General features: G+C 42.4%; 1 protein-coding gene across 1 annotated transcript; it reads left to right on the top strand.

Annotated features, from left to right (window-relative positions):
* The first annotated feature begins 26673 nt into the window (after window positions 1-26673).
* On the top strand, window positions 26674-41170 carry NEURL3 (neuralized E3 ubiquitin protein ligase 3). The gene is made up of 4 exons (XM_082256541.1): window positions 26674-26774; window positions 32585-33052; window positions 34720-34776; window positions 40565-41170. Exons 1-4 carry the CDS (start codon window positions 26744-26746, stop codon window positions 40867-40869), a joined length of 861 nt encoding a protein of 286 aa, XP_082112667.1. The 5' UTR covers window positions 26674-26743; the 3' UTR covers window positions 40870-41170.
* Window positions 41171-72089: the final 30919 nt, after the last annotated feature.

The following is a 72089-nucleotide window of genomic DNA, read 5'->3' as shown; positions in this document are numbered from 1 at the left end:
TTGCGGATATTTTCACAAAAGCTCAGTCTGGGTGGTCACAGACTTTTAAAGCACTCCCGTAATGTCTGTGTTCTTTGTCTTTGGACTTTGTGTTTGTTGTTACCATCTCACCCCGATATTGCAGAGCTCTAATAAACCCTGGTTTGTGTTCCAGTGGATGGTGGGATTTAAAAAGCAGATACTGCTCTGGGTGGGTAGGCCTCATTGCCAAGTCAACCCCCTCCTTGACATACAGTATCTCACAAAAGTGAGTACACCCCTCACATTTTGTAAATATTTTATTATATCTTTTCATGTGACAACACTGAAGAAATGACACTTTGCTACAATGTAAAATAGTGTACAGCTTGTATAACCGTGTCAATTTGCTGTCCCCTCAAAATAACTCAATATACAGCCATTAATAACTAAACCGCTGGCAACCAAAGTAAGTACACCCCTCACGTCAAAATGTCCAAACTGGGACCAAAGTGTCAATATTTTTTGTGACCGCCATTATTTTCCAGCACTGCCTTAACCTTCTTGGGCATGGAGTTCACCAGAGCTTCACAGGTTGCCACCGGATTCCTCTTCCACTCCTCCATGACCAGCTATTGGATGTTAGAGACCTTGCGCTCCTCCACCTTCCATTTTAGGATGCCCCAAAGATTCTCAATAGGGTTTAGGTCTGGAGACACGCTTGGGCAGTCCATCACCTTTACCCTCAGCTTCTTTAGCAAAGCAGTGGTCGTCTTGGAGGTGTGTTTGGGGTCATTATTAATATGGAATACTGCCCTCAGCCCAGTTTCTGAAGGGAGAGGATCATGCTCTGCTTCAGTATGTCACAGTACACGGCATTCATGGTTCCCTCAATGAACTGTAGCTCCCCAGTGCCGGCAGCACTTATGCAGCCCCAGGCCATGACACTTCCACCGCCATACTTGATTGTAGGCAAGACACACTTATCATTGTACTACTCACCTGGTTGCCGCCACAAACGCTTGACACATCTGAACCAAATAAGTTTATCTTGATCTCATCTGACCACAGGACATGGTAACAGTGATCCATGTTCATAGTCTGCTTGTCTTCAGCAAACTGTTTGCGGGCTTTCTTGTGCATCATCTTTAGAAGAGGCTTCCTTCTGGGATGACAGCCATGAAGACCAATTTGATGCAGTGTGCAGCGTATGGTCTGAGCAAGGACAGGCTGACCCCCCACCCCTTCAACCTCTGCAGCAGTGCTGGCAGCACTAATATGTCTATTTCTCAAAGACAACCTCTGGACTTGACGCTGAGAACGTGCATTCAACTTCTTTGGTCGACCATGGGGAGGCCTGTTCTGAGTGGAACCTGTCCTGGTAAACCAATGTATGGTCTTGGCCACCATGCTGCAGCTCAGTTTCAGGGTCTTGGCAAACTTCTTATAGCCTAGGCCATCTTTATTTAGAGCAACAATTCTTTTTTTCAGATCCTCAGAGAGTTCTTTGCCATGAGGGGCCATTTTGAACTTCCAGTGACCAGTATGAGAGAGTGAGAGCGACAAAATGTAACACACTCACTCCCCATTCACACATGAGACCTTGTAACACTAACCAATCACATGACACTGGGGAGGAAAAATGGCTAACAGGGCCCAATTTGGACATTTTCAATTAGGGGTGTACTCACTTTTGTTGCCAGCGGTTTAGACACTAATGGCTGTGTGTTGAGTTATTTTGAGGGGACAGCAAATTGACAGTTGTCACATGAAAACATATAATAAAATATATAGAAAAATGTGAGGGGTGTACTCACTTTTGGGAGATACAAAAAAAGTATTTTTTTATTCTATGCTGTTTCCCATATAAATTGAATGTTTATGTTCTCTGAGTTTCTGTTGAATAAAATCTTATTTTTCTGAGGTTCTAATGCTATCCCATGCATCATCCACATACCTGAGCCTAATGGGGTCCCTCTTTAGTGATTCATAGGTGTTGGTATCACTGAGAAGAGTTGTAACCTTACAGTGGTAATCAGATACATGCATGATCAGATAATGTAAGGGCTCTCCTTTCTATTACATCATTTTCACATCCATTCACTCCTTCAGCCATGTAAATCTAAGGATTAAAACCTAGAAAACCCACACAAACCCCTGGGTGCTTGGGGGGTGTTAGGCAGAAAAAAAGAGGGGCCAATCATTATAATCTTAAGGAAAGGTGGAAAGTGTGGTGCCCTGTGTATCTTGCTATCAGACATTTAGTTCCTCAACCTACCAACTTTGGGATTTTTCTGCCACAGAGCACTGATGATGGCCCATGTATTCCTATTGACAAGCAATGTATGGGGCACTGCATTACACACCCCTGATCACTGCCACTGTATACTAGGAGGTATCTTACGTAGTCCTGATTCCTAAATAAAAAGTGGCTTAATTCTAGAGGTTGTTAAATTCCAGGCAAATAGCTAAAATGCATACATGAAATACATATTGTACAATAAAGCTGTTTTACCCTTCAAAGGATTTTCATTTTGTGCATCCAATCCTGAAAGTTAAACTTAAAGCATATACAATACAATGAATGGGCTGCGCTCCTAATATAATCTAAATTTACCTTAAAAAGGGTTCCTACTAAAATAAATATAATCAGTGTCTCTCTCAAAACCACATCTCAAAGTGCACACTCAACACTGCCGAAATAATAATAATGAACTGTGAAGATAGCTCCTAAACAGAAATGTGGATAGATATAAATCTACGAATGCTCTTTTTAACATATATACGGTGCTCTTGCAATATTTTAAACAGTGAAAATATATAAAACATGATATGAATATGTAGGGGGAGATTCTGTATAGAACAAGAAAAAGCGAAGAAAAGACCAATGGACTGACGGGGCTGGTGTAATTGGAGTCGGCGGTATTGTTTGGAGGATCGAGATATATGTGTTTACAGATTTATGAGGAGCGTTACTCCTGACCTGATTTCCGCTTGATAAGACGGGGGAAGATCGGCTTAAATACAAATGGATGTTACTTTGGGTTGCGGATTTTGAGCACTAATGCTTAAGGATGGGTATTTAGGACTGTCCACACAATTAAGAATTGGAAATAATTCTTCAATTAAGGGGAAGAAGGGGAAAATCTCCTTTTTCTGTCTTTCTTCTCCTTTCATATTACATGATTTACTGGCCCGTCATGTTTTTCTCTTTTTAAATTCTTATGGATCCGATGAAAAGTATGGTTGCTGGGTGTGACAAAATCTTGATGAACCAGATTCTTCATATGTGGATCCTGAAGAAGCCCCCAAATAGGGTGAAACGCGTGGATCCATAATCACTTACATTGTATCTATTGTATCCCGCCAAGTCGGGTGGATTATATGTATAGTGAATTATGTTATTATTATATTGATCACCTACAGCATGTTTTTTTTAACATTTGATGTACTAATAAATTAGTTATGTTTTTTATATTATTGAATCTTAGATTTTTTTTTCTACCAATAAGATACAAAAATATTGGACACCTTAAAATCCCCCTTTTTTCCTGCCTTTTTCTCCAAGTGGAGAAAAAGCGAGGGCCTCCTCTATATATAAAACGTGCAGTCCTTGATGGATGGTGGACCATTAAATGAGAAAGAAAAAACACACTGAAAGCTCAATTAATCGTTGTGCAAGTGGTCACCACTCCTCCTGTGTATTCCTTTTAGGTGCTCAATTTACTGCAACAGGTGATAACACCCCACTCGTGCTCTAACAACCCTCTATGCCAGTGACCTCACATTTAAGTTTGGTCAGCATTCGCTTTTTACTCACCAAAGGACTAATGAGTAAAAATGTTCTGTCTCCTTTTTATCCTCCTTGCCAGTGGCAGTGTTTTTCACCATGGAATCCGTGAATGTATGCAAAAAAAAAATTATCTCCAATAGTGCTTATCTCATTTAAAAATTAAAGATTTTATTAAGACTATTTTCTTTACTAGGAGCCTTTTTTAGGGTCAACTTAGAAAATATAGGGAACACAGCACATTCATTGTATTGTAAACGCTTTAAGTTTAACTTTCACGACTGGATGAACAAAATTAAAATCCTTTGGAGGGTAACACAACTTTACTGTACAGTATGTTTTTCATGGATGCATTTTAGCTTTTTGCCTAGAGTTTAATAACCTCTAGAATTAAGCCCCTTTTTATTTAGGAATCAGGGTCTATGTAAGATAGTCCATTCAGCATATGAAGATGGTAAAGAGTCCACTTAAGAGTGAAGATCCCAAGATGTGGAAAGCAATGGAAAACAGGCACACGTGTGGATAGACAAGGTGGCAGCTTACCGCTATGTTTGGGCCTCCAAATTAATGGATGGGCCACTAAGAGCATAAGATTACAACTCCTGTGGAATGGACTCTCTCCCGCTAAGGTGAGCACGAAGCCGGCGTCCTGGGGGCGTGACAAGCGCGATGTCCAGAACCTCCCGACCGGTTTCGTCAGAATGACGTCGTCAGGGGCGTGGTTACCGGACATCACGGTCACGCCTTACATATACCCCATACAGAGATCATATCCGGAGTATCGTCCAATCACGGACGAGAAAGGGCGGAAGTGACGAATCCGACATCTGGCCATTGAGGGCGGAAATTTACTGGATCACAACAGCTATCGAGGAGAACATAGAGTTCGAGGCAGAATAACCTATAGGCCATCCTCGATTATGTTAATCTTATAAAAAGAGCTTAGCCACTTAAGCAATGATTCAAAAAGTGAACTAAGTGAACATGTATAGAAAAAACGGAACTAAATAAATATATAATTACCAATGTTGTAAAACGCCATCTAGTGGCCAAACGGTATATTGTCATGGAAAAAACGAAGTTATATAACATAATGGAAAAAAGAAAAAAACAAAGTCCAAAAGGCGGATTGCAGCACTTTTCCCTTTTAACACATAACCCAAAGGCTTATCCTGACAATAATCTCTAGCCGGTCAGCAAAAAAAGTTTATAATCATACATACATAATGATAAGTAAGATGGAGCATAATTGTATTTTTCCCATCTCGGCAACATTTAACTGTTATTGATGAAACAGTTAATGTCCCATTCAACGTTAAGACCATAGGGGACATAGGTTTTCAAAATGTAAATCCATCGCGTCTCAGCGCGGGATAATTCCCTTTTTGCGTTCGCCCCTCGCCAATTTGGAGTGAATTTATCAAAGGCCACAAATAGCGTGTTACAGGGGTCTTTGTGTCGACAATGGTCAAAATGTTTCGACACACTGTGGCCAGGAAACGCTTTGCGTATATTGGCCACGTGTTCTCCCATACGTATTTGCATATTTCGCAGGGTTCGTCCAATATATTGTTTCCCACATTTACATTGAAGTAGATAAACTACATTCTGTGTTGAACAAGTAATGAAGGATTTAATCGGATATTCTCTCCCGGTGACATGGGACCTGATTTTTTCAATTTTCCTACCCTTAAACGCATTTAGAGCACAGATATTGCATCTCTTGCAGGGATAAAACCCTTTTAACTCTGGGAGGAACATGGGCCGCTCTGGTCTTTCTATAACGTTGTGGGCCACCTGGTGTCGTAGTGATGGAGCACCTCTGAAGATGACATTAGGTCGGTCTGGAAGGGCCGGTCCTAGTACTCTGTCGTTCTTGATGACAGACCAGTGTTTCTGCATTATTCTCTTAACCTCATAGTGCTGTGTACTAAAGGAGGTGACAAAACAATTTTTGAAAGGTTGACTATCATTGGCTCTGGTGCGTGGGGCAAGTAAATCAGACCTATTCATGTCCGCTACCTCCCTGATGGTCTTATCCAGGGAGTCGGCCTGGTAGCCTTTGACCAAAAATTTACTTTTGAGCTGTAAAGCCTGTGTAAGGAAATTATCCAAATGAGTACAATTCCGTCGTAGCCTCATAAATTGTCCTTTTGGGACAGCTTGTAACCATGATTTATGGTGACAGCTGTCTACTGGGATGAAGCTATTGCGGTCGGTTTGTTTAAAGAAGGTGGAAGTGACCAACCTATCTTCCTCGACCGCCAGATTCAAGTCCAGAAAATTAATGCTGGTTGTACTACTGGTGCAATCAAGTTTGATACCTCTATTGTTCACATTTAGTGTGGACATGAACAGGTCAAGGGAACACTGATCACCGTCCCATAGGAGGAGGATGTCGTCTATGTACCTGCGCCACAGCACCAGCTGGGGCGGCCGGTCCCTATAGACGACATCCTCCTCCCACCTGGCCATAAATAAATTAGCCAGGCTGGGGGCAAATTTCGCCCCCATAGCCACACCACGACACTGTAAAAAATAAGTGTTGTTGAACCAAAAAAAATTGTGAGTCATTGCAAAGTTCAAAATCTCCAAAATAAACTCAATCTGTACTCTATCCAAACCACTGAGAGTGTTCAAGTAATGATGTACTGCCTCATAGCCCAATTGGTGCGGTATGATCGTGTACAGGGACATGACGTCCGCTGTAGCCAGGATCATGCCTTCCCTCCATGTAATGTCTTTAACAATATTGAGAACATGGGTTGTATCCTTAAGGTAGGAGGGCATCTGCATCACCAATGGTTGGAGAAAGGAATCCACATATCTTCCGATACGGGAACATAGGGAATCTATCCCACTGATGATGGGGCGGCCGGGGGGTTTAATGGGATTCTTGTGTACTTTTGGAAGGAAGTACATAACCGGCAAGCGAGGAGCCAGGGGAACCAGAAATAGTTTTTCCTTCTCCTTTAAGATACCTTTATCAAAGGCCTGCTCAACTAGAGCCTGAAGCTCTTTTTTGTATTTTATTGTTGGGTTCCTTTTAAGAATCTGGTAGGTGTCCCTGTCACTTAAAATATTGTTCATCTCAAGGACATAGTCATCCTTGTCGAGCACGACAGTTCCACTGCCTTTGTCGGCCGGACGGATGACTATGTCCTTGTGTTCGCACAGTGTCTGCAACCCAATTTGCAAAGAATTATTAGTTGATGGCTTCTTTATTTTAATCTTTTCAAGGTCACCCAGTACAAGTTCCTTAAAAACTTGTACAGAAGAGGAGACCTTTCCGGGTGGATTGAAAAGGGAGGCGTTGGCCAAGGTAGTATGAGTATATTTGCTACTGTTATTAGATGTTGTTCTGGGGTTAGACAGTATATATCTTTGTATATTCAGTTTCCTGATATATTTATGGACATCGATGAAGGTGTCAAACTTATTGATTGTCCTAGGAGGTGCAAATTTTAACCCGCGATTTAATACGGATTGTTCCTCTTTTGTGAAAGAGGCTTTAGAAAGGTTGAATATACCCCCATCATTTAAAGTCGCCTACTTTTTTGCCCTCGCCTTCCGCCCCCCTCTGGTCCCTCTCTTTGTTCGGTGTCCCTTTGGATGTTTTGGTTGCCCCTGGGAAAATCCCTCTGGGTGTTTTGATTGCCCCTGGGAAAATCCCCTTGATATGTATTCATGTCGACCGGTAGGGGTGGGCGATAATTGCGCGGTGAGTCGAATTGTTCATACTCAGAAACAAAACGATCACCAAAACGATCACCATTATCATTCCACTCCCTTGGGTCATTCCTTGGATGTCGAGTGATGACTCTATTGTCATTAGGTGTATAAGGGGCATTATGGTTGGTATACTGCGGTGGACCCCGTCTATTGAAAGGCGGTTTTTGTTGATTGAGCCCCGGTTCACACTACTGCGTGTGCGGGGTTCGCATGTAATGTCGGAGCGCACTGCTCCGACATTACATGCGATCAGCTGTGCGGTGCGAGTTTAGCCATACAGTTTGTATGGCTAAATTCGCATCGCACCCGCAGCAAACACGCACAGGAGGCATTTTTGCTGCCGCATCAGGATCGGATCGCACAGCGGTTCACACTTGTGCGATCCGATCCTGTGCGAACTGCACGATCGCACTGCGATATGCGATCAAACTGGGGGTGTCGTTAAGATTACATTGACACCCCCAGCGGATCGCATATGGCAGTGTGAACTGCCGGGGGTGCGTGTGCGATGCGGGAACAGGCTGCGAGTTCGCAGCCTTCCCGCATCGCATCAGTGTGAACCGAGCCTGAAAAACGAAGGTCTATTAACATTTCTGGTGTTATTATAGTTATTAAATCCTCTATTGGGTGGAACACCTATGGGGAATTAGTAGCCCATACTATTAGTAGCCCCTCCAGCGGTGACCTGACTGTTAGACGTAGAGGTGGTGGCTGTCACAGTATCCATGGGTTCACCCTGGATATTATTACTTGTACTGGCATTACCCACAGCCCTACTAATTTGCCATTTAAACACTGTGTCATTTTTATAGTCGCCCACATCACGGTTAAACTTCCGTTTTTTCTTATTTTTTTGGTCAGAGGTTTCCTTCTCCAAGTGTCTCACAAGGAGCTCAGACTGTTTTTTATAGTCATCCTTCTCCTTAAACTCTTCCAGTGATTTTTTCAAATCACTGATTTCACTATCAATTTTGGATAGCTTACTTCTTTTTCTACTAATGAGGAATTGTAAAAACTGAATCCCAGCCTCATTGAAGTATTTAAACCAGCCATCCAGATCTGGTTCATCACTCTGGGGATTGACCTCCCACCTGAGATTCCTGGGTACCATCTTATCTGCGATATATCGTTCTAAGAACGCTATATCCCAGTTGGTGTGCACTTCGGTAGTCATCAGGTTTTTAAGTCTAGTGAATCGGCTTTCAATGTCATCTGTAGAGACAGGGGTGCCGGTAAATACATCCTCCATATCCAGAACTTGCTGAGTTCTGAACTCAAAAATATCCGTCATAAAATAATGACAAAAAAAAAAATAATGACAAAAAACAAAATACAAAATAGCAGCAGGATAAAAACTATAACAAACAAATAAAATCAAGGGGGGAATCCTGCGCTTAGTAATGAATAAATTGAGTGTGGTAAAATGACATAAACAGGATAGCAGCTAGAACACTGGATTCATAGTAATCCCATTCATAATGTGTGTCAAGTAGTGCAGCGCTATGAACAGCAAAATTAATTGTGCTAAAAAAGTTAATAAACAATGCAGTATGGTGAGTTAATATGCAATGCAATGTCATTAATCAATATGCATTAAGTCATAAGTCCATTCAGCATATGAAGATGGTAAACAGGACACCGCTTTTTATATGTATTCGCTTATGTTTATCTACTGTCATGTAAGTAGAACCTTAAATAAAGCTGTTTTTACTGTCATACGGGATTACGCTATGAATGCTTCTATCCTTCACATATTGCCATACATATCGGAGTCGTTTCTGGATTTATGAGCGAGTGAGGGGTTGATGCAGTTTAGCCAAGCTTGGTCCGTTCGTGCAGAGGAGAGAGTCCATTCCACAGGAGTTGTAATCTTATGCTCTTAGTGGCCCATCCATTAATTTGGAGGCCCACACATAGCGGTAAGCTGCCACCTTGTCTATCCGCACGGGTGCCTGTTTTCCATTGCTTTCCACATCTTGGGATCTTCACTCTTAAGTGGACTCTTTACCATCTTCATATGCTGAATGGACTTATGACTTAATGCATATTGATTAATTACATTGCATTGCATATTAACTCACCATACTGCATTGTTTATTAACTTTTTAAGCACAATTAATTTTGCTGTTCATAGCGCTGCACTACTTGACACACATTATGAATGGGATTACTATGAATCCAGTGTTCTAGCTGCTATCCTGTTTATGTCATTTTCCCACACTCAATTTATTCATTACTAAGCGCAGGATTCCCCCCCTTGATTTTATTTCTTATGTTAGATACCTCTTGGTGTACAGCGGCAGTGATCAGGGGTATGTAATGCAGTGCCCCATACATTGTTTTTCAGTAGGAATACATGGGCTATCATCAGTGGTCTGTGGCAGAAAGTTGGTAGGAGCCCTTTTTAGGGTCAATTTACAATATATTAGGCAGAAGATTTTTTTTATCTTAATGCATTCTATGCATTAAGATAAAAATCCTTCTGTGTGTAGTAGCAGCCACCCCTAATACTTACCTGAGCCTCATTTCTATCCAGGAAAGTCCACGAGTCCCTTTGGGCTTCCAGGACTCTCCCTCTTGATTGGCTGAGACACAGCAGTGGCGCCATTGGCTCCCACTGCTGTCAATTAAAGTCAGTTAGTCAATCAGGAGAGGGGGCTGAACGGCAGCTCTGTATCAGAATGGACACATAGAGCTGCAGCCCAGCTTGGGTGCCATCATAGCAAGCTGCTAGCTGGGGGAACTCGACAGGAGGGAGGGGCCAGGAACAGCGAAGAGGGACCCGAGAAGAGGAGGATCCAGGATGCTCTGTGTAAAACTAACTGCACAAAGGAGGTAAGTATAACATGTTTGTTATTTATTTATTTTTTTATTGTTATAGTTTTGCACATAGTATAGATATGTGAGAAGTGTATAAACAATATTAGATTAGTTAGTAGTTTTAGGTTGCTCGCAGGGTTTTTATACATACTTGTTACCCCAACACTTCATATCCTGTTCTCTTTGTATTGCTTCCTTTGTAAGAAATCCCTGGTGTTCCTTCCAGTCCCTCTGTTCCTGTTTCCTATTAAAAACTGACCATACTAAGCAGGAAAACACACTGTGGTCAGTTCTCTAACTGTGCTGGGAACTCAGGGTGCTCTTCTCCAATGATCAGACATGTCCTGACACACCCCCCCTCCCCCTGCACAGCCATTCATAGGGAACCTCAGTGTGCTGCTGCTTCTCCTCCCCCCTTCCAGCTCTTATGCTCCTGTGCAGCTGAGAACAGAGGGAATGTGATCACCTATAAAAAAAAGAGAAAAAAGTTATTGATAATGTTTTTTATAACTATACACAAATGTTTTGCATTTCATTTCTATTTTAAACTGAATACGTTGTTTTACAACAATTTAAGCATTCAATGATTGGACGCGGTGGAGAGGCGGGGCAATGATGTTACTCTCTCCACCTCATCCATTCATAGAATGCTTTGCATTCAATAAAAAAATGCAAAGCATCCTCTAAATGGTCTTCTGTGTCCAGAATTTAGTAAGGCAGCTGTTTGATTTGGCATGGGACCTGGAAGCTATTGAGGATCACTGGAGTATCAGTGCCTACTACAGTAATTTCCAGCTTCTAGAGCAGGCATCATTAAATGGCTGACTGCTGGCTGAAACGGACCGCAAGGCAATTCTACCTTGACCGCAGCTCTGCCACTTAGCAGCCTTTGGTATCCTTTCTTGGCTGACAGCTTCCTTCTCCTGCCCTGCCACAGTATTCGTCCGTAGCATACAGAAGGCACAGCATGTCCAGACAGAGGGCAGGACATCCTTTTCAAGTTAATAAGCCAGTGATTTATTGCTAGGATGCGGGGCAGTCCTTGCAACCAATCCCCTGCCTGTTAATATGATGAAAAGAAAATATCCCGCCCTCTGTCTGGACATGCTGTGCCTTCTCTCTGCTGTGTAAGGTGGGATCACAAACATTGGAGGAGGATTACAGGGATGGAAGAGTGGCTGTAAAGGGGACCAGTATAAAAAAAAGGGGGGTGGTGGTGCTGTGAAGGGTACATAGATAGAAGGAAGGGGGCTGTGAAGGAGACTGAGATGAAAGTAAGGGGCTATAAAGAGGATTGGGGTGCTAGGAGGGAGGCTGTGAAAGGGGACTGGGATACAAGGAGGGGAGCTTTCGAGGGGACTGGGATACATGGAGGGGGGCTGTGGAAGGGACTTTGATGAAAGGAGGGGGGCTGTGAAAGTGACTGAGATGCAAGTAAGAGTGGGCTTGAAATGCAGGTTAAGGGGGGCTTTAAAGGGGAATGGGGTGCTAGAAGGGGGGCTATGAAGGGGACTGAGCTGCAAGTAAGGGGGGGGGGGGCTGTAAAGGAGAGTGAGGTGCAAGGAAGGGGGCTATGATTTGGACTGGGGTGCAAGGAAGGGGGTCTGTGAAGGGTGAAAATAGTGGAAATATAGGTAATAATATGCTGCGCCTGGCATAAATGGTTGGTTATAAAAAAAATATAAGAATAAAAAGCAGCTGACACCAAATCTTTAATATTGCAAAAGATCAATCATAAAAAGTGGAAATAAGTTTAGTGCTAATCTGTTCTAAAAGAAAGTGTCCACATCCAAGGAGAGAGCATAAGTACAGTCTTCTAATGGTACAATCTTCTATTAGTACTGTGGCGACCGCCACCGACACCCAATTACACAGCCTCTTCCCAATTAGCACAGACCCTCATTACAAAGGTCAATGCAAGCAGCAGATTAGGCCTGCAGAATATAATCGCCGAATCGATGCATCGCGATGCGACCCTTCGCGATTCTGCATCGATTCGGGGTGACTGCAAAATCGATTAGCTTGACGTCACTTCCGGGGGTGGGGGGCGCTGGCACTTGATGAGAGTGGCGGCGGCGGGCCGGCTTGCGGAACATGGAGCTCCTCGTGGGAAAGGAGAGGGGAGCCTGCAGAGCAAACTGCCTCCCGACCCACAGACTGCCGTCCCCCCCAATTGACTGGCCGAGGAGGCCCTGCTTTCCGCCTGTACCGTGCACTGCACGATATCCGCTACGAGTCCGAGCTCCAAATGCCCGACATCATGAAGCTCATCACCTGGGACCTGTTCAAGCCCTACTCCATACACCTACCACTACTTCACCCATAACTGGCTGCAGCTCTGCTTCCTGGGTAAGTCGGGGCACTACAGGGCCCAGCATTACTCCTTACCAGGGCCTGCTATAATACAACTAGGGGCACTACAGAGCCCAGCATTCCTCCTTACCAGGGCCTGTTATACTACAACTAGGGGGACTACAGTCCCCCTAGTTGTAGTATAACAGGCCCTGGTAAGGAGGAATGCTGGGCTCTGTAGTGCCCCTAGTTGTAGTACAGTAAGCTCTGGTAAGGAGGAATGCTGGGCTCTGTAGTCCCCCTAGTTGTAGTACAGTAGGCTCTGGTAAGGAGGAATGCTGGGCTCTGTAGTCCCCCTAGTTGTAGTACAGTAGGCCCTGGTAAGGAGGAATGCTGGGTTCTGTAGCTCTGTACAGAGCCCAGCATTCCTCCTTACCAGAGCCTGTTATACTACAACTAGGGGGACTACAGAGCCCAGCATTCCTCCTTACCAGAGCCTGCTATACTACAACTAGGGGGACTACAGAGCCCAGCATTCCTCCTTACCAGAGCCTGCTATACTACAACTAGGGGCACTACAGAGCCCAGCATTCCTCCTTACCAGGGCCTGTTATACTACAACTAGGGGGACTACAGAGCCCAGCATTCTTCCTTACCAGGGCCTACGGTACTACAACTAGCATCAGGTAACTCTTCTTACCTGATGCCCGTGCCTGCCATGATCGGTCTCAGCAGTGCGCAGCATGCCCCAGCCCGCCTGGGTTCCAGCTTCTCATAAGAAACATCACGTGAGTAAATCAACTCTTCATTCATTCTGCATTGTGAGTTTCCTCCTATAACAGCGATTCCAGACTTTAAAATTGGAATCGATCATTAAAGGAGAAGTGGGGGACCCTGCCTAGTGCCTTGTTTGCTCTAAAGGGAATATATGGAGGACCCTATGTGGCCTGCTCTAAAGGGGGATCTATGAGGGGCCCTGCTCTACTAAAGGGGGATCTATGGGGGGACCTGCTGTACTAAAGGGGGATCTCTGGGGACGCTGGCCTGCTCTAAAGGGGGATCTATGGCGACCCTGCACTAAAGGGGATCTATTCCATAGATCCTCCTTTAGAGCAGGGTCCCCATAGATCCCCCTTTAGAGCTCAGTTCCCCTGGATCCCCTTTAGGGCAGGCCCAGGCTCCCCATAGATCTCCTTTAGAGCAGGGTCCCCATAGATCCCCTTTAGAGAAGGGTCCCCATAGATCCCCCTTTAGAGCACGGTCTCCATAGATCCCCCTTTAGAAAAGGGTCCCCATAGTAATCGTGATGCATCGTGATGCATCGCGGAATCGAATCGCGACCCTAATAATCGTAATCGCATCGAATCGTGAGGTAAGTGAAGATGCGCAGCCCTACAGCAGATCCTATATAATGCACAAGTGGCATTGAAATCCTCCCAGCATTCCTCCCCAGTACTCCTCTCCCTTGGTCTCCATAATCCAATTGAATCATGCGGAGATAAGCAGGACACCTCTCATAGTATATATATCACAAAAAACTCATTACGTAGCCATGGGCTGCAGATATGTCTGAGGCCTTAGTGATCCATTAGCAAGGGGACTGGGATACAAGTAAGGGGGGGTGGGCTGTAAAGGGGACTGAGGTGCAAGGAAGAGGGGCTGTGAAGGGGACTGATTTGCAAGGGAGGGGGGCTGACGTAAAGGTTGTAGGTATCTGATGTAAGGTGGGGGTGCTGTGATGTGAAGGGGGACAAAGAACATTTAAGTAAAGGAAGCACTGTGATGTAAAGGGTGACTGTAATGGAAAGCAGGCACTGTAATGTAAAGGGGCTGTATTGTAAAGTGGGGCTTTATTGTAAAGGGGTGCTCTGATGTAAAGGGGATGCTGTATTGTAAAGTGGGGTACGGTGATGTAAAGGGACACTGTAATGTAAATTGGCGCTGTATTGTAAAGGGGGGTTCTGTGATGTAAAGGGACACTGTAATGTAAATGGGGGCTGTATTGTAAAGGGGGGGGTTCTGTGATGTAAAGGGACACTGTAATGTAAATTGGCGCTGTATTGTAAAGGGGGGGTTCTGTGATGTAAAGCGGGGGTTCTGCAATGTAAAAGGGGCGCTATAGTGTAAAGGGGTGGCTGTGATGTAAAGGGACACTGTAATGTAAATGGGGGCTGTATTGTAAAGGGGGGTTCTGTGATGTAAAGGGACACTGTAATGTAAATGGGGGCTGTATTGTAAAGGGGGGGGGTTCTGTGATGTAAAGTGGGGGTTCTGCAATGTAAAAGGGGCGCTATAGTGTAAAGGGGTGGCTGTGATGTAAAGGGAAGGACTGATGACACTGATGTAAAAGGAGAAACTGTAATGTAATGGGAAGGGGCTGTAATGTGATGAAACCGAGTCATAACACAAACATGAGACTCAGACCTCTGCTGGATAAAAATTTTAATGACCGTAGCTCCAAGAATTTTTATTCAATACCCCTGTTCTAGAGGAATCCCACGTGCATAGTATGTGCATAGTTACAATGTAACTATAAAAAAAAACCATACCTGGAAGTCTTCTAATCTACCTTAAAACAATCCAGTTTTGGTTAGAATGATTCTTTTATTGTGCACCCCTTTTTGCACACAATAATTAGCTATTAAAAGGAGACTGGACACAATGAAAAGTTTAAACCAGGGTACTGTGCTTTTGCAGAGGTTAATATTATTACGTCTGTTATCAGTATTTATTTATTTTTCATGGTAATCTGTTTCAAAGAAATCATCTGACCGACCGCTCCTCTCTTTACTTTCACTTTCTTTTTGTTCGTAAAATTGAAACTTAGTCATGTTGAAACTTCACCCTGAGTTCACAGAAAGCAAGGGTTAGAAATCAAAACATGTAGCACAAAAAAAATATGTAGCACATGCCAATAATTAAATGTGAGCCTGTTCCCAGAATACACATACAGTATAAAAGTATTGACATATTGTAAACAATCATTAAAGGCAATTTTAAACAAGCCCTCAGTCACTTATAGGGTCGGTTCCTTCTAGTGCGATAGCAGACATGGCATGTGATTCACACCGCATTGCTGTGCAGATCACATGCGATATCGGTGCGATGCCTATGCGATCCAATTCTGCAAACCGCGCTGCGTTATGCAGACTGATTGCAGGGTGCCATTAACTTAACATACACTTCGCAATCAGTTTGCATTAACAGGTTGCGATTTTGCGGTGGAAATTTTCAGCAAATTCGCTGTGAATTTGCACCGCATCTAGAGTGAACAGGCCTTCATGATTAGGCATTGTAAAAAAATGAAAGTAATTGTAAACGATCACCTTGCAAAACAACCCATTCAGTTTAAAATGGAAATGAAAAGCAAAACATTTTTGTATAGATATAAAAAAAACATTATAAATACCCTTTTTCACTTTTTTATAAGTGATCACATCCCCTCTGCTCTCAGCTGCCCAAGAGCTGGAGGAGGAGGAGAAGCAGCAGCATACTGAGCTTACCAGTGATTGGCTGTGCAGCAGGGGCATTTTAGGATAACTCTGATCATTGGAGGAGAGCATACTCCCAGGATAGCTAGAGAACTGACTACAGTGTGCTCTTTTACTTAGTGTGGTGAATAATTTATTTATTTTTTTTTAATTCTGTTTATTGAAATTTTCATGTACAGAGCAATTAAAACAACACAACAATGAGACAAACAGTGAATAATCTTGCTTTGCCAATGCAGGGGATAGACAAAACAATCACATGGTATATTTGTTGTAAGAAAGGGCAACATGTACAGTATCTCACAAAAGTGAGTACACCCCTCACATTTTTGTAAATATTTTATTATATCTTTTCATGTGACACCACTAAAGAAATGCCACATTGCTACAATGTAAAGTAGTGAGTGTACAGCTTGTATAACAGTGCATATTTGCTGTCCCCTCAAAATAACTCCACACACGGCCATTATTGTCGGAACCGCTGGCAACAAAAGTGAGTACACCCATTAGTGAAAATGTCCAAAACTGGCCCAATTAGCCATTTTTCCTCCCCGGTGTCATGCGAATTTTTAGTGCTACAAGGTCTCAGGTGTGTTAAAGTTGGTGTTATCGCTCTCACTCTCTCATACTGGTCACTGGAAGTTCAACATGGCACCTCATGGCAAAGAACTCTCTGAAGAAGTACAATACAATGATAAATACAACAAAATGTGAAAGTAGCCGCAAATAAGGGATACAAAACAGTCCATAGACAATTGCATGTCACGTAACATAACAGCTACCAAATACATCAAAATGAACAGGAGTGTGTGGTACATCTTTTAACCATTTTCATCACAGTTTATCTAGTGGAGGCAAGGCAACCAATACTAGATGGGCAAAGATACGTGATGTGGGTCTTTCAATGCAGTCCATTCGGAACAAACCCTCCAACTTCGACTCCACTAGTCTCAAAGTGGTACGTGGGAATTGGCTATGGAAGGCGTGGGAAAGCTGCCTGTTGTGAAAATGTCCAAAATGGACCCGATTAGTCCTCAGAGAGGTGGGCCAAACATCGTAGCGAGCCCTGATCCACTACTATCTGGGAGATATATTTAACTTTGTATTTAGTCTAAACAACCAGCTCCGGCAGCATAAAAAAATGAGGTAGAGTGGGGTTTTTCCAGAGGGGTGTATTGGGTGACACTGCAGTAACAGGGTATTTCTCATTAGCAAATTCAGATCTCCATGCTCTTATAGTTATAGACATAGATGGAGTTAGAGGATATGGAGCCTTGAGGCCATGAAATATAAGATTCTGCAAGGCCTCGAGGGGTCCAGCAATGGCCACCTCTTGCATGCAAGATGGGTTAGTTTGGTCCGGGGAAAGCCACCAGGCGGCAGTGACCAACTGGGTGGCCATATAATATTTATGTGGGTCCGGGAAAGCCAGTTCCCCCTGAGAGGAGGGCCTCATAAGCGTGGACAACTTGTATTTCGGAGGGTAAGGGCTCCATAGGAAAGTGGAAAAAATGTTGTTTAGGTGGGTAAAAAAGATTTAGGAATCCAGGATGGGGAGGGGCGAAAGAGATAAGCACGTTTAGGTATGATGTGTTAATTTTTGAGGCGCTGTAACAATAACATGAATATTAGAAAACTATGTAGTAATAAAAAATTCACAGTAAAAATACAATAAAGGACTGAGGATCAAAAGCCTGCTCGGCTGATTTTGGGATCATAGTGATGTGGGCTTTGAGGGAATCTTGGAAAGGTAGGAAGTTAAATGTGGGATGAGAAAAGCAGCAAAATTTTTATAGTAAAGTCCCGTTAAACCATCTGAACCTGGAGCTTTTGAAGGCTTCAGCGATTTTTTAGCTTGCGTGATTTCTAGCTCAGTAATAGGAGCGTTCAGGGTATCCTGAGCTGTTGAAGGCACAGAGGGCAGAATTAGTGATTGAACAAAAGTTCTCAACCTTATCCAGGTCGGATGGGGGGGAGGGGGGTTTACTATATAAGGAAGAAAGAAAGTTGGCAAAAGTGGAAGTGAACTTTGAAGGGTCAGAGGTGAATCCACCTCCCCGCACCCTCAGCTGAATCAGCTCATGCTTACGACCCACAGAGTTAAGTTTCCTGGCTAGCATGGGGCCAGGTTTATTCGCACTGATGTATACCGTAATTTTTGTTTGGTCCAACGCAGGGCCTTTTCTGCCATTGGAGGTAGCAAGAAGGTCTAGCTCAGTGGCCAGATCATCAGTGGCCAGATCATCACGGGCCTTTCTGGTGGCCGCTGTAGGGTGCGTCTTCCAGGCAGCATCTGCAGCCATCAGAGGAGAGGACAGCTCCCCAGCTCTCGTCTCCCTTGCACTTTTTCTATAGGATGCAATTTGTATCAGGTGGCCCCTCACCATAGCCTTTTGTGCCTCCCACAAGGATACAGGGGACGAGATGGAGCCAACATTATCAGTGAAAAAGGCTTGAACATGTGCCTGAATCTAAACATGCGTATCTTGAGTGGTCAAGAGAGATTCATTAACCACTTAAGCCCCGGAGGATTTGGCTGCTAAAGGACCAGGGGTTTTTTTGCGATTTTTTACTGCGTGACTTTAACGGACAATTGCGCGGTCGTGCGACGCTGTACCTAAACGAATTTGACGTCCTTTTTTTTCCACAAACAGAGCTTTCTTTTGGTTGTATTTGATCACCTGTGCGATTTTTTGATCACGCGCTATAAACAAAAAAAGAGCGTAAATTTTGCAAAAATAACAATATTTTTCACATTTTTTTATATGAAATTCCCCAAAAAAAAAAGTAAAAATCAAAATTTTTTAGCATTTTTCGGCCAATTTGTTTTATGCTACCTATGTTTGGTAAAAAAAATCGCAAAAAGCGTATTTTGATTGGTTTGCGCAAAAGTTATCGCGTTTACTAACAAAGGGAAAGATTTTTGTCATTTTTGGTGTTTTTTTTTTTAACGCGTAATGGCGGCGATCTGCGATTTTTTTTCGGTACTGCGACATTGCGGCGGACAGATCGGACCCTTGACTGACATTTTTGACACTTTTGGGGGTACCAGTGACATTACTGCAGTAATCAGTGCTATACATATGCACTGTTACTGCAAAAATGACACTGGCAGGGAAGGGGTTAACTTTATTGGACAGGGAGGGGTTAAGTGTGTCCTAGGGGCGTGATTCTAACTGTGTAGGGACATTCCTATTGGTGTAAAAGCAAAGATCAACCGTTCTACATAGTAGAATGGACAGATCTTCACTTTTACACAGGGAGAACTGACAGGCAGCTTGTTTACACAAGCTGCTCTGTCTTTCTCCCTTCACAGGAGCGATCGCAGTGTGACTGGCGGACATCGAGTCCGCCGGTCACACGCACTGACTTGTCTGTGAACGAGCCGCGGCGGGCGCGATAGGCTCGCAAGTCAGTGACAGGCGAGTGACGTACCGATACGTCACTCTGCCTGGCCGGGGCTGACCGCCGCAGTATATAGTCGTGCGGCGGTCGGCAACCGGTTAATACGCCAATGATAGGAAGGCTGAGACAGCCCGGTGAGAAATACTCTAAAGACCACAGGATCCTGGTCCGACCACACAGAAGTCAGGATAACAATCTTATCCACTTAGGGAAGTGAGCGAATATGCATAAAAACATGGTCTATCCTACAAAAACTCTGGTGTGGATTTGAGAAGAAGCTAAAGTCCTGGGCGGATGGATGTCACTCACGCCACACGTCCACCAACCCAAGCAACTGCAAGAGAGTGCGCATTCTAAAGAAGAGTCATGGGAGGGAGGTGCATCGTTAGGGTATTGTCTGTCAGGAGAGGAGTTTAAAACAATGTTTGAATCTCCCATCAGAATAAGCAAGCCCTTCTGGTGTCTGGCTACCACCTTTAATAGATGTGAAAAGAATCTCTGCTGATGTGTTTTTGGGGCATAATATCCCACCAGGGTGGCTTCTTGGTCCCACAAGGAACCCTGTAGGAGCAAATATCTCCCCGTAGGGTCTACAATTTCTAATGAGAAAGTGAAGAGAAGATTTTGTCTGAACGCCATCAGCACCCCTCTATGTTTCTCTGGGGCGGAAGCTGTATAGAACACTGGGTAGTAGGAAGAGAGATACTGGGGGGAAGAGGTCTGTGGAAACCTGGTTTCCTACAAACAGACTATATCCACGGCATGGGACTTTAGGTGATGGAAGACCTTGGACTGTTTAATGGGGGAGGAAACCCATGAATGTTTTGAGGAAAATGTTTTAGCGCTCTGCAAGCCATTATAGGGGAAAGAGGAAGGACTGCTCTCCCTGTGGGGGATGCGCAGGCCAGATATCCTCCGGTGCTACTCGACAGTGATCCCTGAGTTTGAGAGAAAGAAAGAGCGAAGATTAAAGTAAGAAGAAAAATGAGGAGGAGAAGAAGACAAGCCAAAATGTGTATTACACAACAATGCCACTTGAAGTGGGGGTCGCATCCTGACTATCAGGATACACAGGGGGTGGCTCTACTACCAGCCACATGGCTTAAGCAATACATCATTTATCAGTCCCTGAAGAGAAGATAAAAAAAATCATCCGGTAATAGCGCAAAAAATATATAACGTGCATAAAGCAAAACAAGCTTCCTCGGCCAAACCTCTTTAGAGCAAAGGTCAAGGAAGAGGGGTGACCCCAAAGGCCCCACAGAAACCCTAGCCCATTTGCATCGAGGTCCAGCTACAGACCCACTGTAGCCTCCAAGGAAGGGAAGAGCAGCAGGGCTCTGAGGCAAGCACACAGTGAGGGTAACCCCCAGAATCCCAAAGAAAACTTTCATTAATAACTTGTATTATGGCAGCAGGAGGAGGGAGAAGGGGGGTGTGGGAAAGAGGGAAGGGGGAGAAGGGAGGGTGCGGGAGAGAAGGGAGGGTGAGGGAGGGAGGGAGGGAGGGAAGGAGGTTGGGAGGGAGGAATAAATGGGGAGGAGAAAATGGAAGGGTGAGAAAAGGTAAGGGAATGAGGGTAAGGGAACCATGAAATTTGCCAACTGGTAGATGTAGCCTCCAGCTAGGGCTGCATTCACAATAGTTACAGACCCATGAATCAATACAGAACCAAAATAAATCAGAGAATGTGTAACAAGCTAAAGTTTCCCCGACTAAACCTCTCTGGAGCAAAGATCAAGAAACAGAGATAACCCCCACAGGTTCTCACAAAAACCTTTTGCCCATCCACATCGAGTCCCAGCCACAAACCCACTACAGCCTCCAAAGGAGGGGGAAGCAGACGGTCCACGAAGAAAGCGGGCTAGAGGCGGTAGCCACTACAGAGGTTGAATGAAGTTGTCATTAATAACTTATAATAGGGCAGCTAAAGAAAGGGGAAAAGGGAAGGGTAGGGAGGGAAAGGTAAGGGAAAAAGGAAGGTGGGGGAAGAGGGGTGAGGAGGGAAGGGGGAAGTAAGGGAGGGGAGGTAGGTAAGAGAGGGAGGTTTGGTAAGGGGGGGAGGGTGGAGGGGAGGAATAAATGGTATCTGAGGCTAGGTCCCTGGTTAGACGGTGCGGTCCAACTAGGTAAAATCCAAAGCAGAAGTCAAGTATAGGCCTTAAGAAATTGGTCATCCGAGAAGGCCTTGCTAACTGGCAAACAGATACAAAGAAAAACATGCTTTGTCAGTCAACAATAATGTACTGTCCTAAATAATCCAGGACAGGGCATCCGTTGAAGGGAGGTCACTGATAAAAGTGAGAGTTTGCTCAAAGTAAATACCAAACAGGCTCACCTGTTCCACCATTCATCCCGGATCGGAGCGAGGGGATTTCAGGCAGCGGTGGGGTGCAAGGGAGGGGCCGCTTCCGGCTTCCCACTGGCTCCCATAGGTGACTCAATTGCTTAGGAGGTGGTTGGGAACTCGAGGCCCATACTTGGCTATTGGTAACATCCTGAGGATTAGGGGGAGTGCCTCAAAGGTTGCCCTGGCCTCCGCCACGTTGCGAATAATATGCCTCCGGCCTTGATAGGTGAATGTGAAATGAAAGGGGAAGCACCAGGCATATTTGATGTGACGGTTCAATGGAATTGAAGTTTAGGGTTTCATCTGCCAGCGCTTTTGTACCATGGAAGGAGTGAGATCTGCAAAGATTTGATACTTGTGTCCCTGGAAGCACAGGTCAGGCTTGTCACGTGCCACCCTGATCAGGGTTTCCTTGGTACGGTAGTACGTGAATTTGATGATAATGTCCCTAGGAGGACCCTCCTCTCTCCTCAGACCCAGGTCTCTGTGGATGCGGTTGAATTCCATGCATTCATTAGAGATCGCTGGGACTAGTTCCTGAAACAGTGCTGTGGCTGTGGAGGTGAAGTCGGTGATGGATTCTGGTAGGCAACGCACACTTAGATTTCCCCAGCGGGAAGGCCCCAGATTCTGAAGGCTCAGTGGATCTGGCAGAGGAAGCCAGAGTTGTAGCCATTCTGCGCCCCATTAGACTCACGGAAGGTGCGGAGGAAGAGACGTCTGCCTGTGTAGGGGTTCAGGTCTCAGTGGGTTGATTATTTGAAGCCGATGTGGCCGGTGGTGGAGGAGCGAGATCACCGCGTGGCCATCCTAGTATGCTGCTGGCAAGCGCCCCACATGTGAGTGTTTTTAACATTATTAGGCTAAATGCTTGTATTGTGCTGTTTTAATAAAGTATGCTGCAATATGATACCTTGTCTATTCTGTTTGGTATCATGATGTGGTGAGAGTTACCGATTGTCCCCTGATATCATACGGTTTGAAATCCCTGAAATGAATGGAGGTTGGAGACACTGTTGTTGGAGTTGGTTTACTTCCTTTGGCAATAATGTTATTGTGAAAGGCTCATTGTGTAAATTCATCTGGTGAGTTTGCACTGCATGTGAGGAAGATGGAGCGAAGCACAGAGATTTCATGTTTGCTATCATCACGGGTGTTCCACTTCTATCTAATTTTTCAAAACATTTGGATAATATATTTCACCATGCATTTTTTTCTGTTGATTTTTTCACTGTGATGTGGCGTAAGAGATGCAAACACTCATTAGCAGCAGCAGGCTGCCTTAGGAGACCCATTCAGGTATCTTCTTAGTAGCATAGAGCCTTTTGAAATTTTGGTGAGTAACTTTATGCTTTTGGAATAAGGACATTTACATTTGACACCTTATGGACCTATTTTGGGTATCATCACCCTAATGTGGACTTTTGTACTGTCACTTATCAGTTACAGCTGCAATTTTTAATTATATTTTTGTTTGAGGTTGTGTGTTTTTCCTCTATTACTAGCGGATGTCCATTATGTACTTGTGCAGATCGTTTTATGAATTATTCCATGTACATGACAACATTAGGTGGTCAAGTTTTTTAGTTAATAAGGAAGCAGCAAGAGCCTGAGTAGAAAAGTCTGTTGCCTACCAACATAGAACAACTTTTGTGTGAAGTCTATGTGTGTGTGTAAGCAGCAATCTCTCTGCAGTGGTCTGTATAAGTAATTGCGAGTTTAGATGCCCCCAGGACAGAAAGGCATAGGCAGCAATTAAGAATAAGGCTGTATTGTAAAATAAAGGGGTTACAGCATAAGAAGCAACACTATAGCCAGTCACATAGTAAAAGGAGATAGTTACCAACCTGCACCATGCAGTAGAAATGTGCAGGTTGGTAACTACTGTTCAGCCATCTCCGTAAAACAGAGCATGTTGTAGGTGTCTGTGCCACCTCTCCTTTTTTTACCCTTGCTGGCTGTGGGCTGCTGCCCAACTCCCCTGCTCACTCCTTCCCCCTCCCACCTGACCTGAGCCAATCAGTTGCAGGGAGAGGATACAACAGCCACTGAGGACACTGGGAATTGCAGTCCACATGGAGTGCTGCACAACAGAGGTAAATGGCTGTTTAACTATAATGCTCTCAATTCCCTGGCACAACAGAGGAGGAAGGACAGGTCTTTTCACAGGCAAACTACCAGAACTCAGGGCAGTTTAGTTTTGGAAGCGAGAGAGTGAGGAACTGCTACCTGGAGTGTCTGCATCCACACATTCCTGGAGTGCTCAGGAGTGCTCAGAGACTGAGCCACTGTGAGCCTCTTTGGTGCGGGGACCTGGAGCAGTTCAGACCCATCACTGGGGTGTCTGTGCCCACTAGGGACTATAAGACTGAGGCACCAAGAGTTCTCCTGTTGTGCTAGAACCAAAAGCTGTAGGAACCTGTTGCCATGTGTACCTACAGTCAGGAAGAGGCAGTAAGCAACTGATTGTAAGGACTGGGACTTCTGAAACAGCTGACAGCATATGAGACCAGATCTGTCGCCTGCCAATTGTAAGTGAAAATACAAAATCGAATCCCTTGCTACATACAGCTAACGCAACAGAGACTGCTCGACAGCCTATCGGCCATTCAATACACACTCCTAAAGGGACAGCTTTACATGCACCACCTTACAGAAGGGCCCCAACAAAAGCCAGCTAACACTGACAATTAGGCCTTAGTACTTTACAGTCACCTTCGGGGGCCACACCTTTGTCAGAAATGGATATGCCCTACCCACTATTGGGGTTACATGTGTAATGTGCACACAAGGACTTTTTTTTTTTTGGTTAGTGCCATTACTATTAACCCTGTTTTCACTAGTTATAATTCAGATCAGCATTACCACAGTTCAGTTGATTGCTATTTTATGGGTCAGTTTATTTATGGGTTGACATTATTTAGTGCTGCATCTCTAAACCTGTTCAGTTGTCTAATAATAATAATTGTCTAAATAAATATGTGCAGTGATCCCTCTACCTATACTGAAACCATCAACCGGTGGTCATATATCAATATGCGCCACAAAAGAAAATAAACCAATATAAATATAGTCCAACAGGTGTAAACATTGAATAAAAATCCAATTTTTTCAGTGTTCATGCAAACCACCCTTCCTGATGTCCTCTCCAAATCTATACCACTTGCTCTTAGTAATGTTCTCACCTGGAAGGATGGATCTCTACATCATAGGAGGTCAATCAAGCATAAATTGCCTTTAATGGTCACTTTGTTTCCCTTTTTTTCAAATGGCTGTATTAGCTTGAAATTATTGCCACAGTGCCACTCATGCAAATACAATAGAGTAAACCATAGAGCTCTCCATGTATGTGTTTATTCATTCAATATAGATTTAAAACACATGTATACCAGGCAAAAAAAAATCACAGCTTTCAGAATTGCCTGCATCCTGTTCTGACAGCTCCTTCAATACAGTCTGCATTGTCTACCAGCTTTGCCTGTTTGCACTTGTTGGACTATTTGGACTTTATTATATCTCAGAACATTTTGTGATATTTTTGTGCACAATGTAATAGAGAATATTTGCATCATATCATTTGTATTATTTCATATAATACTCACTGAAAGTTTGTTGGGGGTTTATATACGTGTGCATATTTATATTGGTTTATTTTCCTTTGTGGATGTCAGTAAAACGTCGCGCTTGTGGTAGGTGTGCAAATAGATAGATAAATAAATAAATAAGTAAAGTGCTCAAAAACACAAGCTGCTTGCTGCAAAAAAAGTGCTAGTGCTCTTTAGATCATGTGAATAAGGGGTTGCAGCGCTGCTACATAAAAGTGCAAATTCTCATATTAATAGTGAACAATATTACCCAAAAATCCATGTAATCATAAAAAGAATTAATAAATTGGTAAAAAATTCATAAATAGTGAAAAAAATTCATAAATAGTGAAAAAAATTCATAAATAGTGAAAAATTCATGAATAAAATATATATAGTGAAAAAAATCTTTGTTGTTACGTTAATAAACACTGTTAAAACGATCTTCACTATGAATGGTTCCCCCTTTTTTATGAGGAAACTTTGGATATACAAGCACCATTGAGGATCTTACTAACATCAGAGAGTCATATGCAAAGGGAGAAATCAGCAATCTATGCCTGTTTAAAAGCACATTGTGGTAAGTAGAAAACCCCCTTTCAAGCACGGATTGAGCACAGAAGCACTTTATTTGCATTTCTTTGATGGACTTAAGTACGGACGTTATTTAAAATATTTTTTTCACTATATATATTTTATTCATGAATTTTTCACTATTTATGAATTTTTTTCACTATTTATGAATTTTTTACCAATTTATGAATTCTTTTTATGATTACATGAATTTTTGGGTAATATTGTTCACTATTTATATGAGAATTTGCACTTTTATGTAGAAGCGCTGCAACCCCTTATTCACATTATTTTCCTTTGTGGCACGTATTGATATATGATTATCGGTTAACGGTTTTAGTTTGGGTAGAGGGAGCGCTGCACCTATTTATTAGTTTTGTTTGTGTGAAGCACAATTTCAGTGATAGCAGCTAATAATGTGAACATTTAGGTTGGATACAACAGAGCAGGAATAAATGTAGGTGTTCTGTTCAGTTTTCTGCATATTGATTATTGCACTGTTTAACCACCTTTCCCTAATACACTTCACACTTCTGTATTCTGCTATGCAGTCGTGATTTTTAAATCTACTATCTTTTTTTGTGCGGTGGCTTTATTTCCTTGTTACGGAAATTCCAGTATGCAGAAGAGAAAGGAGAAAAAAAAAGTAGGTGTAGCTTTTAAAGGGAAAGCCCCATCGTGGGCCAGCCTTTTGCTGAATATAAACTTATGCACATGGGTATGTGTACACAATCCAACTATACACATCATGGGGCTTACCGGCAGCTCAGCAAAAGAGGGTGAGTTGTGACAATGTGAAATATGTGTGCTTGTGTTTGCCTGTGTCTAAATGAACCTCTAAATATAGGGAGATAAATAAAAAAAGAGACAGGAGAGAGAATGTGAGAGAGACAAAGACATTCATTTATAACATAAATTGGTTGAAGCTGCTATTACAGTCATTGTGCAAAACAGGAAACAATGCTACAATCTGCTAAGCTTCTTTCTATTGTTAGATTTATTTGTGTTTTTTTTTCTCAATTATTTATGTGTTCATCATATAACACATTTTTCCACAGTGTTGAATGTAAAACTTTATACTACAAACTACTTAAAACTAGGAATGAATCCTTTTTTGTGAAGAACAAAGCATATATAAAAATAATACATACATTTAACAAAGTTAAATGTAACTCTGCATCATTCTAGCAGGACATCAGTATAATCACTATAGGAGTTGGTCTGATGTTAAATAATTAATACATTTCATTTGGGGCATTGAGGTTGATTTACTAAAGAATAGAACCTGTGTCAAAGTGAAAATTTACTGAACTTAGTGAATAAGGTGAAATTATGTTAAATAAAAAAATATTTTTATTTTCCTATTCCCATTAAGGGTTTTTCAATTGAACACCCCTTCAGCTTATTTACTAAGTGAACGTTAACTTTAGAAAGGGAACAAATACTTTCATAAGTGAACAAGGTTTACACCTTTTGTAAACCAACCCCAGATTGTTTGCTGGCAGGGAGAATTGTAAATCTATTGTGAGAAAGGTAAGTATGAAATCATATTTATAGGCTTATTTATTAAGACAAAGTTCAAAGTACAACAAACCATAACACTTATTCAAAAAGTATCTTTAATTGCACCGATTGCTTTAAACCAGGCATGTCCAAAGTCCGGCCCGTGGGCCAATTGCGGCCCCCGGGCTGCTTTAATACGGCCCCACAGGTAATTTGCAAAAATACATTGGCATCATTCATGACTTTTTTTGCTGCCATCGTTAATCATCATCAGTGGGTTCATATAGCGCTTATATGTGGTTAACCCTTGTGTGACTGATTAGGGAGCACGCATGCTCCGGATTGAGATGAATACATTGTAAAATCTCAGTTAATGTCAATTGGTCTAAATCAGTTATCAATATATTTGAACACAACATGTATACTTGGTGTTATGTTCCTGTTCATATATTTTTTTAACTTAAGTGCCCGTTCACATTTGTGCGGCTTGCGAGATCGCATGTAATTCGGAGCGCACTGCTCCTTCATTACATGTGATCTCATGTGCGGATGCGAGTTCAGCTATACACTTTGTATGGCTGAATTCGCACTGCACCCGCACCAAACACGCACATGAGGCTTTTTTTCAGCCGCATCAGAATCGGATCGCACAGTGGTTCACACTTGTGCGATCCGATTCTGTGCGAACTGTAAGATCGCACTGCGATATGCGATCAAACTGGGGGTGTCGTTAACATTTAATTGACACCCCCTGCGTATCGCATATGGCAGTGTGAACTGCCAGATGTGCAGATGCGATGCGGGATCACGCTGCATATTCGCAGCGTTCCCGCATCGCACAAGTGTGAACCGGCACTAAAAGTTGACAGACAACCTTTATTACCAATAATATGTAATGTACTTTACAATGTTCCTGACATACATTTCAGCTTCCTGGTCTGGATTTTTGTTTCATCTGGCCTTCAGATATGAAAGGCAGAGTGATTTAACACCTGTTTAGATTTGTCATCCATGTGATGAAATGAAAAGTATGCCGTTTGCAATAAACTTTGCATAAAATAGTTAGTTTGCATTTAATTTTAATGGTCCAGAGAATGTCAGGTAAAATGGTCGGCCCTCACGCATGTTCACTTCATCGAATATGGCCCTCTCTGAAAAAAGTTTGGACACCCTTGACTTAAAGAATAGAACCTGTGTCAAAGTGAAAATTTACTGAGCTTAGTGAATAAGGTGAAATTATGTTAAATAAAAAAATATTTTTCTTTTCCTATTCCCATTAAGGGTTTTTCAATTGAACACCCCTTCAGCTTATTTACTAAGTGAATGTTAACTTTAAAAAGGGAACATATACTTTCATAAGTGAACAAGGTTTACACCTTTTGTAAACCAACCCCAGATTGTTTGCTGGCAGGGAGAATTGTAAATCTATTGTGAGAAAGGTAAGTATGAAATCATATTTATAGGCTTATTTATTAAGACAAAGTTCAAAGTACAACAAACCATAAGACTTATTCAAAAAGTATCTTTAATTGCACCGATTGCTTTAAACTATTGTTGTTCTTCTGAAAAATTTCTACCTTTTTTCTGAAAGACAAAAAATCTTTATCTGGAGTATAGACAAAAAATCTTTATCTGGAGTATGGAAGCCCTTTGCCAGTACAGCAGCCAAGCAAATAGCATTTTCTCAAGGAGAGCTTAGCAAGAGCAGCCTCCCCTCCATGTTTCCCTCATTACATATTTTCTTTCATGCCAGACATAATCTAACTAGTTCCTATGGATTACACCTCTTCATTGTTATTTGCACCGCTCTAGGAAATAACCTGATGACTGATGTTTTCAAGCTACTTGTCATCTACATGTGACTGCAACAACTACAACAGCGTTATAATTATTAGAGAGGAAGTTATTTCTTATCCAAAGGGAAGTTCCCAAATAAAAAAGTATAACATTATATGCAATGATTGTTTTGAAATTTCTGTTGATGTACACCATAATCAAGCTCTGTAAACATTTTCTTTAAATGTATCAGTATCTAAACAGGTAAAGACTGGTGAGATTATACAATCAAATTTTAACATTTATACCCAGCTTTAACTACTTGCCTTCTGGGCACATTGACCCACTTCTTGCCCAGGCCAATCTTCACCTTTTAGCGCTGTCAGACTTTGAATGACAATTGCATGGTCATGCAACACTATACACAAATTAGATTTTTAGAATTTTTTTTTTCACACAAATGGAGCTTTCTTTTGTGGTATTTAATCACCACTTTTCTTAGTTTCTGTTCTGTTATAAAATTTTGCAAACAGGTAACTTTTCTCCTTTACTGATATGTGCGCTGATGAGGCAGCACTGATGTGCACTGATAGGCACTGATGAGGCTGCACTGATAGGTACTAATTGGCAGCACTGATGGGGGCTACACTAATAATCAGGACACTGATGAACAGATGCAGATGTCCCCTCTAACCCTAGGCGCTTACCAGCACTCTTTGCAGTGGGCACATCCTATGATGCCCTCCCAGAACTGGACGACTGTGCTGTAGACGTTTAGCTAGAGCGTGGTTGGCAGGTGGTTAAAGTTGGCTGGTACTGCTGGATGGTACTGCCGTCTGGTATTGCTGTGGGTACTGCTGGATGGTACTGCTGGTGAGAAATGCTGGTGGGTACTGCTGGCTGGTACTGCTGGTGGGTACTGCTGGTGGGAAATGCTGGCTGGCTGTATAGCCAGAACTATACAGGAAGCATCGGCTCTGTTCTGACAGCTCAGCTGACAGCCGGGATATCGCGTTGGCCGTACCAAATGATTTTGTGGGCCACATGTTCACAACCTCTGCTCCACTGAGTCAGAGCTAAAGATTTCTAATCAGCTGATTGCAAATTTTAGATCTGATTCAGCAGAGGGTGTGTCGAACCTCTGCAGAGAGTCCACTGTTTCCTCACAGAGAGCAAAGGTCCTTCTGTACAACAAACTGGCAGGGGGCAGGCTTTTCTTCTCTATGAAAGGCTATGATATTGTTCTTAAGAAAACAAACGGTACGTTCAGTTGAGGTTTAGACCCTGTGTCGATAAAACTTCAAGCAGTATTTTTTTAACAGAAGTTTGAGACACTTCTAAGATTATTCAGAATTCATTGCAGGTGCAGTTGACTTGCTTCAGCCTCTTTTGTGTTGCCATAGCCTTGTGTGTAGAGAGAAGGACTAAAGCCCCGTACACACGTACCGATTGTCGGCCGTAAATATTCGGCCAACGTCCGATCGGCCGATTGTCGGCTTGTTAGTATGATGCTTCCGACAACCGACTGCGACTTTTCGGCCGAACAAAATCTGGTGTGCAGGCTATAAAGTTTTTGTTGGCCAACAAAGAACGGCCGATTGTTCGTCAGTCAGTACAGATTTCGGCCGACAAAAGCCAGATGAGCAAGACTGGGCATGCTCAGAGAAGAAAAAACACACGGAAAGTAGACCAGAACATGACATCACTTCTGCAGTTGGTTGTTGTAGGTCGACAAAATTCGTGTGCAGTCTAGAGCACATTTCAACCAACACAACAACACTGGACAAAAGACGGCCGATCGTTCGGCCGACAATTGGTACGTGTGTACGGGGCTCAAGAGAAAAGGAAACATGTATGGCTAACTTAAGGCCTCCTTTACACAGGGTGTACTATACCGTATGCTTGTGCAGGCCGTGTTTGCTCTCACCAGGATGCACAGGTGTTCCATTTATCCCTGTTCTGGCAGTCCCATTGATGTCAGTTTGGACATAGCAGCTGCACAGAGACAACAACTGTACCCCAATATGACATCCATGTGGAAGTGGGTGTCAATGGGACTGTCTGCAAGGAGATGAACAGAACACCAGTACATCCCTGTACAGTCCTGCACGGGTGTACGGCATGGTACGCCCTGTGTGAATGACATCTAAGGTAGGTTGATTTAGTAAAGGTTCACCAGTGGAGAGATCATGGGTTTACATTAGGAAATCTGCTGGAATAGAGTGAGGTTACGTTTTCTTTTTAAATGTCCCCTTCATCCATTCATTTGTTTGAAGTGCAACCTGGTCCCCTGGCCTGGAGAAGATATAAAATAAAGAAATGTGCCAGGTATATGAGGCTCTGGGCTATATTAAATGGCATGAGTTTAATGAGAGAATACCAGGGTTTATTTTATAAAGCTGTAATGTACACAAAGTAGCACATAACAAATTATAACTGTTCTAGAGAAGCTTAATGGAATTGATCATTATACAGAATCGGAAAAGATGAAAAAAAAAAAAAAAAATCTAGTTCACTAGCTCAAATGCATTAGAAACTGATACCACCTTTTTGCCAGAGAATTTAGGTGCCTTCAGTCTGCTATATGACCAAAGGTACGTTATATTGGTATAAACCATGTGAGGATGGATGTTGCAATGTACAATAAATAGGGTTAACCATATAATGCACAATAGCTTTCTATGGCTAAGAATCTGGCAGCTGGACAGGTTTAGTTAATATGTAACTCTTACTAATACAGAATTACTCATATAAAGAACACCTGCCTAATGTAACCGGACACGATTTAGAGCTAGGAGTAAAACGAAACTTTAAAACTTACTTCTATTCATACAAACTTATTTGAGTGGCATATTTATCATAGGTTTATTGCAATTTATCTCTTCCTGTCATATAACTACACCCAGAGAATAATCTGTTAACCGAATCGCATAATCTAGACCTACAAATAATAAAATCTACAAAAACACTTGCTCCGCTGGTTACATTGGTTCCTTTTTATTTTATTGTTTGCTTTGGTTGTATTATAGCGATACATTAATAAACGTGGGAGTTTATCTGTTTTATAATATAACTAATCAGAATAAAAAACTAGAGAAAATGTCAGAACCTAGAACTACTAATGAACTACAACCTGTATTCTGTTATGGTGGTCTATAGGCTAAGGGTGCCTACAGCCTAACATACTCTATGCTCCCTGCTCCCTTTTGCTTTGGGCAATAACCCCTAGCTCTCCTCGCATTTAGAGCATGTTAGCTATATATCCTACAGTTTTTAGACTCCTTACTCATCATTTTGTTTTTACTTTCAGAGATCTCTTTTCATCCGCACTGCAAAGGGTCTTGTATCTCCCTGAACCGCTGTCTCCACCAGGCAAGTCGATCCTACAGCTTCCATGATGGCCTGGTCTTTTCCAATCGCCCTCTGCAACCCAGAGAAAAAGTCTACATTAAAGTTCTGGAAGAAGAGTTAAGGTGGCACGGCTCTCTAAGAGTGGGCTTTACCACTGTGAATCCCAACACGATTAATGCTAATTCCTTACCACCATTTGCTTGCCCAGATATTATTCTGAATCCAGGGTTCTGGGCCATAGGTATACCAGAGGAACTTTGTAAAAAGGGAGCTAAACTGCACTTCTGGATCAACCGAAAGGGACAGGCACTCTGTCAAGGACAGCAGAATTCTAGACCCATAGTGCTCTTCTCAGGAATTCCAAAAAAAACTCCTGTCTGGGTCATGCTTGATGTCTATGGCAAGACAAAGACCATCCAATTAATGAGTGAGTGCTCTAAATTGATCTTTACATTTTATTAGCAATCCAACCAGTATGAAAACTCTGAAGTTGCCCCAGTCTTTTTTTATTTGTATCATTGAGGGACACACCCCGTGATATTTCCCTCACTGACTGGCCATGCTGCTGTTCAGCAAATGTAGTACCAATCAAATATTCATCTGCTGTTTTCTCTGTTATCTAAAACAAATAGGGAGGAAGCAGCAAAAATAGAAACCTTTTGCAATGACTGCAGCTTTTGGTAGATCTAGAAACACAGGTTTCTACACAGAGATTATGCTTTTAGTATCCCAAAGATGATTTAAAGTGTACCTTTGTGAAAAATAGAAAATAACACATGATCATAGGCGTGCGCAGGGAGTGTGCCAGGTGTGAAACAAAAACAAAGAGAGAAACAGGCGCCTCTGAGTAAAGACTGTCGTTTTAATTGGCAAACAATAGTAAAAATTTACAAATAGTAAAAGCTTACATCAAGGTAAGTGATAGTAGGCAAGGTAGGTCCTTCCGGTGTCTGTGTGGAGGCTTGGGGCTTGGAGTCACCGCTGAGGGTCTGTTGTCATCTCAGTTCTTCCTGTTCCTGTCCGACAACAGGCCTCAGAGGTGACTCCAAGCCCCAAGCCTCCACATTGACACCGGAAGGACCTACCTTGCCTACTATCACTTACCTTGATGTAAGTTTTTACTATTGTAATTAAAACTACAGTCTTTACTCAGAGGTGCCTGTTTCTCTCTTTGTTTTTGTTTCATGTCTGGAGATCGCTTCCGCTCCCTAATAGGCTGGCCCTGAGCGTATGGACTGTTCCCTGATTTTATCCAAGACTTTTATGTTAGCCCTACGGGCTACTATATGGACTACCTTTTAATGTAGTGCTATCAGCTTTGCACCACTTTATTATTTTTTTAGTGTGCCAGGTGTGCCTGGGCTCACCCTAATCCCCCCGTACGGCACAGATTCCCCCTGCTAATATTTCATCAAAGCTCCCCAACGGGAGTCGTAAAGAAACATAAAAAAATATTATAAATAAAATCTACTGACACTGTCCACTGCCCTCCGGATACCAACCTCTGCCCTACTGACATGTCCACTGCCCTACTAACACCGTCTATGTTTTAATACATTTGGGGTGCACACCCTAATGCAATAGGCTGCTCACACCTATGCACATGATGCAGTCTGTCGGTAGCACTGTCACAGCCGAAACTTCACCCCTGTAACATAGTTTTATTACCTGTTGATTCTGTCAGTAGATCCATTATAGCTCCACTTTATGTATCAGGCCAAACTCTCCAGCAAACGTAGCCATTATAGGATTGTAGTTATACAGTATAACTGTATAGTTATACAGTTTATTAATGTTAAAACAAACCACAATGTGCTTACAATGGTCAGCATTTGTTCAGCTGGCTTAACCTTTTTTCCTAAAGCTGTAACAGCTTAAAATGTATAATGTCATATTATATTATATGTCAATTATTTGTGACGGTTGCGCGAATGCTGTAACAATCGTACAGCGATTTTTTTTATGAATAGACCTCTAAAAGCTGCAGTATGCACATGAAAAAAAATGAATCGGTTTTTAGTTAACTTTGCTTTTAATAGTGATATTTATTTTATTATTATTATTGTAAAGCTAATGTTGATCTTTATCTTACAGATGGCCAATCAAAGCAGACAGAATCTTATTGTTGCTGCCATCCGCACCCCCAAAAAGGTGGGTTAAACTCTATGTAAAACTTCTGATTTCACTTATGTTAAAAAAGCTATGAGATCATGCTCCAAGATCAGGAAGAGGGTCTCTATGTTTTTTATTTATTGTGTTTAGTATGGATGGTTTTACAAAAACTGGTGCACTCAGAATCTGGCGCAGCTGTGCATGGTAGCCAATCAGCTTCTAACTTCAGCTTGTTTAATTAAGCTTTGACAATAAAACCTGGAAGCTGATTGGCTTCCATGCAGAGCTTCACCAGATTTTGCACTCTTCAGTTTTAGCAAATCTCAAATCCTTATGCCCAGTCTATATCTGGATAATTAAAGTCCCCCATTATAATGACATTTCCCATCCTTGCTGCCAATCCTATTTGTAAAAGAAGGTCCGCCTCCCCCTCCTCCCTCTGGTTGGGGGGCCTATAGCATACGCCCAATATTACCTTCCCTATAGTGCTACCCATAGGGATTCTGCCTCATCCATAGTTCCATTATTAATATCATCCCTCATATTTACCTGTACACTGTTCTTAATATACAGACATACGCCTCCCCCTTTTTTACCTTCTCTATCCCTGCTATAAAGGGAATACCCCTGAATGGTCGCCATCCAATCATGAGAGCTGTCAAACCAAGTCTCTGTTATCCCCACAAAATCTAAGTCCTCCTCATACATCAGCAGCTCCAGCTCTCCCATCTTGTTTGCCAGGCTTCTGGCATTGGTATACAAACCTCGTAATTTTGACCGTTTGCATACTATATCCTCGTTTGATGTTGTTTTTAGGCTGCTCTTGTGATTTTTCCCCATACCCACCTTGGATTTAGGTACTCTAAGCACCCTACCACTAATGTCCCCATTTGTGCCCTCTGAATCTTGCTCTTCGCTGGCTAATTCTACATCTGTACCCTCCCCCCCATCACCTAGTTTAAAAGCCCCTCTAACCTTTTGGCCATTCTCTCCCCCAGTATGGTTGCACCCTCCCCATTTAGGTGATATCCGTCCCTACCAAAGAGCCGGTGGCTGACTGAGAAGTCGGCCCAGTTCTCCAGGAACCCAAAACCCTCCTTACTACACCAGCTCCTCAGCCACTTGTTAACTTCCCTAATCTCCCGCTGCCTCTCTGGTGTGGCTCGAGGTACAGGTAGTATTTCCGAAAATACTACCTTGGAGGTCCTACTCCTCAACTTAGCGCCTAAGTCCCTGAAATCGTTTAGGACTCTCCATCTTCCTCTGCCTATGTCATTGGTACCCACGTGTACCATGACAGCTGGGTCATCCCCAGCCCCACCCAGTAATCTGTCCACCCGATCCGTGATGTGCCGAACCTGAGCGCCCGGTAAACAACAGACTGTTTGGCGCTCACGGTCTTTGTCTGTCCTTATAATGATTTAGTCCCCTACCACCAGCACCTGTCTTTCCTCACTGCAGGAGTTCTTCCCCTGGCAGCTAGGGGCGTTGCTCTGCTCCAGCAATGCTGGTCCCTGACTGGTTTCTCCAACATCACGCAACGGGGCGTATTTATTGGGGTGCTCCAGCCCAGGACCGGCCTCCTTGCCTTGTTCCCTTCTACCCCTCCTAACTGTCACCCATCTACTACTCTGCTCTGATGCCCGCACTTCCGTTTCTCCACCCTCCTCTGTGCAGGCCCCGGCCTGCACCTGTCGGGTACAATCCCAGCTCTCCTTCAGTATAGAGAGTCTTCTCAGTGTTGCCAGCTGCTTCCCTAGATTCAGGACCTGAGCTTCCAGGGAAGCAACGTGCTTACATTTTGTGTATTTGCATTCGCCCTCGATCGCATGATCAAGGAACGTATACATACCACAAGATGTACACCGAATTGCATCTTCACACCCGCCGGGCATTGTACCTACTAATCTGATCTAATGGGGATTAAGTAATTTAATTCTGTCCTGTGTGGCTGTTTCCTAGCTTCCTAACTCTACTTTCTCACCCTCTGGTACTCCGTTACACTCACTGACACTCCCAGACACTCAGGTACTCACAGGTACTCCCAGACACTCACAGGTACTCCCAGACAATCAGGTACTGCCAGACAATCAGGTACTCCCAGGTACTCCCAGACACTCAGGTGTTCTTCTGGGATCACACTCTCTTCCTCCTTTTTACTCTCTATACCACCTTCTAATTTAGTATCTGGTCTCCCCTATCCCTCACCTATCATTAGCATGTAAATAATGTATAACAATAGTTTAGTAGGTCAAACTAGTTTCAGTTTTCTCCCATAAGCAATGGCTTGTATAATTACTTCCTTAATGACATCATTTGACATCTTCTCTGAAGTATTTAAAGTACCTGATCACGCCTCTCCACCCAAGCTATATAGAGAGTGAATTATTTAATGAAACCTAGCCCTAAATATAATTCAGGGCTCCAGGACATTTGGCATCATTGTAGCCTCTGATATTTTTTATAATCCTGAAAAATGATTTGCATAAACCTGTAATCAGTGTGGGCATCATATGAGATGAAACTGAACTCCAAAACATAATGGGGCCCAATTTCTCTCATGTGGTTCATGGTGATAAGGCTTTCTTCTCCAGCCCCTAAAAATCAAACACATATATACCGGATAATACATATGCATAAAGCTATAAACTGATGAGGTGATAACATCATGAGTGTCATTTCTCGGTTGACTTTGGGGGGGGGGCATCTGATAGCTTCTTGCAATGAGCAGTGCCCAACAGAAAACTGTTCATTCACAGCACTGACTGGTTCACATTGTGCATTTTCAAACATTTAAATAACTTCATTCTAGAAAACACTTTTTTGGTGCATTTATCTGTAACTATAACTAATAAATAGGCCATTGTCAAGTTCCCGCAGCCAAAGATTGACAAATCATACAAGATTAAACTAACATAAATTATGTAGTGCCAGTGGGAGCCTGGACCTTGGGGTTACTTTTTTTAATTATTAACTACATGTACTGTCTCCAAAAATAAATGTACATAAAGGAATTCCATTCCATCTATTTACTCATTAACCTAAAGGTTGAGCCAAAACTTTTTATTTTTTAATTTAAGTTTGGACGGAGTCGGAAAACATTAGAACCTCTGTCAGGGTTTTACTGCTACCCAGGCTACATCAAAGATTTCCACTTGCATCCTGCAATGTTGACAATGGAAATATCTGCAGCAATCACACAGACAGCAATAAAAAGATGATGGGAATGCTACCCTTCTCGACGCTATGAAGAAAAAAAAAGCATTTTTCTTCTGCCTGTGTTGCCTTTGGAGATTACTCTTACTTCATATCTGCTAAAACTGTTGTCACCAATACAGTTAGTGAAGAAAAATCTCTCTACTGGCACAACTGATAGCTGTAAAAACTTCAAAAGTGGTATAAAATTAAAACAGCGTTTACAGTTTTTTGTTTCTTTTTTGCCCCTCCCTGTCTTTTTCCTACTCCCCCCCCCCCCCCCCCTTCCATCTATTCTATGCATATCATTCCTTTGTCCCATTCACTTCATGTTGTAAGTGATGATCTCACCTATACATTTTTACTAGAAAGCATTCCATTTACCCACTCATACAACATTCTGATTGATGCTAAGTGTTCCCCTACTACTTCTTTGTTGGTAATCATTATTTGTTTCTGTACTGATTTTTCACAATTCCTGATAAATTGCTACCATAAAGCAAGCCACAGATTATTTTAGATGGGGGAATCCCTCCTGTAGTGCTATTGTGTTCTGCTGATGGGAAGCCTTCCCTGCTGGAAGAACACAATCATCACTGCTATTGGCAATAGCCACAGACAAGGATCACATGCAAACAAATTTGACAGGCTGGTTGTACTAAAGTCGATTGTTGGATCAACTTAAGTACAACCAGCCTGCCCATAGATTGATTGAATCTCGGATGGTACCTGCTGAACTGGTCGAGATTCAACCCATCTGTGGCCGGCTTAAGTGATACATTTTTTCTATGTTTTTCTTTTCCTTTTATTCTTAAAATATGCATGTTACTCTCAGACCCCGTTCACACTGGGGCGACGCTACTTGCCGGGGCGACCTCACAGGTCAATGCAGGTCGCTCCGGGTCGCCCCAAAGAAGCTCCGGACCCTTTTTCTAAGTCGGAGCGACTTGTGTCGCTCCTATTAGAACGGGTCCACAGCTTCTCTATGGCAGGCGACCTACGGCGACCTGTCAGGCGACCAGGTCGCCTGACAGGTCGCCCCAGTGTGAACGGGGTCTCAAAATTTGATTTGTTGTCAACTGCCAATATTATTTAGCAAAATTAAGTAAACATATTGAACAAGATGATTAAAACAGTGTATACTTTGAGAGAAACTAGATTACAAATAGAACATAAACCAGTCATCTGAATTTGGGGAAACAAATTATAAGGGAAATAGGTAAGTGAAGTGGACAAAAAATTCACATTTGAATCAGTTTGCTCTAAATTTCCATTGACTTATGCTATGTGTATTGTAATTGTATACATTCAGAGCAGCACAGTAGCTAAGTGCTTAGCAGAACCCTTGTCCTGCTAAACTCTTGCCCATTGGACTAAACTACTAATACTGAAAAAATTTAAATAAAATACATATGGCATAAAAACCTGTAAACATGATCAAACTGAGAATTTTCTTAATGAATCTGTATCTCCCAAGGCTCCCAAGTTCTATTCTCCCTTGAAACACTATCTGTACCGAGATTGAACACATTTGAGTAGATTTACACCAGGTTTCCTATGACAAGTTGAAAACCTACAGATAGATTAACAAAAATTATATAGCTGTGAAAGGAATGATAGACATTAAATTGTATCTAAACCCATGAACAAAAATTTAATGTTTTGCAGCTTACCAATTCTTAGATGTTGTGGCTGCTTTTTTTTTTTTTTTTTGCCTTTATTTTTACCGTGTGACCCGGGTAGTAACAAACCTCCTGTTTTAGAGTGGCTCCTTTATTTGTGGAGTAGCAACAGAGACACCCTTGGACAGCAGTATTGTGTGGAGAGGGTTGTGTTAGATAGACTGGCAGATGTAGATGGACTTTTAAATAAGTGGCTAAAAAATGTAAAACTTACTCCAGCAAATGTTTTTTAAGTGGTTCTAGAAAGTTTTTTTCCTTTTAGGAAATGAACAAAAATTCACCATTGCAAGCACCTCCTCTCAGCGTTATAATGTTTGTATCGACCCTGTAACTTCCCCTTTTGCAGCACAGCTTGGTACGTTAAAAAGGAAGTTGAAAAATAACAGACAAAGTCCCTGTTCACACTATTGTGATGCGGGAACACTGCGAAATACTGCGTGTTCCCGAATCACATCCGCAGAACAGGCAGTTCACACTGCCATATACGATACGCTGGGGGTGTCCATTCAAGGTTAACGACACCCCCAGATCAGATCGCATATAGCAGTGCCATCTGACAGTTCGCACATGAATTGGATCACACTGGTGTGAACCACCATGCGATCCGATTTCACTGCGGACCAAAAAAAGGGTCCTGTGCAAGTTCACTGCGATTGCGGTGCAAATTCAGCCATACAAACTGTTTGGCTGAATTTGCACCGCACAGACATCACATGTGATTTTAGGAGCAGTGCGCTCCGAATTACATGCAATGTCTGTGATCGCATAGTGAACCGGTACTTACTGGCAGGATGAACTAATAATAAAACTATGTTACAGTAGGCCAAACAAAAACAAAACAAACAAAATGCAACTATTAGAATGTTCTCTCATGTGCATTTCACTAGCTTGTCTGATTTTACTTTTTAGTTCATAGTTTAACACTTAACCTGTTTACTTTTGTTCTACAGGGCACACAGAAACATGTACAAAGAAGAAATCTCTATCAACTTTGGACAACACTTCAGATTCTGTGGTCCAGCATCTGCACAAATCCACAACAACAGACGTTCGCTCAGTATCAATGCACTGTCCGTATTATGAGGGTGATTCGCTCTGTATAATCTGCCAAGACAGACTAGCGGACACTTTGTTGTTACCCTGCTTGCACAGCTCTTTCTGTGAACAGTGTTCTGTGAAGATGAAAAGTCAGAATAATCTCTGTCCATTGTGTCGTCAAACCATTGTGCAGTCACAGAACATTAGAACACTATAGCTGTGCACCAAACTCTTCACAACCATCTAATTTCATGCTGTATTTGGCACAAGGACACTTTAAAGACTATTCTACATGCTGAGGACATCATTGGTTCACTTTATTTACATCTTTCTATGTTGCTAACCCATTTCACTACTAGAATATCTTCAGGAGACCTTCATCATCCAGAAGTGTAAAAACTACAAAGTAATATTTAAGTAACAATGTTAACTGTGGGGGAAGATTGGCCCAAAGAAGGTTGAAGTATGTAAAAAAGAAGGTAGAATTAAAAAGAAAAGAATGTAGAAGAAAAAAAAAATGGCACGATTGCGTTGAAAAGAAGGTATAAGTAAGCAGAAAGAAGGCATAAGCAAGTAGAAAATAAGGTAGAAGTATTTACAAAGAAGGTATAATTAAGTGGAAATGAAGGTAGAAGAATGTAGAAAAGTAAAAAAGAAGGTAATAAAAGGTAAAAAAAGGTAGAGAGCAGCAAGAGTGTACACAGAAGGAAAAGAAGTTGGGCTGAGAAGAATGGAGCTTTTATGGACTCGTCATCAGGTTCACCATGCTAAAATATACACAAGACATTTTTTTTCCCATTGAAAGTTAAAGAGAGGAATGTGATGTGACATAATGTAGTTGCAAGAGAAAAAAAAAAAACAATGAGGAAAACATTTTTTAAATATGAATCACTGTATAATAAAGCAGAACAAAGAACCATGGGTAAAATATTAGAAATGGCTTTGACTGTGAAAAATTTCTAGGTGAATTCCTGATTAAAAATATGTACCTGGGTCTCACAAAAAAAAAGCATCTCAATAGAATTAATTACCTAATATACCTTTCCAAAGATTTATATAAATTGTTGCTGATCTATAAAACTCAAGTGCTATAGCTGGAAATTATCCTTAAATGAAGCCATCAATATTCTGCAGCATTGGATGTAAAAATGTTGAATATAAAGCACCTTTCAGGGATTATCAATGTTTTTTTTTTAAAAAATGTAAATATTTTTAAAGAAGAGGTTTAAGCTACATGTAAATGCATTTTTATACGTTGTATTGATTTTATATTTAATGTCTTAAAGCCAAAAAGACAAATATATAACTATTAAAACAGACATTATTAAAGATTGTTTTAAATCTGTAAAATAGTGGAATTACTGGGGTATTTATGGTTAAAAAACGTTTTTGGGAACAATGAAATCACATTAGACAATCATAAAGCAAGCAGCATTTAGTAGGCTAAAATGTATGTAAACTCACATTAAAAAAAAAAAAAAAATCCAACAAAGGCTATACATTATCAATATTCAGTCCTTTAACCACAATAAAATTGCTCAGTTCCCCCATCAACACAGTCAGTATTGATTTATTCTAATGGCTGGAAAACCTCCTGCTGTCGTAATACAACAGCGGGAGGTTCCCCATCCATCAGAATACAATAATCACTGATGGTGGCTAAATCTGCTGCCAGTTAACAAAAAAAAAAAAAAAAAAAAAAACAGACATGCTGGATGTACTGACGTTAATTGATAGATTGACTTCAGTACAACCAGCTTGCCCATAGATTGATTGAAATTGGCCAGTTTCTGCTGAACCAGCCAAATTTTGATCCATTTATGGCTGACTTAAGAATTATCCAATGACAACAGCAGCACTAAAAGGTTTGTACGTGCTTGTCCTAATCAAACCGGCCACTTTCAAGCTTCAAAAAAGTGATTCCATGGCTTAGCTGCTAACAAAGATTTTACAACTTTAAAAACTTTAAAAACTATACAAAAAAAAAAAAAAACGAAAAAACGAAAAAAAAAAAAACCCAATGCATTCTTCTGCACGGTTTAGGTCAGTGATAGCGAACCTTGGCGCCCCAGATGTTTTGGAACTACATTTCCCATGATGCTCATACACTCTGCAGTGTAGTTGAGCATCATGGGAAATGTAGTTCCAAAACATCTCGGGTGCCAAGATTCGCCATCACTGGTTTAGGAGATATTTACTGAACATGCAGCCAGTGTAGTCACCGACGCATATACTGTAAAGGAATGGGCGCCGGCCATTCCTTCAGAGTCATGTGCTGTAAGTGCCCCGTGCGCATGCGTGGGAGTGATGCCACTCACACAGCCAGAGGCCACGAAACCAGAAGGAAGACTGAGTGAAGATGGAAGCCCTCTCAGCTCAAAACAGTGGAGGGCTTAGTTTTCGGGTAAATTTAACATAATGTGCTAGTAAGCGATGTACTAAAAATCCAAAGTATACAAGTTTTCATTTTATCTTTGGAGACTATATCTGTGCCCACCTGTCATGTGGAGGAGATAGAGTGGTGTTATTACAGCCATCCTTTAAGAGAGGGGCACCAATAAGACCTACTGTGGAGGGGAGGAGACAAGGCGGTGCCTTGATATACAGTATCTCACAAAAGTGAGTACACCCCTCACATTTTTGTAAATATTTTATTATATCTTTTTATGTGACAACACTGAAGAAATGACACTTTGCTACAATGTAAAGTAGTGAGTGTACAGCTTGTATAACAGTGTAAATTTGCTGTCCTCTCAAAATGACTCAATACACAGCCATTAATGTCTAAACCGCTGGTAACAAAAGTGAGTGCACCCCTAAGAGACAATGTCCAAATTGGGCCCAATTAGCCATTTTCCCTCCTCTGTGTCATATGACTCGTTAGTGTTACAAGGTCTCAGGTGTGAATGGGGAGCAGGTGTGTTATCGCTCTCATTTTCTCATACTGGTCACTGGAAGTTTAACATGGCACCTGATGGCAAAGAACTCTCTGAGGATCTGAAAAAAAGAATTGTTGCTCTACATAAAGATGGCCAAGGCTATAAGAGGATTGGTAGCGACAAAAACGGGTATATTGGCGCTCCCGGACAAAATGGCACAAGGACAAAATAGATACTGCTCGGAATCTTGAAACATTAAAACTTGTTTATTAAAAGTAAGTTAAAATATGCTCCTTAACAGAAAAAAACAGTGGTGTGCCCAGGGTGCAGCAAACAGCAGTCAGATGTTAATCCGGTAAAAATACCTCAAGACAAGGAGGACCCAGGAGCGGGGGAACGACGTCTAACCACCTATGAAGCCTGGATGGTGTGGCGCTTGTGGGTGGAGTGTCAGCCTCGATCAACCCGGGAAGCCTCTCTGCTGGTTTGCCTCCGAGCTGGATGATGCCTGAGATGTAAAGAGGAGGGGGGGGGGAGTGGAGTACTCAACCCCCACAGACAGCTCCGGTACCGGATGGTACACACCCGAGGCGGCGGCAGCCGCTGCTCCTCGGACCCGACTACCGTGGCGCCGGATGATGACATCACTGGGCGCCTGGCGGAGACATTCGCACTGAGGGCTGCTGCACGGATGTAACTCTACGGCCGCCGGAGTGGTGCAGAGGCAGCGCACCAACGGCTGTGCTATTCAACTGGCGGAGCTAATGCGGGTAGCCACGGATGGAGGGGGATGACATGTTTCGGGCAAAGCCCTTCTTCAGATCGGCCGTAGAGTTACATCCGTGCAGAAGCCCTCGGTGCGCATGTCTCCGCCAGGCGCCCGGTGACGTCATCATCCGGCGCCACGGTAGTCGGGTCCGAGGAGCAGCGGCCGCCGCCTCGGGTGTGTACCATCCGGTACCGAAGCTGTCTGTGGGGGTTGAGTACTCCACTCCCCCCCCCTCCTCTTTACATCTCAGGCATCATCCAACTCGGAGGCAAACCAGCAGAGAGGCTTCCCGGGTTAATCGAGGCTGACACTCCACCCACAAGCGCCACACCATCCAGGCTTCATAGGTGGTTAGACGTCGTTCCCTCGCTCCTGGATCCTCCTTGTCTTGAGGTATTTTTACCGGATTAACATCTGACTGCTGTTTGCTGCACCCTGGGCACACCACTGTTTTTTTCTGTTAAGGAGCATATTTTAACTTACTTTTAACCACTTGCCGACTGCCTAACGCCGATCTACGTCGGCAGTCAGCCCCTCACAGGCAAAGTGACGTAGGGCTACGTCACTAGCTTGTGAGGGTCTAGGGAGCGAGCGTGCGCCCCTGGAGGCGCGCTCCCACTCCCGCGTGGTCACGGACCCCCCCGCGCGTGTGACCGGCGGACCCGATGTCCGCCGGTCACTCGGCGATCGGCGGGGGAGAGGGAGAAAGTCAGGCGGCTTGTGTAAACAAGCCACCTGTCATTCTCCTCGGTGTAAAAACACTGATCACACGGATCTACTACGTAGATCCGTTGATCAGTGTCCTTACAGCTCAAGCCACAGCCAATCACAGTAGAAAGCACGCCCCTAGGGACACACACAGCCCCTCCCTCCCAAATAAAGTTAACCCCTTCACTACCAGTGTATTTTTACAGTAACAGTGCATATGTATAGCACTGATTACTGTAGAAATGTCACTGGTAACCCCAAAAGTGTCAAAAATGTCAGTCAAGGGTCCGATCTGTCCGCCCCAATGTCGCAGTACCGCAAAAAAAATCGCAGATCGCCGCCATTACGCGTTAAAAAAAAAACAACAAAAATGACAAAAATCTTTCCCTTTGTTAGTAAACGCAATAACTTTTGCGCAAACCAATCAAAATACGCTTTTTGCGATTTTTTTTTACCAAACATAGGTAGCATAAAACAAATTGGCCGAAAATGTTAAAAAATTTTGATTTTTACATTTTTTTCGGGGGGAATTTCATATAAAAAAATGTGAAAAATATTGCTATTTTTGCAAAATTGACGCTCTTTTTTTGTTTATAGCGCGTGATCAAAAAATCGCACAGGTGATCAAATACCACCAAAAGAAAGCTCTGTTTGTGGGAAAAAAAGGACGCCAAATTTGTTTGGGTACAGCGTCGCACGACCGCGCAATTGTCCGTTAAAGTCACGCAGTGCCGAATCGCAAAATACCCCCTGGTCGGAATGGGGGTAAAATCTTCCGGGGCTTAAGTGGTTAATAAACAAGTTTTAATGTTTCAAGATTCCGAGCAGTATCTATTTTGTCCTTGTGCCATTTTGTCCGGGAGCGCCAATATACCCGTTTTTGTCGCTACTTTTCTTCTCAGTTGGGATCTGGGTTTGGGTAGGCTGCAGCCCGGACATGGACATGTAACTAATGGTGGACCTCTTTGGGCATTGTTCGACCTCACTGTTCCATCCCCGCCTTCTGATTACCGACACCACAGCGCCAGGATTTTTTGTATATACTTATAAGAGGATTGGCAAGTTCCTGAAAATGATCTGCAGCACGGTGGCCAAGACCATACAGCGGTTTAACAGGACAGGTTCCACTCAAAACAGACCTTGCTGCAGAGACGGAAGAGGTGGGGGTCAGCCTGTCAGTGCTCAGACCATACGCCGCACACTGCATCAAATCGGTCTGGATGGCTGTTGTCCCAGAAAGAAGCCTCTTGTAAAGATTATCCACAAGAAAGCCCGCAAACAGTTTGCTGAAGACAAGCAGACTAAGGACATAGATTACAGAAATCGAACACTGTTATACAAGCTGTACACTCACTACTTTACATGATAGCAAAGTGTAATTTCTTCAGTATTGTCACATTAAAAGATATAATAAAATATTTATAAAAATGTGAGGGGTGTACTCACTTTTGTAAGATACTGTACATTTATCCCCTTAACCCTTTTGCCATTTACATAGAAACTACTTTCAGTGGTAGTGGGGGGTTTTACACACACTCCCAACAGCTTAAGCCACTGGGGGTTTGTGTATACACTATATTGTCAAATGTATTGGGACTGCATTTACATGCACATGAACTGTAACAGCATCCCAGTCTTAGTCTGTGTAGGGTTCAATATTGAGTTGGCCCACCCTTTGCAGCTATAACAGCTTCACCTCTTCTGGGAAGGTTGTCCACAAGGTTTAGGAGCGTGCCTATGGGAATGTTTGACCATTCTTCCAGAAGCGCATTTGTGAGGTCAGGCACTGGTGTTGGACGAGAAGGCGCGGCTCGCAGTCTCCGCTCTAATTTATCCCAAAGAAGATCTATTGGGTTGAGGTCAGGACTCTACACAGGCCAGTCAAGTTCCTCCACCTCAAACTTGCTCATCCATGTCTTTATGGATCTTGCTTTGTGCTCTGGTGAGCAGTCATGTTATAACAGGAAGGGGCCAACCCTAACAAAGTTGAGAGTATGAAATAGTCCAAAATGTTTTAGTATGCTGACGCCTTAAGTGTTTCCTTCATTGGAACTAAGGGGCCAAACCGAACCCCTGAAAAAGAAACCTCACACCATAATCCCCCCTCCACCAATTGATTTGGACCAGTGCACAAAGCAAGTCCATAAAGACATGGATGAGCAAGTTTGGGGCGGGGGAACTTAACTGGCCTACACAGATTCCTGACTTCAACATGATAGAACACCTTTGGTATGAATTAGAGTGGAGACTGCAAGCCAGGCCTTCTCATCCAACATCAGCCTTACAAATGCACTTCTGAAAGAATGGTCAAACATTTCCATAGACACATTTCAAAACCTTGTGGACAGCCTTCCAAGAAGAGTTGAAGCTGTTAAAGCTGCAACGGGTGGGCCAACTCAATATTGAACCCTATGGACTAAGACTGGGATGCCATTAAAGTTCATGTGTGTGTAAAGGCCGGCGTCACAATACTTTTGACAATATAGTGTATCTGACAAATCGATTGTGCTGGTTTTCAGTTGGATGCATTGCAGCCACCCACACCCCGGGAATGCCCCAACACACACACGCCCCTCCCCTCCCCTCTGCTGTTGTAAAAATTTAAAGTTCCGCTGAAGCTCTTTTGAAACATGAAAACATCGATTGCGCTTCGCATGTTACATATCGCCACTCATGACAGAGTAACAGCAATATTTCCCATTATTCATGATTAACATTAACCTGATGACCTGTTGGTGCTATTAAAATACCGCCTATGGAAAATATGAGGTACTGAACTCTGCCGCCATTTTCACAGACACACACTTTTAGGGTTTGTCATGTTAGACATCTATTTGCACGGTGAAACCTCATCTTTTATATTTTGTGTATTTTTTTGCGTTCCCTAAAAGTAACTTTACTGGATTTTTTTACTGAAATTTTGTGTTTCCTAAACCATTGCTCAAAAATCACGTGGCATACAAAAAAATTGGAACTACAACTATTCTATTCTCTAGGGTTTATGCTTTCAGAACAGATATGTTTGGGGGTTTTATGTAATCTGCAGGCCTAAAAGGATTTTTTTTAATATTTCGGGTCACGTTTCAAAAAGGGACAGTATTGTATAAGGCCCCTTTCACACGGGGGCGGATGCTGACAGCGGATCGGCCCGCTCAGCAGGGGAACTCTCCGCTGATCCCCACTGAGCAGGCAAATGACGGGTTCGTGTCCGCTCCGCTGATGCGGGGACACAGCCCGCTGTTCTCTATGGGGCGGTCGGATGGAACCGAACTGCCTATCAGTTTCAATTCGACTATAATCCGATCCGCTGAACTGATGAGGAATGTATCCCCATCCTTCTTTTCTTACTCAATGCCGGCGGGTGTTAGCGAACATCTGCCGCTCCAAAGAGAAAAATGGAGGTTCTAATCGGGTTCACCTGAAAAACTTACAGGAGGATTTGATTGGAACGTCCGTGTGAAAGGGGCATAATTCTGAAGAGTAGGATGTTTATGATTTTCATTTATTATTGTGGTGTGATGGCACTGATGTATGCTTTTCAGTAAGGGAATTATTGGTTTATTGAGTATTGTATATATTACTGCAGTCAGTACACTAACAAAATAATTTCTGATTGGTTGATATAGCTTACTGCTTCTGGCACATACTCTGTAGTTCTTTATTGAATAAGCTTGATTAGGTTTGAATAGTCAAGCCATGAGACAAATCATCTGATTCTGTATTTAGAAACTAAAATTACAGCTTTGTATTGCACAGAAATAGTTGGCGTTATGAATGTAACATAGAACTCACTTTAAAAGGCTAATGTGGATTTAATGCAGCATGGTAAATTAAACAAAGCCTGAAGCTTTAAACTATTCAGCCCAGTCCCTGCATGTTACAGCAACAGGAGAAGGTTTTTGTGCTCATGCTTATATGCTATAAATATCTGCATTATGTATGCGATTAAATGGTATTTTCCTAGTACTTTAGTGCTCTCTAAAAACCTAGAGATGAAATAATAATGAAGCCAAGCAAAGTTTTTGATCCTCTATATAAGGGTTCTCCAAACTTTTCAGCACAAGGGCCACATTGTTTATTTTACAAATATTTGTGGGCTAAAAAAAAAATCATTTTTTTTAAATAAATTATTGAATAAAATTTTAATTAATTTTAAATTTGAATGATTGTTCAATGATTTACTTGAATCGTTTTGTGTAATCAGCACAATATGATTCAGAACAACAGAGAAGGAACCTTACATCAGGGACTCCATCAGAGTTCCTCACTTATACTAGTGTCTTCATCAGAGTTCCCCTTACTAAAAGCCTGTACACACGATAAGAAAATCTGAAGGGAAATTTCGTCCGATCTGCCGATTTTCGTATTGTTGGTATGGTGCTTTCGACAGCCGACTCCGACTTTTTGGCTGACAAAATCCTGATGAGCAGGCTATAAAATTTTTGTTGTCCGTAATACAACGTCCGATTTTCGTCTCATTAGTACAGATTTCAACGGAAAAAAATCTTAAGAGCAAGACTAGGCATGCTCAGAGACGAAAGAACACATACAAAACAATCCAACACATGACATCACTTCTGAAGTAGAATTCTGTCGAAAATTCGTATGAAAAAAACCTCTTCACTTTCCACATCAGACTAGCATGCCACAAAAAACGTACGACAGATCTTTTGATAATCTGATCGTGTGTACGGGGCTTACATTTGAAGATCTTCCACTGGCCCTAGCTGCAGACTGGATAAATCTTGTAGCAGGCCAGATGTGCCCCACAGTCTGAAAATCACTGCTCTTTATATTATATATTATTGCTACTATAGACAATAGCCAATGACATGCTTCCATAAACCCTGACCAGAATAAGGGGCATTAAATATCCCAGAAGATAGCACAAATCCAAATAATTACGCAATAATATGACGATATACTGTATAATTTGAAAAAGATTAAGAAGTGCTGACTAAGGGGATATCAACTGGGCAGCCTAGGTGATTTCTATTGTACCCTTGTGTATGTAAAGCCAAGCTTTTTTTTTTTTTTGGCAAGAGCAGCAATGGTTAAGACCGTGCCGGGGTGCTTTTTTCTTTTTTGGTGCCTGTGGCCTATTAAAGAGATTTCCTTTTACTTTCTCCCCTAGATACCCATCAGGAAGTAAGAGGGGATACCAGTCATTACCTCATTTTCTGTACTGGGGATAATGGTTACTAGGACAAGTGAAAGTAAATCTCTCCCAGTGGGGATGGAGACCCTAAAAGGACCCATTTAAAAACCTGACAGAGAGTTAGAGTGCATGTAAAGCCAAAACTGTTTGTAAATTTTTGACTTTACACATACTTTAAGGCGTATCTAAACACAAGAACAAAAATTTAATATATGTCAGCTCACCAGTTCTTTGATGTGGTGGCTGCATTTATTTTCTCACTTACTGTTCTAGGGTAACAAAGCTCTACTTTACTGCATCTATGGAGGAGCAGCGTAGGACAAGAAGTAACTTCAGAACACCAACCCATCGCCTCTTCTTCAAACATGAAGAAAGTGTTCTATAGTCCACAGAAGTAAACTGATAATAAAGCAACTGATTGGTACTTCAGTGCAGCATAGGCAAAATACAGATTTTAGGTAGGATCAATAGGTACTTTTCTGTACTTACAGCATTTATACATTTCAGTTTGCAATGACATACATTTTGACACAGCTTCCCTTTGGTATATCAGCATTCTATGCTCTCAAAGTAAATCAACCCCACTGTGTGCTTGGATCAGTCTTTACAATGTTTCATACAAGCAGATCAAAGGTAACTATTAGCAGAGTTGCTCTGCAGCATTCCTTCATCTACATCCTGATAGAAATGCTGTCCTCGCTCTGGGAGGGTTCATTGTTTAGAGCTGAGGTGTTGCTAAATGGTACTTTCCAGCAACTTTCTCAACAGCAATACCTGCCAAAAATCCCCATGTGATAAAGTCATCCTACTTTGTTTACAAACTCCTCAGCCAGTAACTTTAGAATATATTTTATATTACATTATTATATATTGCATATATGCAGTATATAATATTGATTTAAATGTAACAAGTGATCTGATAACTATGGGCAATAAACACTGCTTCAAGCACATTAATTTATGAGGTTCCAGGCTACAGATTTTTGGATGCTGTCCTAACTAAAGGCTCGTACACACTTGGCGAAAATCGGACAAAATATCCTCCGATTTTTCTCTCTCTTGCTCAGCGTTCATTACCGTTTTTAGTTGACAGTGCATAATGTTCACAAAATTTCTCATCCAATTTTTTTTTTTTTTGGGACGTTTGTTCCTAGACTTCCGGGTCGTCTGCAACTTTAGATCATGTGTGGTCTTTCCTATCCGATTTTTCACTGATGTACTGCATACACATTAAACAAAAATTGGTCGTGCTGGGGACAGACGATAAAAATTTGTTTTAAAAAAACGTGTCCCTCCGTTTTTTTCCGTTGAAAATGTCGGCATCGGCTGCTGAAAGTTGTGTACACACTAGCCGAAAATCGTACGATTTTACCTCGGACAGGAATTTTCGGCAGATTTTCTACTAGTGTGTACCCCACCTAAGCATTTTAGGATAACTATGGTCAAACTAATAAAATAAAAATATGTTGCAGTCAGTCAAAAGCAGGAATTATTATTATTATACAGTAGAACGTTCCCTATCTGTCCAAAACTAGAGAACGTTTTGACTGGAGTCATCTATAATAAGACACTGTCTCCTTGCCCATGCAGGGCAAAGTAACAGTGGCTATCAAATAAACAATCCCCTGACCCCCTTATAGTCATCTTACCAGAAATTCTTTGCTGCTCCTTTCTCTCGGCCAAGTTTCAATCCCAGTATCAAGATTCCAATGCACTATTCCCAACACACACTTTCCTGTAGAAGGGGCTGTGCATATACTGTAAGTGGGTGCTGAAGCGACCACCGGCTGGAACCGTGTCTAGTCAGAGCAAGAGAATGTTACCAGCACACTAATGGGCCATACACACTATAAGATTTTCTGAAGACTTTTTCCTTTAGATTTACCAAAACCAGATAATATGAGGTTAAACCTAAACACTTTCAATTTGTATGCAATCTGGCAGGCCCTTTCACTACATAGAAAAGGTAAATCTGAAGGAAAAAGTCTTCAGAAAATCTTGTAGTGTGTATGGCCCTTAAGGATCTCCGGAATGAGTCCAAAACTTTATTTAGCGATCACAGCTTTACAACAGATAGCAATGTTTCGGAGCCACACCACAGGACCTCTTCAACAGGCATGTGACAATGAAGGGGTCCTGTATGGTTCCGAAACATTGCTATCTGTTGTTATGATGTGATCACTGAATAAAGCTTTGGACTTGTTCTGGAGATCCTTGGTGCGCTGGTGACATTCTCTTGTTCCCCAGTGTCAGTAACCATGAGGAGTGATAACATTACTACTCAGTCATGTGACAGAGATTAGACCTAGCAATTGGTATCTAGACCTAAGCACTGTCAAAGGGGAGGTGGTCACATGCTCCTTCATACCTGGAAATGCTAGGTATTATCACCAACAGCCAAAGAGGCAGGAGCAGTGTGAGGCATGCTGGTAAAAAGAGTACAAGAAGGCTGGGAGTGCCCTTTGCAGAGATGCTTTCACCAAGATGACAGTGTCTCTTTACAAATTATAATGAGTAGTGAAAAATAAAATCAAGATCCGGCCTGGGGGATCTATTTTAAAATAATTGTGATTACAATCTAATTCACTAAGGACTAGGGATTGGCCAACGGTTCAGCCTGAGCATCAGTTTGCCCATTCGACAAACACCCGAATTATCGAGACGTTCAACGGTTTGTTCGGCCCGCTGAATGACCACAATGCACTGCACTGCCGACAGTGCATTGGAATCCCTGATTGGTTGAAGCAATAAAAGCTTTGCCCAATCAGGGCACAGAGCACTGTCAGAGCCATGATTGGAGAAAGTAATGATGACTCTATCTAATCATGGCTCATTTCTCTTAGTCCCTGAAAGTAGTATTCTTTCAATAGCGACCATTTGTAGTGTGACATCGTCACGGAGAGGGATAGAACAGGGCTCTTTTCAGTGCTACTAGAGAGTTAGTTTGCTATTCTGATTCTGTTGTCAGCGTAAAATATCAGTTTAGTATGAATCTAGTGATAATTGAGTCAGTGTGAGTGTAGTGTGACCATTAATTTTTATTTTAGTGTCACTATAGTGTGAATCTAGTGATAGTTCAGTCAGTGTTAAGTGTAGTGACCTGACCATTAATTTTTACTTTAGTGTCAGTTTATTTTGTCAGGGCAGGTTTACTGCATTATAGTTTAGTGCATTAGGGCACCTTTAACGAAGTATATTTCTGTGCGTTACTACACGTTTTTATGCAGTATATTTCAGTACGTTACGTGCCGTTTAATGCAGTATATTTCAGTGCGTTAGTTCACATATACCGCAGTATATTTCTATACGTTACTGCATGTTTAACGCAGTATATTTCAGTGCGTTACGTGCCCTTTAACACAGTGCACATTTAACACAGTATCTTTCTGCATGTTACTGCAGGTTTAATGAAGTATATTTCAGTGCGTTAGTGCACCTTTAACAAAGTATATTTCTGTGCGTTACTGCACATTTTTACGCAGTATATTTCTGTGGGATACGTCTCGTTTAACGCAGTATATTTCAGTGCATTATGTGCCGTTTAACGCAGTATATTTCTGTGCGTTAGTACACGTTTTACGTGGTATGTTTTAGTGCGTTACTGCACATTTAACGCAGTATATTTCAGTGCGTTAGTGCACGATTAACGTAGTTTTGGGGTTCAGTCAGTGTGGCCCATTGAATGGAAATGACAGGCTTTTACCCATTTAAACTTTGGTGAATGCGGGACCATTGGGAGGCTGCACGTGGTGTGGTGAAGGATTGTGAAGGTCAATACTTCTCTCACATGGTGTACTTTGGGATCATTTCTACATATTATGGACTGATTACATGACATATTATGTTTTGATGTATTATTTTGTGTTATATTTTTCCATAGTCCCATCAACTGCAATTATATAGGATTTAATTCCTGAGTCTTGAATGACCATTTGTATATATTTTTTAATTATTGTTTAGCGCCGCCTGGTGCTTTGGCTGTTACGATCCAACACATCCTTTTGTATAGATTAAAGTAGTATATTTCAGTGCGTTAGTGCGCGTTTAACACAGTATAATTCAGTACGTTTGTAAGTGCATTTACATACACATTTCCACATCCCACGCTTTTATTACATTTTGTTAATAAGCACCACCGCCCCCCCATCATGTCTGGGAGGCCAACAAGGAGAGGCAGACGTTCCGATGGCACTGTGAGGGGGCCAGCTGCATATGTGTCCACAGGCAAATGTGGACGTGGTCAGTCCTCAGGCAGGGCATCCTTTCCTCTGTTTAGTGATGTTGCCTGTGCTATCCAGCCACAGCATGCAGACGAGGTGGTGGATTGGCTTACTAAACCATCTTCATCCTCTTCATCCCTTGTCACCATGCAGAGACTAGTGCGCAGTCCACAGCAGCTGCCAGAGTGGCTAAATCTGCCTCCTTGTCCACAGCTATTCCTGCCATAGCCTCAGCATAGTTACATAGTTAGGTTGAAAAATAAGACACAAGTCCATCTGGCTGACTAACTATGTAACTATGCTGGGGCTATGGCAGGAATCAGGCATGGAGGAGTCAGCTGTGTTATTTGAACACAGCGTCAGCCACTTGCTCCTTGACGATGCACAACCATTACTTGATTCAGGTGTTGGTTCTGAGGTTGAGGAAGGTAGGAACATGAGCCTACAGAGAGGGGTACACCACTTGGCAGTCATGTTCCCCCAACCACAGCGTATTCAGGGGTAAGGAGGATGGAGGAGATGATGATGATGAGGTCAGTGACGTGAATTGGGTGCCCGATAGAGCAGAGGAGGGCAGTGAGGGTGAGGTACAACACCAATGAGGAAGTCATCATGGAAGAGTGGAGAGCAGCCACCCTATTCCATCACATTGTAAAGCTGTTATCTCCCGGCACTCTTCCCACAGGCTAGCTGTCTGGGCCTTTTAGCACAAGTGCAGCTGATCGCACTGTTGCAATTTGCAAACTTTGTCTCAAGCACATCAAACGTGGCAAAAACACCAGCCATTTGGGTACCACATGCTCGACAAGGAATTTATCCTCCCACCACTCAGCCCATTGGCAAGAGCACCTGAAAGTCACACAAAAGGGACACAATTCTGTTCCTCCTCCTTACTCACCTCAGTCTACCCTCGCTATACCTCATGACCTCTCAGCAGCCTCCCCTGACAGGGATGATGGTATAGCGCAGGGTGTCCAAGGTCCTTGCAGCACATCTGCCAGTAGCACACCACAAGCTGTAGCAGGCAAATTTCTCTGCACCACGTGCTGCAGCAGAAAAAGAAAAAAGTCACTGCCACCCACATACCCAGCGCCTAAATGCAAGGTTGTTAAAGGGGTTGGCTTTCCAAACTTTTGCCTCTCTGTCTGGTGGATTCTGCCCCCTTACAGGAATTTGTAGAATGTGCTGTACCACAATGGCAGGTTTGCAGCTGCTATTTATTTTCATGTAAGGCCCTTTCAGCTCTCTACCATTACATGGAAGGCAATGTTGTGGCATCGTTGGGCAAGGCAGTCAGCCGCAAAGTCCACGTTACTGCTGACATTTGGTCCAGCAAGCATGGTCAGGGACACTATATTTAGTTCACAGCACACTGTTTAACTCTGCTTGCAATTTGGAAGAATGCAGGACAGGGCTCAGTGCTGCAGCTTGTTGTGCCGCCACATCTCCATACAGCTAGTGGTGATGATGTGAGATTTGTCAGCGCTAAGCGTTCCAGGGGCTATTCAATGAGTCAGACTAAAAGGTGCCATGCAGTGCTTCAGTTGGTGTGTCTAGGGGACAGGAACCACACCGGAGCACATGTCCTCAATTTGGTGGTGCAGCATTTTCTAAATAGGTACCCAGGGTTGGAAGATCTGCAAAAGCAGGCCAGAAGAGTCTGTAGCCATTTCAGGTGGTCATACACAGCTAGTGCTCGGTTGGCTGAAAATAAGCGGGAATTCCACCTGCCCGTAACCTGCCTGATTTGTAACATGTTCACCAGGTGAAACTCGACTTTGGCAATGTCAACGAGTACCTGTGAACCTGTGTGAGTATGGCACAACAACAGCCTCAGGCCAGCTTTTTTCCCCCATGCCAATAGCTTCTGATATAGGATGCATGCACTGTACTATCACTATTTGAGGAGGCCACAAGGATGGTGAGCTATGACAATGCATGCATAAGTGACACAATCCCTGTTGTGTTCCTGCTGAGGTGGAATGCACGCCGTAACTTCACGGGAGCCGAGTGGAATGCAAACCTGTAATCACCGCTCTCCACTCCGGTACTCCGTCTGTGACAGTTTTTATTGTGGATTTATCGTGCATTTGCTTTTTAATTGTATCATGGAAGATAATAAACATTTTAAACGATATTGCACCATCTGGAGCTTTTTTTCCCTTATTATACCCGGTCGGATGTGGGGTAGAGTAGGAGTGGAAGCTGCCAATACTGTGAGAGTAGGTATTGTACCCTGAGCAGGATCCATCCTGGCCCTGGTGGCCAAACAAGCGCTGCCCAGTCTTAATGCTATAAGGCATAGAAGACCCATTCTCTCTAGTGAGTGAGCGATTTTATTACCCCACATGGTGGAAAACAGTCGTTACCACAAGGCTGATTGGGAGGGCCTGGCACAGAGCACCTGCACTTTATTTTCTTCATATTGCACCAAAGAAAACCCTTGAACTGTGTACACAAAAGTCACATTTTATGAACTTTTTTTGAGCACTAATGAGACACTAGCACCTGACACGTCTCATGCACTTTAAATTGAACTGGATTGTTTAATACACCAAACTATTTGTTTATAGTGCATTTATTTTGTATACATTTGATTGTAATATTTATTCATTGTCTGCACTCCATTGTTTATGCACTTTATTTTGAAATGATCATGTATATCTAATTATTGAAAGCATCAATTATATTAATATCAAGAAAGCGCTATATGTAGCCCTTATACTAGTGGCTATACACATAAACCTCCTGTCCGCCCTTAGACAGGAAAAGTTGACACATGTGCCATGCCTGGCACATGTCCTCAATTTGGTGGTGCAGCATTTCCTAAATAGGTACCCAGGGTTGGAAGATCTGCAAAAAGCAGGCCAGAAGAGTCTGTAGCTATTTCAGGTGGTCATACACAGCTAGTGCTCGGTTGGCTGAAAATAAGCCAGAATTCCACCTGCCCGTAAACTGCCTGATTTCTTTGTAACATGTTCACCAGGTGAAACTCGACTTCGGCAATGCTGAAGCAGCTGCGCATGCAGCAGAGGGCCGTCAATGAGTACCTTTGTGAGTATGGCACAACAACAGCCTCAGACCGTCTTTTTTCCCACATGCCTATAGCTTCTGATAAAGGATGCATGCACTGTACTATCACTATTTGAGGAGGCCACAAGGATGGTGAGCCGTGACAATGCATGCATACTGTAAGTGACACAATCCCTGTTGTGTTCCTGCTGGAGCAGACTCTGCGTGGCATTATGAATTAAAAGATACACATACTGGCGCAAGCAAAATAGGCATAGGAAACTGATAAAATGTCCACAGGGTGATCATACAGACCACCCTTGTTGTCCTCATTGTATGTGGGAAACAGTCTTTTTTGCTCAGGGCCAGCATAGTGGGGAGCGGAAGCAATCTCCAAACATGTAAGAAAACAGAGAAAAGACAGGCGTCTCTGAGTTAGGACTGTGAAGATTTATTGTGGCAAAGTACAATAAAATTTTACATGGAAGTAAGTAAATGCAGGTGCCGAGGTCGGCATGGGGCCACTTCTTGGGTCAGCTATACTCGCTCATCTTGAGTTTCTGTCCAGCAGGAAGTGGTGATAACGTTGGAGGATGAGTCAGAGGCCTTGACCGATGGTGCGTCTGTTTTTCAGAGATCTTCAGGCTGGACACATGACTCTGGGCTGCTCTCCTACTCCGATGTACAGGCAACAGTGGGACAGGCTGAGCTCTCCCTTCGACATCAGCTGGGTAGGTCACGTGACCGCTGTGCTGTGGCATTATGGACAGGGCACTCAATGCAGAGCAGCGAGAGGAAGAGAAGGACTTCCTTTCCTCTCAAGGTCCGCTTTATGCAGACACCATTCTTCCTACGCCACAGAACACCCAAGAGGAGAGGGATTTGTAGAAGGAGGAGGATTCTGGCAGTTTTGGAGGCATTGAAGCAGAGGAAGATATATGTCAACCTTCAACAGATGGTTTTCCATCCCCAGAACCCTTGGAAGTAGTACGTGGCTGGAAGAAGGCAATTCCAGATACTCTAATCCAGTGGTCCTCAACCCTGGCCTACAGGGCCCACTAACAGGCCAGATTTTAGGTATTACCTTGGGCAGATGCAGACTAGAGTACTGCAATCACTGAGCAGCAAATGATATCACCTTGGATGTATTTCAGTTATCTTGAAAATCTGGACTGTTAGTGGGCCCTGTAGGCCAGGGTTGAGGACCACTGCTCTAATCCTCGGTGACCCTGCGGAGTCTGCTTCTTATGCCTCTGCAAACTTGTGGTGCAAGGGCTCCCTCATGCTTCAAAGCCTGCAAAAGAACCCAAGAATATGTGACATCAAGGAAAAGGATCACTATTGTTTGGCAACCCTCCTTGACCTACCTACAAGAGTAAAGTCTCAGAACTCATCCCATCCCCACAGAGGGTGCAGAAGATGAAATCTCTTGAGGACACTTTAAATAGGAGTTTATCTAATGCTTTTCCCAAATCTGGTAGGTTACAGTGTTGTGGAAAACATGGTTATGAGGCTTCTGTTGGTCAAGAGAGGAGCTGGGAAGAAGGGGCCACCTAAGTGATGCCTTTTACAATTTTTTTAGTCCTCGCTGCCTACTGCTGTCAGCTTCCATATCCCATCGGCAGTGTCTGCATCATATGGTGGAGGATTATCTAGGGGCCAAAACAGAGATGGAGAGCTTTTCAGTTGACGATCCACTGGGGTTACTGGGTCATGAGAATAGACCACTGGCCAGAATTTGCCCAGTATGCAATTGAGCTGCTCGGATGCCCTGCATCCAGCATGCTTTCTGAATGGGCATTCAGTGTTGCTGGAGGTTTTGTTACTGATGATAGATCACGTCTGTCCAAAGACTGCGTGGACCGTCTGACATTTATCAAAATGAATCAGTCCTGGATTACCAGCAGCTATGAAGCCCCTGATGCCGATGTCACTGATTAAGTGTTTTTGGAATGTGGAATCTTTGCAAGACTTCTAGGCTGCCTAGTGTTGTGGGTGTTGATTTCATCTGGAAGATTTTTTTTGTGTAGGTTTCATTGGCACAATTAACACCCAAAGACCAATTTTACGGTGTGAAAGCGCCACAGACATCCAAAGACCAATTTATTCTACACCTGTTTAACAGGTGCATATCATTTCAAATTTAAACAGCAAGGCCAATTCTTGCTTTCATCAAGAGTAGTTCTATAGGATTGTGGCGTGAAGGCACCTCCAAACACCCAAAGAACAATTTTTCTGCACCCATTTGACAGGTTTGACACCCACCTATCTATTTACTAGTTATAGCAACATAAGGATTAAACATAGTTAAAGTGTTACTAAACCCTGGACCCTGCATTTACTATGGTCTCCCACAGTACACAGAACATAGAAATGCAATTATTTTAGTGAATGTAAGCTGTTAAATACCTTTTCTCATCAGCAGTAATAGCAGTCTTGTGACCAGTGGCAGCTGGTCAATATGGGGCGCAGGGGTGCAGAGGTGATGCCCCCCCCCCCCAAGGCTAGTCACACACAGTAAAATGCATCATCTTATCATCTTAAAAAAAAAAAAGTGTACCTTTCAATGTCAGGGGCGCCGGACACATTGCTGTCTATGGGAGGGGTGGGGATTTTGGAATCATATGCTTTTTTCTCTCTTGCCGATTGGCAGCCTTCTTGTGTGTCCTCAGGGCACAGAGCTATGTGCTCCGAACACTCCCACTATCGTTTCCTGGATTTGCCGTCCTGTGATTGGTCCAACCTGGACCAATCAGAACATCCGACGTCGTAGGGGCAGTGCTTGTGCAGGGCGTAACTCTTCCCGCCGCCTCACCCCAGAGCCCAGCAGATGCCTTTGTCTCTCATCTGGGCTGGAGTGTGGAGTGATCTGTGACTGCATCGATTTCAACTCAGTCAGCATTGATCATCTTGGACTTGGTAAGCATGTGGGACTTTTACTAGGGGAAAACATATGGGCTCCAAACATTTTACCAGAGCAGGTGTACATTCATGAAGGGTACATTTAATGCACTATAGTTCTTTAAAGTGGAGTTCCGCCCATTTGTTAAGTTGAGATTTATGTAATCCCCTTTAAATATGCTTTTACCAATGCAAACTATGTTTTTTCATTTTTGAAAGGAAATATCGTATTTCTTCTTTATTCATCCGCACTTCCGGGTCCTGCCGCCTATAGGCAATTATGTCACTAGGTGATTCGCAAGGGCTCCTGGGATAGCGGCGTCATGTATCCCAACAGCCCTTGCGATTCGCCTAGTGAAAAAATATTGCGTTATTGCCAGACCGGCATCAGCTGTTCTCAGGGATGTATTGCATTCAGTCCGCGCTCCGCCCCACCTCCGCCCGCCTCCTCTCAGTGAGCTCTACGGGATGTAATGCTTTCAGTCCGCGCTCACTGAGAGGAGGCGGGGTGGAGTGTGGACTGAATGCAATACATCCCTGAGAACAGCTGATGCTGGTCTGGCAATAACGCAAGATTTTGTCACTAGGCGATTCGCAAGGGCTGCTGGGATACATAATGCTGCTATCCCAGGAACCCTTGCGAATCGAATAGTGATGTAATCGCCTAAAGGGCGGCAGGACCCGGAAGTGCGGCTAAATAAAAAAGAAAAAAAAATAGTTTGCATTGGTAAAAGCATACTTAAAGGGGATTACATATATCTCAACTTAATAAATGGGTGGAACTCCGCTTTAATATTCCATAAACCAAAAGTGCAGCGCAATTTTCAAAATTAATAGTAAAGTCCAAAAGATCCAAGAGGTGCACGTGGTCACGCAATTTTTTACCGCGTTTTTTTGCCACAAAGCGAAGCCTAGTACATTTTTCTTTTTTGCGCCCCCCCAAACAATTTTGAGCACCGCCGCCACTGCTTGTGACTTCAATCAGTGTCTGGCTGAGCACTGGTAAAGCTTATAGGGGTAATTTTCATTCTTCTCAGATTGTCCCATGAGGTTGCATGACCCCTGACCCTCTGGACAGTACTGATTGGCCCTGTGCATCCTCCCAAAAAAAAAAAAAAAACTCTCTAGCAATATGCACCAAACTGATCATGTGCAGAGTGCCTCCTAGGGCTCTGTATTATTAGCAGATGGATTGGGGAATGTGAAAGAAGGGGAGGATCAGAGAAGACAAGATCAAACAGCCTTTTTACGCAATGCAGAGGAATAACCCCTTTGGTGCCACAGTGAGTATAACAAGCATGCTTTAATGCATATACAGACTGATTTACTGTTGTGGGTTTGGTAACACTTGAATGTTTATTGAGAGAGTTTAGTTTTGCTTTCAAAGAGAAGTATAGATTTTTTTGTTTTTTTTTACTTCATACTTAACTTGTTGCATCAGTCCAATGCTGCATCTGTCCCCCCCGGCGCCTATACACTGAGAACTGAGCAATTAAACACTGCCGATCACTCCGTTCCCACAGCTTCATGAGCAGAGAGCTGCTGACTGTCAGTCACAGCTCTCTGCCCTCTCATCGCTCACTGAAGCGCTGAGCTGTGGAGGGGGCAGGAGTGGCCAGCTTAGGCTCTCAGTAGCTCGCTGAGAGGCTAAGTTGGGTGTCAGGCCAGGGATCCAGGCGGATCCTGACTCCATGGTCATGATGATGCAGAGCCTGGACCAACTCTGTGAGGTCAGCAGAGCAGACTTCAGCCTGAAAACGGGTCACAGGAGTGCAAAACCAACTGTACTCCTGTGATGCATAGGACAAGTACAGCCAAACGAGCTTTGGCTGTACTTCTCCTTTAAGCTGTTCAGCTGTGTTACCAAAGCTATGGTGGACTTCACTCTGAGGGTCGCTGTCTATTAAGATAATTGCAAATAGCTGTTTGTATTCTGAACTGTTTTATGGAAGTGAAGATTTGAAACTTGTTGTTATAGACTCTTATGAAGACTATGCTATGCAGATACATTACCCTAACTGAGGTACAGAGTCATTGCTGTGAAGAGGCCATGTTTGTGCAGCTTACATTATTCTGCTGTGTAGTGCCATCCTGAACCTGTTTTGCATTATTACCTTGGCTCCTGTTTAGTAAATTGCAAGTTAGAGTTACTCTCTGATGATTCAGCCAACTACACATTCTGTTAACAAAATTGTATCTAGAATTCAAGAAATGTATTAGTATTTGAATAGTAAATAGAAATAGTGTAAGGAGACATGTCTATAATGTATTCCTTAATAACCAGTGTATTGCAGACGAGCTGCAGCTCTGGGCAAAGCGATGTACCTGTATGTTTCTCGATACTTCTGGGTTCAGGAACCCTGCTGATTTCCTGCAACAAATCAAGAAGCAATCCTGTGCTTGTTTTTGTAAATACCAGTACTTTAAGTGGATTTGCAGGTATTTTCACATTTTTTTCAGCCAGCGGTTGGCTTTCTTGTATAAGCAATCCTAGTGTCTAATTAGCTGCTGAATTGCTTTTACAAGCAACAGGAGGGGTCACCCCCCTCTCGCCGCCTTCCACTGCTTTCTCTGGCTCTCCCATCCCACCCGGGAACCCGAGAATGCAGCCGGTGGCTGACCATAGAGCTGTTTGGGACTGGAACAGCTCCAATCACCTCTATGATCTAAGAAACCGAAAGCAGCAAGCTTTTTATTACTTTGCTTTCGCCGGCTATAAGCAGCGCCATTTTTAAATTGGGAAAGCATCTGATCACACCGATCACATCAAGATCTTTGTGTTTAGATTCTTTAGGAGCAGAGGAGAGATCTAGAGTCTCAAAGACCCCAGATTTCTCAGAAAAGAGTTCCTGTCACTGCCTATTGCTATCACAGGGGATATTTACATTCCTTGTGATAACAATAAGAGCTGGTTCACACTACCACTACCAGAAAGTCGCCCCGTGACTTGAAGAGACTTGTTTAGAGACTTGGAAGAGACTTGCGCACTACTTTGAAGAGACAGGCGACTTTGTCTGTGGGGAATGCCTGGCTAATCTCTTTCTTCTTTCTGGAAAGTCTGATAACAAGTCGTGTCAATTAAGATAAGGAGGCAACTCCCATTGAAGTATATGGGACAGTCGGATCACAGGTCGCCTCAAAGTAGTACAGGACCCTTTTCTGAAGTCGGAGCAACTTCAGTAGTGCCAATTAAGACGGCACTGATTGATTAACATTGCTTTTGTTATGTCAAGCTACCTGGGGCAACACAAGTTGCCTCACAAGTCGCGCTAGTGTGAATGGGCTCTAAAAGTGATAAAAAAATAAAGGGACAGTGTTAAAAAAAAAAATCAAAATAAATAATTAAAATTAAATTACGTAAACAGCAATTGCACCATGCATGTGAGGTATCACCGCGAATGTCGGATCAAGGGCAGTAAGTCTAGCCCTAGACCTTGTGCATATATCTAAAGTAGTAGCCTGTAAAGGCTTTTAAAGTGGATATTAAAAATGTACATAGTTTGTCCCCATTGCACAGGCATGTGCAATTTTAAAGCGTGTCATGTTTGGTATCTATTTACTCAGCCTAACATCATCTTTTATATTTTACCAAACAGTTGTGTAATATAATGTGTTTTTGTGCATTTAAATTAAAAAAAGTGTATTTTTTCCCCCAAAAAATTGTATTTGAAAACAGCTGCGCAAATACTGTGGGACATAAAAAATTATAACATCCACCATTTTTTTCTCTAGGACCTTTGCTTTAAAAAATATATAATGTTCAGGGATTCAAAGTAATTTTCTAGCAAAAATTATAGTTTTTTACATCAGTAAACAAAAAGTGTCAGAAAAGACTTGGTCTTCAAGTGGTTGGAAGAGTGGATAGTGTGTGGCAGAAGCTTCTAATATTGGGCAAAAAATGCCAGGGCAGTTCAAACCCCCCAAATAACCCCTTTCTGAAAAGTAGACATTCCAAGGTATTGCTTAGAGGCATGTTAAGTTAATTTTTTATTTTGTTTTCACAAAGTTCTCAGTTTAATTAGATATTTCTTATGCATGCGGTATATGTGGAATTTACACCCCAAATCACATTATGCTACTTCTCCCAAGTATGGGGATACCACATGTGAGACTTTTTGGCAGCCTAGCTGCATACAGGAGTCCAAAATCCAATGACTGCCTTCAGGCTTTCGAAGGGCGTTATTTCCTCCTTATTCCAAATCTTTATCTCATAACATGGATAGCTAAGGGCATTTCTTCATTAGAAGACTTGCAAATTGGTCCAGCACTTCAAACATTCAGAACCCTTCAACTGGAATACAATCTCCTTTCTAGTGAACATCACAAATATCTGCAAATCGCTTATCTGCTGAGAGATGTAACAGACTTGAACATTTCCCTACTCTGGCAAGTAGCCCAATATTACAGTCCCATAAACAACTAATTTAAAGGTATCTCACTATTTTACTCACACCTACAGGAGAAGAACACCTTAGTTAAATCCTCCCAAGTAACAGCTTGGGAAAAGGATTTGGCAAGGGAATATTCTATTGCACAGTGGCGGAAGGCCCTGAGTACCACATATTCTTCCACCAAAAGTGCAAATCACTGGAAACTATATATAAAAATATTGCTACAATGGTATTTAACACCAGATCAATTATCCTAGTTTACCCAGACCTTTCTTCCAATTGTTGGAGGTCTTGCGGCTCAGCAGGAACATTAATACACATCTTGTGGTTCTGCCGTAAATTATCCCCATTTTGGACTCAAGTGTCTAATCTTCTAACTAAAACTTTGGGTCTGAACTTTGAATTGACTCCAGGAATGGCAATTCTGTCACTGGGCATGGAATCCATTCCTCCATTTTGTAGAAAGATGCTATCACATATCTTACTGGCGGCACGCTTAACCATACAAAGACATTGGAAAGAATCCACAGCACCAGGGATTGCAGAGTTATTTTAACGACTCAAGCCTATGGTACATATGAAGTTCTCTTTGCATCCAGTGTCGGAAAATATGAGGTTACTTCTGAAATATGGAGATCCTGGCAAATGTGGTACTTAGGACACTCCAGTTATTGAATACTCAGGAATTTCAAAATTAAACAAGCTCTCTAATCTTTCCTTATTTGAAAGACACCACAATATTTACTGACTGTATGTGTTCATTGTGCTCAATATGTTTATTCTGTTCACTCTGTTATTCTTGAATCCTGCACATCTACCACTGATATGGGAAAGTCATATATAGGTTTTACTGTATATGCTTTGAAAATGCCTGTATACTGTGAGGCACAGCGCTCCTCCTATTTCCTTTTCAATAAAAACAATAAAAACTATTGAAATTAAAATAAAGGGAGTTATTATCTCATTTCACTTCCTAACTACCTTTCACAGTTTCAGAGGCCCTGAAATGCCAGGATAGTACAAAATACCCCCAAATTACCCCTTTTCAGAAAAATAGACTCCCCAAGGTATTTGCTAAGAGGCATGGCGAGTATTTTAATAAGTGTATGGTACACTAATGCAATTGCGCACAGGAGACAATGTGTGTGATAAAAAGTATTGAAATATGGATAATAAATAAATAATATACAATTATAAATAAATAATCAATAAAATATATTATACTAAAGCGACACGTCAAAAATCTGTGCTTATTAGATGATTGTGGTTATAGATAGTCCGTGCTAAAAAACTAGTGTACAAAACACACATATAAGGAGTTGTGCAAAACAAGTGTACTCAAAGTTCATGTGAAAAATGAAAAAAGAAGAATGAAAAAAATGCGAACAGAAATAGTCCCATATATATGAATGCTTCTCCTCACAAAGTGAATATGTCTCCTTAGAAAAGACTACTACCCATGCTGTGTGGTAAATAAAATCCTCCACCGGTATCCGCATGCACAAAGCGCTTACCAGAATTATATGACCCCCCATTACAGGTAGTCAACAATAGGCACTGAATCAAATATCGAGATCTGAAGAGACAATTGTCCTATTTGGTGAGCTGGGAGGTCCACACATCAGAGCCGATATACATAGGAAGTTATCCAGATATATGAGGGAGGAAGATGAACAAACTTCTCATGGTGTAGTATGTTTAAAACAGGTACTTAAATTAAAACATAATCACTTACAGTTACAGTGATCAACATTCAGCCAAAACGGCTAGGCAGGAGCTAAATTTGTGCAGCGGACGCCGTTCCTCGTTCCACCTGTGTTCCAGAAACCTTAAATGACGTATTGTGTACCCAGGACCCGACGCGTAACTGTAAGTGATCATATATATGGTACTATTTCATTTTTTTCATTTTGTTTTCTTTTTCATTTTTTTCATTCTTCTTTTTTCACATGATGAATTTTGAGTACACTTGTTTTGCACAACTCCTTATATGTGTATTTTTTACACTAGTTTTTTTAGCGCGGTCTATCTATAACCACAATCATGGCGAGTATTTTTCAGATCTCAAATGTTGCCACAAGTTTTTGGAAAGTGAAGAAAGAAAACCTGACAAAAAATGAGATCTGGAAAATACTTACTATGCCTCTTATCAAATTCCTTGGAATGTCTAATTTCCAAAAAGTGTTCTGTGTTTGTACTATCCTGGTATTTTAGGGCCTCCATATTTGTGATAGGTAGTGAGGAAGTGATATGAGGAAATTTGCCCTTTAAAGGCCTGATGGTGATTACTGGATTTTAGGGACCTGTACATGGCTAGGCTGCCAAAAATTCTCACACATGTTTTATCCCCATACTCAGGAGAAGCAGCAGAATGTGTTTTGGGGTGTAATTCCACATATACCCATGGCATGTGTAAGAAATATCTCATTAAACTGCCATTTTTGTATAAAATATTGAAAATTGACATTTTTCAAAAACTTGTGGAAAGAAATTAAAACTCTCAGCAAATGCCTTGGGGTGTCTACTTTCCAAAAAGAGGTCATTTGGGTGTTGTGTGTACTGCCCTGGAATTTTAGCACCTCAGGAAATGTGATAGGCAGTCAGGAAGTAAAAGCTGCATAAATTTCAGTATATACACCATAGTTTGTAGACACTATAACTTTCCCACAAACCAATTAATATACACTTATTGGGATTTTTTTTTACCAAAGACATGTAGCAGAATACATTTTGGCCAAAATGTATGATGAATTTTGATTTTATTTGATATTTTTTAAACAGAAAGTAGAAAATATTGTGGTTATTTTTCCAAAAATGTTGGTATTTTTTAGTTAATATCACAAAAAATAAAAAATCTGGTGATGATCAAATACCACCAAAAGAAAGCTGTTTGTGGAAAAAAATATATATAGAAACTTAGTTTGAGTACAGCATTGCAAGACCGTGCAATCGCCAGTAAAAGTAGTTCAGTGCCGAATAGCAAAACATGGCCTAGTCATGAAGGGGGTAAAATCTCCTGGAGTCTAAGTGGTTAATATAGATCAAAAATGATATGAATGAAAATATTTAATCCACCACCTGGGGGCAGTAAGGTTCAGGTAATATGAAATCCTTTAATCAGTTGCAGTTTAAGGAAAGCTTGGTATGCTCTTACTGTTTCTTTGCAGTTCTACAGCCCAAAGAACTCTGTTGCATATACTGTACGTGTTATACTTCCTTGTGTATATAGCCTTTAAGTGGATTACTTCAGAAAATGTTTTGAGGCACCCCTATGATTACAAATTGTAGCACTTTTTTTTTTTTTGCATCTCACTGCAGATAATTTCCTCCAACCTCTTTCAATTAATGCCTGTGTACGTGCGCTCACTGCAGCATCTGCTGCACATCATTGCTCTGGAACCATTTCCTGATAGTGACAGCAGTAGGCCATGTCTGCATAATGTGTGTCGACACTGCCTACCCTGGGGTGCATGGGATAGATAGGGTGACAATGCTGGAACACAGTGGGGAGACAGTAGTCAGTCTTTAACATAGAATGTCTAAGCAAGGGTGGCAGGATTACCAGGTATTCTCTAAATTCTCATTCGCTATACACTAACACAACTTCGTTTCATGATTTAAGGTGAACTGCATTAGGAAAGCCCATTCATTTTATATGCCATGGCAGTAAACAAATAAAATTACACTTTTTCAAAAACATTGCACCACAACGCACGACATGTGTGCTGAGGTGACTGCAGCATTGGTGTGTCTGCTATTGTAATTGTGCATTTTCATACATCCTAACTTTGTAACGTAAAACCAAAAAGTTAATTTATTGCAATACTTTACCAATCATTTGATGTGGTGGCTGCATTCGTTTTATTTTATAAGCTTTTTCCTCTGTTTTAATGTGATGATCTGGCCATTAACATACCTCCTGTATTAGCATGCCCCCACTCCTGATTAAGGAACACAGGGGGCACAGCTGACAGCAGCATTGTTAGTCTGGGGGGAGTTTTAGGCATACTCATAGATTTAAATATACCAATTAAATTATGCCAAACTCGAGCTAACAGGGATTTTTCTTTTGGGATAAAGGTTTTATATAATGTAAATAAATAAAAGCTAATAATTGTAAGCACCCCTGTGGTAAATGGTTTGTCTCAATACACTCTTAACCACTTAAGCCCCGGAGGATTTGGCTGCTAAAGGACCAGGGGTTTTTTTGCGATTTTTTACTGCGTGACTTTAACGGACAATTGCGCGGTCGTGCGACGCTGTACCTAAACGAATTTGACGTCCTTTTTTTCCCACAAACAGAGCTTTCTTTTGGTGGTATTTGATCACCTGTGCGATTTTTTGATCACGCGCTATAAACAAAAAAAGAGCGTAAATTTTGCAAAAATAACAATATTTTTCACATTTTTTTATATGAAATTCCCCCAAAAAAAAAGTAAAAATCAAAATTTTTTAACATTTTTCGGCCAATTTGTTTTACGCTACCTATGTTTGGTAAAAAAAATCGCAAAAAGCGTATTTTGATTGGTTTGCGCAAAAGTTATCGCGTTTACTAACAAAGAGAAAGATTTTTGTCATTTTTGGTGTTTTTTTTTTTAACGCGTAATGGCGGCGATCTGCGATTTTTTTTTCGGTACTGCGACATTGCGGCGGACAGATCGGACCCTTGACTGACATTTTTGACACTTTTGGGGTTACCAGTGACATTACTGCAGTAATCAGTGCTATACATATGCACTGTTACTGCAAAAATGACACTGGCAGGGAAGGGGTTAACTTTATTGGGAAGGGAGGGGTTAAGTGTGTCCTAGGGGCGTGCTTTCTACTGTGTAGGGACATTGCTATTGGTGTAAAAGCAAAGATCAACCGTTCTACATAGTAGAACGGTCAGATCTTTACTTTTACACAGGGAGAACTGACAGGCAGCTTGTTTACACAAGCTGCTCTGTCTTTCTCCCTTCACAGGAGCGATCGTAGTGTGGCCGGCGGACATCGAGTCCGCCGGTCACACGCACTGACTTGCCTGTGAACGAGCCGCGGCGGGCGCGCGCCTCGGCGGGCGCGCGCCCGCTCGCTATAGGCTCGCAAGTCAGTGACAGGCGAGTGACGTACCGATACGTCACTCTGCCTGGCCGGGGCTGACCGCCGCAGTATATAGTCGTGCGGCGGTCGGCAACCGGTTAAGGGCCCTTTCACATGGGCGTTCCACATGTCCGTAAATCATCCTATTGTTTTGCGGATGATTTACGGACATAATGTATGTCAATGGCATTGCGGATGTCAGCGGATGACCATCCGCTGACATCCGATTTTCGTCCTTTCAGTTCTGTTCCGTTTTTTGGAACGGAACAGAACCCTATTTTTGTTCCGTTTAAAAAACGGAACGGATGCAAAATCGGATGTCAGCAGTGTCATCCGCTGACATCCGCAATGACCATAGACATACATTATGTCCGTATATCATCCGCAAACGGACTGGATGATATGCGGACATACAGAGCGGATGACACAAGTGTCATCCGCTCCGTGAAAAAAAAAAAAGTGTCGGAGCGGATCGCAATGCGGTCCACTCCGTGTGAAAGAGCCCTTAACTGATACATTTACAGGAGATCGTGTTCTTTTGAAAATCACCAGATAAAATAAAGGAAAGAAAGCCTAAAAAAGAAAACAAATACAGCCAAAACATCTAGGAATTGGTATGCTTCAATATAATTAAAAAAAAAAAAAAAAAAAGAAAGAAGTGTTATGCCGTCATCAAAAAAATGCTTAACTACTTCTGGACTGGAAGATTTTCCCCATTAATGACCAGGCCATTTTTTGCGATTTGGCACTGCGTTACTTTCACTGACAATTGCGCAGTCATGCGATGCTGTACCCAAATAAAATTGATGTCCTTTTTTCCCTACAAATAGAGCTTTCTTTTGGTGTTGTTTGATCACATCCACAATTTTTATTTTTTGCGCTATAAATTAAAAAAAGAGCGACGATTCTGAAAAAAAAAATATATTTTTCACTTTCTGCTATATAACATTCCCAATACAAAAAAATTTAAAATCTAATTTTTTCATCATTTTAGGCCAATTTGTATTCTTCTACATTTTTTAGTTAAAAAAAAATCCTAATAAGCGTATTTTGATTGGTTTGCGCAAAAGTAATCCCGTCTACAGACTAGGGAAAAGATTTATGTCATTTTTATTTACTTATTTAATTTTTACCAGTAATGGCGGCGATCAGCGATTTTTAGCGGGACTGCGACATTATTGCAAAGGACAGATCAGACACCTAACTGACATTTTTGACACTTTTAGGGGGGGGACCAGTGACATTACTACAGTAATCAGTGCTAAAAACTTGCACTTTTACTCTACTAATGACACTGGCCGGGAAGGGGTTAACACCAGGGGCGATCAAAATACTAACAAACAGTTACGGTAATCATAAAGTGCATATAGTGCCTAAAGCAAATGGTAAATTCATCCAATTAATATAAATGTAATTCAAATTCAGAAAGTCCGTGCTATCATGCAGGGAAAAATAAAGTGCAAAATCCAGAGAAATGATTGAAAAAATGATACAAAGTCCCAAATAAAGTCAATTGTTAAAAATGGTGTTCAACGCGTGCATTTCCTATTTTCTTTAGTGCTGCAGGCGATCACCCAATCTTACTACACTCCAAAATGAGTAAATAAGCTTTTTACCAGACAATAAGACCTTGTTAGGGTCTCAGCCCTCACTGTGGGTATAGACCATATCTCCCGTCAAGAAGGCCCATAACGTATTCACTGAAAAGGTAAAATGTTGAATGGTGCGCTATGTACCGAGTGCTGGGTTGAGGGGTGCGATACATACAGAGTGCAGGGTTGAGGGGTGCGCTACGTACTGGGTGTAGGGTTGAGTGGTGCACTACGTACCAAGTGCAGGGTTTGGAGGTGCACTACATACCCAAGTGCAGGGTTGAGAGGTGCATTATGTACCAAATGCAGGATTGAGGGGTGCGCAACGTACTGAGGGATGTGCTGTGTAGTCCCATATTCTCCTCCAATACAGAGCTCATCCCCATTTCCCTATTTCAGTACAGAGCTCTCTTCCCCACACACCCTTCAAAAGAGTGAGGTTGCTGCAAAAGAGCAGCTACAACTTATCCGCCCCCGTCAGCAGCCTGCATTGATAAGAAGGAGCTTCTGCCCTGGAGCTGGCAGGATCCTCTTCTTCTACTACTCCCCCACCTTGCAAGGCACCTTTATGTGGCCACACAGTGTGCACCGGGCCAGCAGAGACCTCCCACCCGCCCGAGCAGAGGCGGACCGGACCAAAAGCCGCCCCCCCCCCCACCGAAGCCGAGCCAAACTGACCCCACCCGAGCCATGCCGAGCCAGCCAGCTGGCCTGTCTTCCCACCC

This window comes from Pelophylax lessonae, assembly GCF_965119305.1.
Source record: "Pelophylax lessonae genome assembly, chromosome: 4".
Classification (NCBI taxonomy): domain Eukaryota; kingdom Metazoa; phylum Chordata; class Amphibia; order Anura; family Ranidae; genus Pelophylax; species Pelophylax lessonae.
This window is presented reverse-complemented; position numbering and strand designations above follow the sequence as displayed.

What these genes read in the sequence shown, in the direction of transcription:
- NEURL3 (XM_082256541.1), top strand. Translation starts at nt 26,744, where the DNA reads ATGGGGCTTACCGGCAGCTCAGCAAAAGAGG. An exon ending in CGGCAGCTCAGCAAAAGAGG is followed by an intron (nt 26,775 to 32,584) that starts GTGAGTTGTGAC and finishes TTTTACTTTCAG; the next exon opens with AGATCTCTTTTCATCCGCAC. An exon ending in CCATCCGCACCCCCAAAAAG is followed by an intron (nt 34,777 to 40,564) that starts GTGGGTTAAACT and finishes TTTGTTCTACAG; the next exon opens with GGCACACAGAAACATGTACA.